At 33.7% G+C, this 72,089-nt stretch overlaps 2 protein-coding genes and 1 long non-coding RNA gene across 4 annotated transcripts; 1 reads left to right on the forward strand and 2 right to left on the reverse strand.

The window, feature by feature from the left end:
* Positions 1 to 3,725: 3,725 nt before the first annotated feature.
* LOC105319922 (uncharacterized) lies at positions 3,726 to 34,271 on the reverse strand. 2 transcript variants are annotated; one of them, XR_010713450.1, is made up of 9 exons: positions 34,152 to 34,271; positions 26,650 to 26,710; positions 25,035 to 25,125; positions 19,489 to 19,673; positions 18,652 to 19,343; positions 8,083 to 8,251; positions 6,236 to 6,530; positions 5,243 to 5,409; positions 3,726 to 5,156 (listed from the first exon to the last, which is right to left on the reverse strand). It is a non-coding gene; the product is annotated as an uncharacterized lncRNA (long non-coding RNA). The 2 variants fall into 2 exon arrangements; XR_010713447.1 differs by lacking the exon at positions 34,152 to 34,271 and having other exon boundaries at positions 3,726 to 4,254; positions 26,650 to 27,497.
* A 27,544-nt stretch (positions 34,272 to 61,815) lies between these two features.
* LOC117686917 (UDP-GlcNAc:betaGal beta-1,3-N-acetylglucosaminyltransferase 7-like) lies at positions 61,816 to 63,220 on the forward strand. The gene is made up of 2 exons (XM_034462793.2): positions 61,816 to 61,968; positions 62,258 to 63,220. Exons 1-2 carry the CDS (start codon positions 61,930 to 61,932, stop codon positions 63,218 to 63,220), a joined length of 1,002 nt encoding a protein of 333 aa, XP_034318684.2. The 5' UTR covers positions 61,816 to 61,929.
* A 905-nt stretch (positions 63,221 to 64,125) lies between these two features.
* LOC117688386 (uncharacterized) lies at positions 64,126 to 66,285 on the reverse strand. Its single transcript, XM_066083118.1, has 2 exons — positions 65,236 to 66,285; positions 64,126 to 65,140 (listed from the first exon to the last, which is right to left on the reverse strand). The coding sequence occupies exons 1-2, from the start codon at positions 66,195 to 66,197 to the stop codon at positions 64,693 to 64,695; spliced, it is 1,410 nt and encodes a 469-aa protein (XP_065939190.1). The 5' UTR covers positions 66,198 to 66,285; the 3' UTR covers positions 64,126 to 64,692.
* Between the last annotated feature and the right edge of the window lie 5,804 nt (positions 66,286 to 72,089).

A 72,089-nucleotide genomic window follows, 5' to 3' on the forward strand; every position in this document is an offset into this window, starting at 1 on the left:
ATTTTAAAAAAAATAAAACTGCCCCACCCCACATTCAAAAAAGATGCAGCAGCCCAACAGGTTAAAAGAAGTGTTTCGTAGAAGGGGTTATATTGAAAGATTGAAGACAAGTAAAAGCTGTCAATGTGACAGCAAACCGGGTTTCCTTTTATGTGAACTGTATCCATAATCCATGTCAACCCATATCCAGTGAAATGATGTACTCTATATGCAATATTTTGCCAACAAATGACTAAGTTCAAAAACTGGAATTGTTTTCATAAATTATCGGAAATCAAAATCCTAGCAATATGCACACCTCTGATATATGTACAACTGATCTGCAAAAGAACAAGTTCCTATCTTGAACACTGTATGAGGAGTTATCCGTACAAGAAGGATACCCTATATGCAATATTTTGCCCAAAAAAGTTCAAAAGCTTGTGTTTTTTTTTAATAAATTATCAGAAATCAAAATCCTAGCAATATGCACACCTCTGATATATGTACAATTGATCTGCAAAAGAATAACTTCCTATCTTGAAAACTGTAGGAGGAGTTATCCGTACAATGAGGAAACCCTATATGCAATATATTGCCGAAAAATGGCTAAGTTCAAAAGATGGTATTGTTTTTCATAGATTATTGAAAATCAAAATCCTAGCAATATGCACACCTCTGATATATGTGCAATTGATTTGCAAAAGAATAACTTCCTATCTTAAAAAATGTAGGAGGAGATATCCGTACAATGAGGGTACCCTTTTGGCATTTTCACCATTTTAATTACCGGATTTTTCCTTCGGAAAACCCGGTTAAATTTTTTTTATTTGTGCCTTTAATTTTAAAATTTACAGTGTTTTGACATACAATTGTAACATGTCAATAATTATACTACAGGAGCGTCCTATAATATGCTGTTATCTTTTAAACCTATCTTATTAATTTTCATTCATAATTGCAATGAAAAAACATTATGCATGCTTGTTAGATTCGATTCAGGAGCATTAAAATGGTGGAAAGTTGGACAGAAGCAGATTTAAAAGCATGAATGGATTTCTAAAGGAAATATAGAATGTCCCTTCAAAAAGCGTTTTCATTGAGGGTCTTTAAGAAGTCGAATTGGACCGCCAACCAGCTGACAAGGAGATGAAAAAAAGAAAACCAAGATCAAGAATGCCGACAGTTGAGGGGCCGGATGAGACAGGTGTTTCGTATGAAATAAAGTTTCTAGAGGATAAATACGTCGGTAATGATTTACATTCAATGTTACTCATTTTACTTTCGATCGTTTCCCAGAGAAATAAAAACAGATTGAATTTCACATTAAATAAGACGCAGGACATTTTTACACTGGGTAAACTATGTTTTTCCATCATTGAAAGACAATATAAAGTGGACATAGAGCAACTTCTATTGGCACTTGCTGAGTATCGGTAATTGTAAACGCAGCGTACATTAATTTTCATTATCAAAATCATATAGCATCCCACTGGGCAAAAGAGTCATTAAACACTTCTATTCGGACCAAGAGAGGTAGACCAGTCATGGATTCAGGATATTAAACACCCCATTCTTACAGCGTGTGGTGGCTTTGTTACTGTTGTTGTCCCTGTCCTTTTTGATACCTCGGTAATATTTTTACCTTCCTTAGTGTCTTTAATTAATGTTTAAATGATCACATTGACATTTAATATTTTTATTATTCTACCAAAACTTTAACATTTCAAACTAAGTATAGGTTCATCAATGCGGGGATCGAAGTCAGGGAAACTTAGTAAGAAATGTACGTTGTGTATTCATATATTGTGATTTGTGCACCTCTTACTCTAATTATACTATTACACAAAGGTTGATTGGCTAAAAGTAAAGAGGCGGAACATACATCAGAAGGAATGTTTAGATTATTGCCATTGCGCAATTATTTATGTACATGTGTATTACTCAGCGTTTGGCTGACAATAAATAGGCGGGGCCTACATAAAAAGGATTAAAGCTTCAGAACTCTCAGATAATAAGTTAATTATTTATAATTGCATTGTATCAGGAAAAGTTTTGAATGGATTAGATATATAGTAATTTGTGTATATACACATACATAATTTGTTTTATTTATAATATGTTTTAATTATCATATGCACTAATTGTACAACTGATCGGTGATTCCAGCCAATTTAAAGAAGAGGACTTAATTCATAGACCCCTCTATCTGCTAGGAGGAAACCATGTCATAGCAGCGATACGACGGGCGCAGGAAGAGGAACCAGAATACGATTGCCTCCAGAGATATAAGTGAGAGTCAGTGCAACATTAACTCAAGGATCAAGGCGCGGATTGGTGGAAAATCAATACTAAATAGAATACATTATAAAGCTTTCGAGAAAAACCCACTACTCCTTATCACAACAATGTTTTTTTTTTGCTTGTGTGTGTCTTTTACAAGATGATCAGAACTGACATGTATGTAGGCTTGTCACCTAACGAGGGACGGAACAGAAACAAAAATAGTCTTTTTTCAAGTAACACGATGTTAAAGATATTTCTTATAAGACCATTCCATAATTACATTTTTTTATTTTTAATGTTGGTGGTTGCAAATATGTAATACATTTTGTAGGATCTAGTAAGACAGAGTCGCAAAATATTTCTCAACTCAGAAGTAGACAAATGGAAGGCAGCCATTACGTCGATTGAGCAACCAGTTCAGGTGAGTTTTAAATCAGCAAAATGTAAATTGGGATTTGTTTTGTGCGTTAATTTAAATAAAAGTTAAAATTTAAAAAACAAAAACAAGTTTATGAATAAAATCAATTTATCACAGCATATATAAAATATTTTGTAGATGATTTTTTATTACAATACAGGTAACAAATGGAATCTAAAGCTCGTTATTCCAGTTGGTAGCCTATCCAGAAAATATTTTCATTGAGATTGAGAGATTTTCAAATCCACACTAACAAAAGATAACTCCACATCTGGTTATTTAAGGATATATACTTCTTAATCAAATACAAAGAATCTTACGAAGGGTCTTATCTAAAACAGTATACCCCTCGCAACTTTGTTGGGTTGGGTATACTATTTCGAAATAGTAATAAGGATATCATTGTATATTTTATCAGAATATTACATATAAAATATTAGAAGATACCGTCTATACACTTCAACTTGTTTCTCGCACCCTCATCTTATATGCTCGGAGACTATGCAGCAACATTCTCCTCCTAATAATTAAATGAGATCAAGTGAATACTAATATTCTGATGCACCGTGGTCAGTAGTAGCATTTTATTTAGATTTCTGACCCAGCGTCGACAGGCTCATCACTGGACCTAATTACACATTTCTCCAAGAACATAAATAAACCTACGTTTTCTATATAACGCATGTAAGGGCCAGCCAAATAAAAAGGTACTGCGACCATAGTACCTTTTACGGGTTTTAGATAAGATTTCTGCCGTGTAATTCATTACAAACATTATTATCAAACAAAACAACAGAACAGCGTTAAAATTCTTATCAGATAGCCCAAATATCAATAGTGACCGGTGGGCATAAAGGATAACTTAATAGTATATCTATATATCTTTCTATCTATCTATCTATCTATATTAGAAGATTATACCACTGTTGAAATATTAACAATTTAAAACAATGCAAGGCCCAATATCTTTTTAATTTAAAAATCATAAGAAAATCATATATTCCAAAAGATAAGTTTTATTCATAAACGAGTTCATGTGGATTTTATTTGGATATCAAAATCTATAATTCAAGAAGTATAAAGAACAACATTTCAAAACATGCATATTTCATGAATGATAAAATCCCCAAATTGAAAAATGAAATTATATCATAACATTTAACAATACATAACCCCATATACAGCTAAACAAGGGAAACAAAATCCAATTAAAACACCTCGTTTTGTTTTTGTAGAGCTGTTGTCTTTGTGATAACAGGGGGAAGTGTAAAAGTTGTGTGTGCAAGCGGAGACCATGCACCAATTGTAAGAACACAAACTGCCAGTACAAGTTTAACCAAACTAGGCCAGTGAGCAAAGTAAGTGCATGTTTATGTATATTCTATGAGTGTTGGCCACCAATTGCTGATGTCCACCCTCCAACAACGATGAGGTACTCCTAGATAGAGAGGGAATAATATTTTGTTGTACTTTGTAGCATCGACATTATCCATATGCCTTGACCAGCAGCCGCAATATGTCACAGAACGAAGGAGTCATTCGCAATCAACAGCTTTACTTGGCAGCTGGCCCTAAAAACAACGACCAAGAGCTTAGTGTTTCATTGATGGTAAGAAATGTAAAGATAATTCACTTTTTTTAAAAAGCGGTACACATAAAACAAGTTTTGTAATTTTTTTTTAAAATCTACATCTTTTTTTTATAGAATATTGTTGACAGTTTGTCTTTTGACAAACTACGATTACAGATGAAATGCAAGATTGCTGATGAGCCAGATTTTGTAAGACTTTTTCTATAGTGGCAGATTGAGGATAGTGGAAGGAATGAAAACTCTAATTCAAATGTGCAGTGGGGTTTATTTGGGGTATGTCAAAGTTTTGATGATCCCGTCGGTAGCCGAGTGGTCAAGGTGAAGGACTCATGACCGAAAGGTGGTGGTTCGTATCCTGGCCGCGGCAGGTCGACGTTGTGTCCTTGGGAAAGATACTTTAAATGTATTTCCTCACTCCACCCAAGTGTAAAATGGGTACCTGGCTATAGACAGTGAAAGATATTGTCAGAATGTGAGTGTCTGAGCGCCTTAACGGCTGCCGCAATGAGAAGGCTCTGGAATGCTTTAAGGTCTGCTGGGGTAATAATTGTAAAAGCGCTTTGAGATATTGCATTGCAATTTAAAAGCGCTATATAAAAACTTGCAATTATTATTATCCCCGCATGAACATCTGTTGTAGGCAATTTCCATGCATCACCTCAAAACCTAAATTTAGAAATTTATGCTTGAGGCATGATGTACTGGAGGTTGCCAACATTTTGAGTTGGAGTTTTCGGACCTACCAAGATCCTACCTTTCAACTGTCAACATTCAGAAACCAGGCCTACAGAAACTTTGTCATATGGCAACATGGGCGACTAGGAGCTGGAAGGTGAATACCAGCTCCTGCTTGTGTTTTCTTTGTCGTGAGAAGACGTTTTCCTGAGGCAAGCAGACAATAGACGGGTTATCATTTTGCTAATTCTGAAGACTCTGAATAAATACTGAATTAATTCATTAATTCTCACCTAGTTTTTTTATGCTCTGCATCTTAGCTAAAAGGATTCGTGATCCTAAATTTCTTTCCCCTGAAAGATTCTTGGCAATAGAATCTTTAATTAAAGAGGGATTGTCTGCTCTTTATGAACCTGCTTTCAAAAATGCCATGTTGCTCTCATTCAAGCAGCCATAAGTACTAAAAAATTATATCTTGTAATAATTATTTGAGAAATTGAAAGTCAATTTGTAAAATATACAGTCTACTTAGATTTTTAAAGTACATTCATATACTGTATATGACGCAGGCACGTAGCATCGTTTTTGAAAGTGGGGGGGCCAGACCCATCCAAAAAATCTTGACAAGCATAAAAGAAAAAAAAAAAAGGGAAATTTAAAGTTTCCAAAAATCTTCAAAATCCTAATCCGGGGGGGGGGGGGGGGGGGGGGGTTGACTCAACTATACTTCCAAAAAAAATTTCTTCCCTACCAAAAATTTTTTCTCTCCAAATCATGAAATTCCTAATCCGTGGGGGGGGGGGGGGATTCAATTTGACTACTCATTTCCTAATTTTCATATCAATTTTTTACTAACTTCCAAAAAAGTGGGGGGGGGGGGGGGGGGCAACTCCATTATAATTCATTTTTTTAATATGTATATTTTAAAAAAATTCGTTGCTACGAGAAAAAGTGGGGGGGGGGGCAGGCCCCCCTGGCCCCCCCTGATGCTACGTGCCTGTGACGGTGCATACATTCACCTCGAAATATGGTTTCAGTGTATATTCATATAATATTTGTAGTACATGTAGTGAAAAGCACAGGTAGAAGATTTACTATAAATGAACGATCTTATGTGACAGAATTACTAATGACATGTAATCAAAAAAGCAAAACTGATAAAACTGATTTTTGGTATTTTGATTGATAGTTCGATATAGGTATTGCTTTTTTAATTATTTAACATTTAAACAAATAAAAGTTCTTATTTAATCATTTATTCATCACAACTCTTGAATGTTTCTAACCTAATATATATTTAAAATCTTTTGGTGCTTTCTCTTCATATGCAACCCACTGTTTGGTCCTTCTAGATACCTGGCCTTAACCATACAGTTTTCCATCCTGTCCAACAAATGGCATCCTTCCAAAATGGTTGTTGTGGTCCTTGATAGCCAGCATGTTCCTAATATAATAGGCGTCATATCCATTCGATTTCTGTATTGGACAGTAATGAAGGAGTATATGGCTAAAAAAGTTTTCAACAGCCCTTTTTTGGCAACAGTTCTACTCCCACACCAATCTCTATTTCTTACTAACATCCTAGAAGAAAGATCAATAAAATGTAGCAATGACAAATATGCATAAAACTTCATAGCATGGAAAAGAAAGGAAATATATGCAGACTTACATGAAAGTGCACACTTAACACATAATTTTTTTATTAATGACTTTGAATTTTAAATGCTAAGAAAACAAATTAACCATATATTCGTGAAAGCCACCGAGTCTCTTTGGAGCAAACTGTTAAACAGCCTTATTTTCCTCAGAAAGTCGACAACTAAACTGATTTAATTGTAAAACTTAGTGCCGTTATTGTTGTCAAAGTTTTCAATCCTTTACTGAATCAAATGTTGTCAGAAAAAGATATTTAAATGTATTTTGTGTATAAAGTAAGAAACAAACACCATGATAAACAAGATATCTGTGAGACAATGCTCACTAGTGATACCCCCGCTCTGATGTGAATATGCAAAATAAGCAAAGTCGACATTTAACAGAAAGCTGGCATCCGATTGGTACAGAAATATATCCCACAATATGGCATGCCTAAACAAATAGTGTGTTAAAATTTCAAGCATCTGCGATAAATAGCTGCTGAGAAATCTTTGAGGAAAATTGCTTTGAAAATTTTGGCTAAAATAAACAAAGTACTCATTTAACAGGAAGTTGACGTCCGATTGATACCAAAATATATCCCACAATATGGCATGCCAAAACAAATAGTGTGTTAAAATTTCAAGCATCTGCGATAAATTGTTGCTGAGTAATCTTTGAGGGAAATTTGTTTGAAAATTTTGGCTAAAAATAAACAAAGTACTCATTACACAGGAAGTTGACGTCCAATTGGTACAACAATATATCATACAGTATGGCATGCCTAAACAAATAGTGTGTTAAAATTTCAAGCATCTGCGATAAATAGCTGCTGACAAATCTTTGAGGGAAATTTGTTTGAAAATTTTGGCTAAAAAAAAAAAAAGTACTCATTTAACAGGAAGTTGACGTCCAATTGGTACAAAAATACATCCCATGATATAGCATGCTTATACAAATACTGTGTATACATTTAAAGCATCTGCGATAAACAGTTGCTGAGAATTCTTTAACAAAAATTTGTTTGAAATTTTTGCTAAAAACAAAGTCGTCATTTAACAGGAAGTTGACGTCTGATTGGTACAAAAATATATCCCACGATATGGCTTGCCTATACAAATATTGTGTAAAATTTTCAAGCATCTGCGATAGATAGATGCTGAGAAATCTTTGACGAAATTTTGTTTGAAAATTTTAGTTAAAAAATAAGCAAAGTCGTCATTTAACAGGAAGTTGACGTCTGATTGGTACAAAAATATATCCCACGATATGGCATGCTTTAACAAACACTGTGTAAAAATTTCAAGCATCTGCGATAAATAGTTGCTGAGATAAATGCGACAGAAATTTTTGTTACGGATGGACATACAGACGGACAGACAGACAGACACACAAGGGTAAAACAGTATACCCCTTCTCCTTCGGAGCGGGGGTATAAAAATGCTAAAAATTATTGCTTATATGATTTATATTAATGAAAATTCTAAATCATATTTACCGTCCACTTGCCCACACATGTTTATTGTTGATATTGTGCAGGATTCCCATCCATCTTTTCAACAGATGCTCGACACTGACTTTACAAGTACTGCAGCACCACTAAAAATAATTCAAAATAGGCCGTATACATTGCAACAGTCCTCTGCATCCTGATGTCTTGGCAATATCTGAAAGAGATGTTAAGCTTTTTGACCTTATGTCAAATGACTAGGCTGTGCTGCAGGTGCTTGTATGGTTCTGATTCTACAAAAAAAAATTCATAGAAAAAAAAAAGGTTGAACTGAAAATGTTATATACTAGTACACAATTGTCAATCCACATATGATTTTAATATTAGCACTTGATGCATTACAAAGTTCAACATAACCTCAGGGCTATAATGAAAACTGTAGTGTCCTACTGTTTACCGGGGAAATATGTAATAGCTGGTAAAATTTCAAAACATTTTTGAAATATATGCAAAGACACGCGCAGGTAATCCTCTGAGGAATCTCAATGCTTAGTACAAGTCATTCATTTACTTTTATGTTTACAGGCATATGTTATTTTATGTTTAAGCATAATTTGCTGATATTCCTAATGTTTTCCTGAATACATCAAAATAATATTTAAGAATGTGATATAGAACACTTTAAAACAGCTAGGCATTATCTAGTTACTGCAGTTGCATATACATTTATAATTGAGTCATTAAGACGGAAAAAGTATGTAGAATTCTATCTATAAAATTAATCTTCTGTCACATAGATTTTTACCTACTCAGCAAAGAAATTATGTTTCTGCTAGCATCAGAAATAATTTCCCTTATAACAAGAGGAGAGGTAGTGATTAGATGTTGTAGTCCTCTGTCAAAGCACAGGCACCTGAATTTTTATCAATCAGTCGTTAAATAAGTCATATATCGAAAAATTCTACCCCTACTATATATAAATACACAAGGTGTGCAACGCCATTTTGACCCCCTCGTCGATTCAGGCTTCGATTTGCCACGTAAATCAGATATGCCTACCGGTTTGCGTGTAACATTGAGTTCAAATGGGATATTTCTCACTATACATTTCGTCCTTAAGTTTAAATCCAACGCATTGATAATGTTATCAACTAAAATTCACGCAGACTTTGAATTTCGTCCCGAGGCTCGAAAGCCATCAGCTGACGTCACGAAATTTCAACTCCGCGCTGAATGATCTAATACATAAAATATCACATTTGAACTCAATGTTGCACGCAAACCGGTAGGCATATCTGATTTATGTGGCAAATCGAAGCCTGAATCGACGAGGGGGTCAAAATGGCGTTGCACACTTTGTGTTTTTATATATAGTAGGGGTAGAATTTTTCGATATATGACTTATTAAGCGACTGATTGATAAAAATTCCGGTGCCTGTGGTCAAATAGAAGCCTTAGAACTGTGCCTGTCAACTTCCTTGGAATCGCCCACGTCCATGTGAATTATGGACTTGTTGTCAGAATCCATAAATACTGCTGTTGATCTACTTGCATAAAATCCTGAAAGCATTATAACTGAAACATTTCTTTGTCATTTTAATTTCAATCATTTATGATTTACAGGGTAGTACCTGATAAATAATATTACACACACTTTCGTAATAAAAAGTAAATAAGTATCAAAGGCCTGAAGAGCCTATGAGTCGACTTGCTCTGAACGGGTTGTCACTATTTTGATGTATTTGTTTTTATTGCATTGTTAGTAATATATTAACAAATTCTGTCTTTTGTAAATAAATTATACATAGGTGAACAAAGACTACAGGGCTCATTGTGTCAGATATCACCTTTATGAGACCAGCTTTATCATATCAAATTATATGATAATAATATTTAGATATCCTAGTTATTAAAAAAAAATATACGATTCATGATTTTTTTTGTCGTTGATATGTTGTAGCCCGCGATAATAATATACTTCCATACTTAATTCATGAATTATTTTAAATTCTGCGTGTTGAAAGCAAAGAAGGGTCAATAAATGTCTGATTCCTGAATCATCAATTCGTGTCAGTACTTTGATTCAACACATTCTGTTGACATTTCAGTGATAGAATGGCAATGCCTGCCTGACTGGCAATGCATAATATCGTAGGATAGAGAAAAAGGACCGATATATTTCAATGACGACGAAATAAGAACTATTTGCATTATATCGCATATTTTCAATTCACGTTTGTGCTCAAAATCCACACTCCAAGAGATCCGATGACAGCAAGTGTCTTCTCGCTTTGCAAGCTGGTTTTTTTTTAAAACAGATTTTACGCTCAATATGGAACAAGGTTTTCCCCTTGTAAGTTGTCGAATTCATGGGCGGCCATTGAACAAAAACTACTTTGATTTGTTTTATTCTTTAAACATCAAGAACAACTTTTACAATATATGTGTAAAAAAGATCAGATTGTTTAACCATTTCAAACTGGCAATCACGCAAACAAAAGAGGCTAATGAATGCACTCTTTTCATTAGCGCATGAATAATGTAGTGCAAAATTTTCGCAGGAACGGCTATGATAACAAGGACTCGCTCGTTTCGCGAGCCGACTCAACAAGAGAGGTACATGAGTTTTGCCTGTCATCCTTTGCTATAAAAGTTCTTTATATTTATATATTAAAATAGTGTCTGTTTAGGAGGGTAATGGTTGCAATGGACAACCCGAGAAAACCATTGTCAATCAATCGACGCAAAGCGCATGTTGACAATTGGTTTTCGGGGTGTAAATTTCAACTGTTGCCCTCCCAAAAGGGCACTTTTTATTTTATCATACTGAATGTCATAATTTTAAAGAAAACTTAAATCACTTCTTTAGAAATGCCATAAATTCTACAGCAAACCGTACGAGCATGTAACAATTCATTGCGTTACCCGTTGCCAGGTATGTTGCTAATGTTGAGGGTAAAAAAAACGGATTATATATAAACTGTGCCTTAACCAATCAGATTTCAGTATTTAACATGAAAGTATAATAATATTATATTTACCAGGTGAGTCAAATCGTACATTGACAGCCACACTGGTAAACCTCCCAACTTCTTGTACCCATCTGAAATATGCATCTGGAATTTCTCCTCTATTCAGTCTTTCTAAAGCATGTTAAAAAACGATTTCAATGTTTATCTATGTAGTTGTACAAGTATATTTAGAGTACCCTTGATGAGTATCGGAAGATGCACGAGTTCAAAGGTTACTCTAAATGTTTTGTATTATTGCGTATCCAAATTATTGCATCAGTTTTGATAATAAAACTGTAATCTAACATGAAATTGGCGCCGCTAAAATTTGACCAATCAGACCTTTTAGATTTGGGAACCACGAGTGAGTACAAATCAGTTAGCAGACAGATAATTATTGAGAACGACATTGATTTTTTGCTGTCACAATGTGCGTTATCTGTAGAAAATCAGATATTCATGGAAGCTTAGTTTTCCCAAATAAGTGAACTACCGAAAATGAAGAATGAACTCGACAGGACGTTATTTTTTATATAGGAGATGTTTACAAATAATGGAGCCTGCCGTAAACGCACAAAATTCCAACACTTCCGAATCTGCAGTTGACGATAAAATATAAAAAGAACGACTTGGTCAGGTTCAGATGATAAAATTCAACTTTTAATTGACTCGCAAACAAATTCATACACGCGCAAGAATAATGAGTGGGCGATTGAGACGTTTAACAAGTGGCGTATTTCGCGGGTCAATGTACCACTGTTGACTGAGATGACGAGTAAAACTCTTAATTGCTGGATGCAACGATTAGTTTTGGAGGTTAGAAAACAAGATGGATCGGAATATCCACCGGGTTCGATATACTACATTGTGTGTGGTTTATTACGTTACTTGAGAGATGAAATTATTCACAGTATGAAGACGAAAAGGATCACAGATTTGATGTATTTCAGCGGGTTTTAGACGCGCGAATGAAAGAACTGCTGTCAAAGGGATTAGGAACAAAAGTTCGCCAGGCGGATCCAATTTTACCAGAAGAAGAAGACAACATTGAAGCCAAAACGTGTTTGGTATACATTCTTCTAAAGCGTTACAATACCCAGTGGGTTTTTTTATAACTGTAAACTTTTTGGGCTACGTGCGTATGGTGAACACAAATCATTAGAATGCGAACACGTTCCTCGAGAATCTTTTTTGTATCTCCTCGTAATAAAGAGTTCCAATAAAAAAACATTAATTTTATAATTACTTTAAAAATGATCAAAATTTACTTGAACTTGGTTATATGTGTACATGGTCGAGTGGTTAGAACCGCGGCCACTCACTGCCAGAAGCGTATAGGTTCTAGAGGTCGTGAGTTCAAATCCCCGCCCCGACGGAGATAAACTTATAATTCAGTGAATTTTGCTGTGCTGTAGATGTATTTATTTTTAAATCAGCAGTTCAAGTGTATTTTCAAGAAGATTATATAGGACATTGCATATTCTAGTATTTTGCAGAAATGCCTGGTAAGGTACGCTAATTTTTTACAAGATAGCTTTTCAAAGTAGTAGTAAACCATAAACAAATTCCTGGAAAAAGTTATCTAAAATTGAGGAACGTGTCGTCTGACCTTAATTTGATTTAGGCTGTAATGAGAGAGGGAAATACATTCATTTTCATGGACGATCATGAAAAACTTTTAAGGCCTAAAACATATTCAGTTGCAAAACAAGGATATCAAACACTGCTGCCTCAATAGTGAGTTAAACTTTGTAAATATAAATAAAGTTTTTAAAAATGCATATCTTTATAATGTGCATTTTTCCACGAGATATTAGTTAAGGTTACGCGTTATTAGGATAATGGAAATAGAGTAGCTATATGAATTTTTTTTGCATTCGTAAATACAGTATTTAACGTCACTATTGAATTTTGTTTTTTAGCGGAGAAATATGTCTAGCTGACTTTATCGTGGCATATATCGAGGACCTCGGACACATGGGTGCATTTTACCGACGACCTTTGGCAAGTGGTATCAAGTACAGCAAGCAGGTTCTTGGAATAAACAAAATCAAGGGTCTGATAAAAGAAATAATCAAAAACGTTGAACTTGTTGGGAATTTTACAAATCATTCCGGTAAAAGGAACTGTACTACTCAGCTGTATCTAGCGGGCGTCGACGAGCAAGATATCGTGAGCAGAATCGGTCAAAGGTCCGAATCGGCTGTTAGGAAGAATAAACGTACAAATGCCGTTATTCAAGAAAGTATATCGAAGGTTTTGAATCCTCCCAAGAAGACAAAATGTGAGATCGCATTAACCTCCGAGATGGATCTAGATGTATCGTCATTATTAGCAAAACATTCCGACAACGACGAGAAAGGTGACACCTCGAAGTTGTGTTTTTAAGTTCAATATCGTGCTTTAAAAGGTTTGTGTTATTGAAATATGCAAGGAAAGAAACCATTTTTCCATATTTTTGTCAATATTTTTTTTCAGTTGTTTAACTTAATATGATTTATCTGGATACACTGCAGCTGTTATAGCACAGCTAAACCACGGTGTACCAAAAACAAAAAGCCATTTGGCCTAACGGTCACCTGAGTAGCATATAACCCATACACAATCTTTTCGAGGAGTCTCATATATGCATTTAATTAATAAGGTTTCATTCTGGAGTGGAAAATTAGAAATTTGTAATGACAAGCGCCTTCCTGTCTGAAATGTTTCAAACATAACTATGTAACCTATAATTTCTGCCAAAAAACTTAAAGATCTGGTCTACAAAGTTAAGAATTCAGTTTTCCTTTGAGATGTGTGGGAGTAAAGAAGATAATTTTTAACGTTATATGCATTAACACCTATACATCCCTTTTTGGCCCTGCCCTAGAGTCAAAACTCCTACTCCAGGGGACATGAAAATCAAAATTTCAGGAGAAGACTTCCTGGTAAATAAAATTATAAGTCAGTTTTTTATACAGATGTGTGATAATATATAAGAAAAATAGTAAACATTATATGCATTTACACCATAATGTCCCCCCCCCCCCCTTATGTCCTAAATCCCTGACCAAGGGGCCATGAATTTCACAATTTAGGTAGAGGGGTTAGTGGACATCATAACCATGTATTCAGTTTTTTGCCTACATGAAGATTTTTTAAGTACTATATGGCCATAATGGCCCCGCTCTAGAGTCTGAACCCCTAACATAGGTGACAAGAATTTCACAAAATTAGTAGAGGGTTTCATGGACATTATAACCAGGCATTTAGTTTATAACAAATATATATTGAAGTAGAGAAGAGGATTTTCTAATATTTAATGCATTTTTACTATATGACCTTATTGGCCCAACCCTAGAGCCTGACCCCCTGACCCAGGATTCATATTTCACATTTTAGTAGAGGGCTTTATGAACGTCATGTTCATGCATTTAGTTTATTACAGATATATAAGGGAGTAGAGAAGACGATTTTTTAAAGATTTTATACATTTTTACTATATGGGCATATTGGCCCCACCCTAGAACCTGAACCCCTGACCCAGTGGCCATGAATTTTACAATATTGAAAGAGGGCTTCATGGACATCATAATCATGCATATAGATTTAACAAATAATTATGGGAGTAGAGAAGAAGATTTTCTTAAATTTAATACATTTTTTACTATATGGCCCCACCCGAGAGCCTGAACCCCCAACAAAGGGTTAAAGAATTTCACAAATTTAGTAGAGGGCTTCATTGACATCATAATCATGCATTTAGTCTTTTACAAATATATATGGGAGGAGAGAAGAAGATATTCTAGGGTTTAATACATTTTTACTATATGGCCATATTGGCCCAACCCTAGAGCCTGAACCCCTGACCCAGGGGCCATGAATTTCACAATTTTAATAGAGGGCTTCATATACATCATAATCATGCATTTAGATTTAACATCTTTATATAGAAGTAGAAAAGAAGATTTCTTAAAAATTAGATTTAATACATTTTTACTATATGGCCATATTGCCCCCCACCCTAGATCCTGAACCCCTGACCCAGGGTTCATGAATTTCAGTAGATGGCTTCATGGACATCATAATCATTCATTTAGTTTTTAACAAATATATATGAGAGGAGAGAACAAAATTTTCTAAGATTTAATACGTTTTTACTATATGGCCGTATTGGCCCCACCCTAGAGCCTGAACATATGACCCAGAAGCCATAAATATCACAATTTTGGTAGAGGATTTATGGACATCATAACTATGCAACCATTTTTTCCCTAACATGTGTGGGAGTAAAGAAGATTTTTGAAAATTTGTTGGGTTTTTTTTTGGCATATTTGGCCCCACATGTGGTGCCTAGGGGATGGAAGAGCCATAAATTTCACAATTTAGATTCTTCTTGCCATAGAGATGAGATGCCTCACACCAAAAATTTTAACAATCAGCCTTGTAGTTTTTAAAAAGAAGTAAAAAATGTAAATTGTTAACGCACGACGACGGACGAAAACGGATAGCAATAGATCACTTGAGTTTACTCAGGTGACCTAAAAGAACACAAAGGCCATCAAAGCAAAACCATCATAGCAATGATACAACTTAATTTTATAAACTTCGAAATCAATACTAAAATTATTATCAGAATTAATTACCCTGTACTGAAGTTGCATTTTGTAAAATTGTCGGGAGGATCAAACAACAAGGTTTATAAATTTAATACCTAGGGAAAATTGTTCCAAAAAAGCACCTGAAAATAGCACGTAACATATATGTTGAATAATATTCACAAAGAATTCTTAAAAACACACAGATATCATCCATAGAGTGAACAAGGACACATTGACAGACAATGTGGTTTCTGTACTGTTCAAATATTTTATGAGTGGCTGTCATCAAATAATCATATTTTAATCTGTATAAATTCACATAAAAAAAGTTTAATCAACTAAAAGCTCATACAGAAAAGTAAGAAAGTAAGTGCAAGAAAAATGCATAGAGCTTTTCTTTAGAGAAAAGATAGTTATAATCTCTGTGTCATTATAAATAAAGTCCCTAACTTATTTGGTGATATGAATATGTGTAATTACACAATCTAATTGAAACAAGACGTTCTGAATCCGCTTCCGCTTCTCAAATATCCAACAACATTCCATGTATAGTCACGTCAGTGTGACCTTTCAGTTAACCAATGAAATTACTTGTTCCGACTCATTGGATGAGTTCTTGGAACTTCCCGGCTTTTTTTTATCGACATACGTAGATGACCGAGGTGTTCAAAGCGATTAAAAACATAAATGGCGCAGTCCATGACACCGACGAAAACTTGTGTTATATGCGGATTTTCGTTCGTACAGTACGAAAAGACAGCTGATGGGACTGATAACATTCACAAGTAATATCAAAATAAACCGAAACTTAATTCAGAAAGGATGGATTGTATTCGGAAAGTAACCAAAAAATCGGACCTCGATCTCAAGAGAGTAACGCTGGCGTCTGTAGAAAATGCTTATGATAAGTGGAGTCAATTATTAAAGCAGACGAGAAAAACAAAGCTGCCACACATTCATCCATGAGAAATGTGGTAGACCAAGTCTCAGAGAAACTCGGGAAATTAAAGGTAACTATTTTGGAACTATATATTCCGTTCATGATGTGCGTACCGATTTTAATATTACTGTGTTTAGCATAACTTCCGGTTTGTGATACCAAAACGTGGTAAGTTGTTTTATTTACATAGGGTTGGGGATATTCTTTCGAAGCCTTTTTCTGTCGATAAGGTTTTGATATTAAAGCATGTTCAGTGTCATTTTTTTTGTTTTTATCTTGTCTTTGCATGAACGTGAGAATAAGTGATAACAAATGTACAGAGATGAACGTAACCAATATTTGTCAGTATATATTGTTTGCCTACTCTGTCGAATATGCCTTGCTACTGTTTACTTTCTCGTATAACGCTATAATTAACCAATAACCATTTTGTTTTCTAATGAGTGTGTCAATAACATTGCATTAGATGAATACTTAGAAATGCTTAACAGAGATAGTAAAGTTGTTGCATCAGGTCATCAAACAAAAGACAGTATACTCCTGAATTCAAACAAGAGGCCCACGGGCCACATCGCTTACATGAGGAACAGAATGTATGATCAAATCAGCTTAATGGAGTCATTATACAAACTATCTGGACAATATACAATAATACATGCAGATCCTGTATAAATAAAATCTATTCTCATGTTTATAATCATTAGTCCCTTATCTAACAGGATGATTTTATAGTCATATCACATATTGAGTATTGCAGTTCTCAAAAAGATCCTTAACGATACAATTTCTTGTGAGGCTGAAGAATTGTCCGGGGGCGTAAGTCTGAACTCTTAAAAAGAATCATCTTGCTGATTAGTTTCTGAGAAGTAGATTTTTAAAGATTAACTCTATATATTCCTATGTAAAACTTTAACACCCCCCTTTCCAATGTGGCCCCACCCTACCCCCAGGGATCATGATTTCTTTCAACTTTAAATCTACACTACCTTACGATACTTCCACAAGTTTTGGCTTTCCTGACTGATTAGTTTTTTAGAAAGATTTTTAAAGAATAATCTATATAAATTAATGTAAAACTTCGACCCTCCATAGCACCCCACCCTACCCCCAAGATTTTCACAACTTTAAATCTACACTACATGAGGATGCTTCCAAACAATTTTCAGCTTTTCTGGTTTAAGTTTTTTTAAAGATCTACTCTATATATACCTATGTAAAACTTTGAAACCCCCCCTCCCAATTTTGGCTGCACCCATCCCCCCCCTTATTTTTAGGTTTGATTTTGACCTGACCTTCACCTTTGACCTGACCTTGACCTTTAAGCACTGATGTGTTACAAGTATATTTAACATATGCATATCAGATTCATTTATATACTCAATTAGCTATTTCAATCAATATCCCCCTCCCTTATTTTTGACCTTTGACCTCTAAGACCTGACGTGTTCTAAGTATATGCAACATATATATCAGATTCAGTTGTATATACAATACCCCCCCCCCCCCCCCCCTCCTTTTTCCCTTCATTTTTACAAGGATTGAATTCTTAAATGAACTTGATCCTCGATATTTGAATTTGAAATTTAATATTTCTATTTAAAAAAACAACTAACAAAGTGTTACAATCGTTTATCAGAATTTTTTTGATGATGATATATACATTAGTATATGGTCATTTAATCATCATCTTGAAAATGGCAATTTTTTAGAATTTAATATTTTGATTAGTCAATCTCATTTAAATTTCTAGTCAATTTTTAATGGTGGGTATGCTGAATGCATATGATGATATTATGATTACATATCTTTAATAGATGTAACAGGTGATATTTGTATGGAATGTTGTGGGGGCTTTTTGTGGAGGGGGGGGGGGTGTTTCATATGGAATGAATTGAGTTTTAGCCTTGGCCTATTGCTATGTTTTAATAGTTAAAGTGTTTGAACTAAATTATTATAACATGTTATTGAAATATAGGTCAAATATCGCAATAAATTTCACGTTATTACTAATACATATTACCATTATTTACTCTATTCTTGGTCTAAAAATCGTAATAAACTTGTGGGTTTTGCCATGAGTACATACCTGGCAAATTTGACCTAGACGCCGATGTGGTTTTTGGTTGTTGTACAGGATTTGATGAAGACGTCATATTGATGAATTGGTTTGCCGTCGCCGGTGTAGTGGGGCTGCCCAGCATCATCGGTGGAGGGTTGTGTATGAACAAAAGTTTAATCGAATCTGTGTGTTGCGTGTGCACACACACAAACGGGTTCAATGCTATCACAAAAGATGCACACCATGCAAAAGGGTGAACAGTCCATCGCTTTATAGAACATGACTTGTTCCACAGCGCCGTTACATACCAAAATGTATGTGTTGTACCTGGCGTTCTCCTCCTCAAACAGAAAGTACCATTGTGGTATGTCCAGAAAATAACGCAGATGATGTTGGTCCGCCATTTTGAAAACGAGAAAACGTTCAGTCTAAACGGAAAAATTCAACTGGGTAGAGATGGTCTAACGTTGATAGTTTCTAATGCCACATAAAAGGCGAGATGATGACTTAGAAAGGTCTTATTCAGTAATTTTCACTTTAAAATTGACTGTTAAATTTACAAGTATTCAAAATTGATAAAATACATTGCGTGGATCGGTCTCTTCGAAATGTTTTTCAAATTTGACGCCGAGCGGGTAAATAATCCCAAATTATGCGTTCATCTGATTGGTCAATATTTGAAAATGCTTAATAGCTTTCTTTCATTGGTTGACATCTTCCTAATTTGAATAAGTTAGTTACATATATTGTGTATGTGCATGTTACATGTATGGTGGACAACAAATATAAATAATGGATAGGACTTTCAAATTCAATAAATGTGATATTATAATCTTATCAGTATGAATTATCATGTAATCTTACACAGCAAAAGGAATTTGTACTTCACTCCTGCTGGTATCTTTTCTCCTTCGAGAACTGTTGATGGGTCGATGGGCTTCCCACACTGCTCACATGTTGTCCTTTTGATGAGACCAATGAAAGCACCCAAACCAACAACAAATCTCCTTTCTATTAGAAGAGCGAATTCATCTTCATAGTTCTTTTTTCTAAAAATATCGATACAATTTTGCATATAATTATGTTACTTATAATACTAGTAACAAAACATGCAAAACAAAATTTACTGAAAAAATTTCATTATGATTTTTTTTGTTCTTAATTCAGTGCTATGTATAATCAATTGAATATGCAAATATGTACACATTAATGCTAAGTCCAGGTGACTACATCATCTATATTGATAGATATTAGTAGTTTATACCATGTTTCATTCCACATTTCACTTCTATCTTAATCCTCCTCCTCGAGCTCCTCTTTCAATAACTCCTACACCAAACATCACTCTTGTCAAATAAATGACTTTTTCATTATTATCCTTGAGGGATTATAAATCATAGCAACATCTCAAAATAGCCGAAGAAATAGTAGCGCCTGGACTTCCAAGCGGTCAACGGTTATCTAAAGCACACGATTCGCGTCTTACATATATATGACAAGAACTGTTTTACGTATATGCTAGAAAAGTTTCTTCATCTTCAAGTGGTTAAATTTAACGATACATTGTAAATCACAGGATGAATGACAATCTTTAAGTCCTCCTTAAAGATAGCTTAAAGGTGTTTAAAGGTAGCTTAAAGACGATCTTTAAGCCACCTTTAAGCTACCTTTAAGCTATATGTATTGCTTAAAGGTGGCTTAAAGAAAGCGTAAAGATGGCTTAAAGGCAGCTTAAAGACTATCTTTAAGCCACCTTTAAGCCACCTTTAAGGACAACTTATAGGTCCTTAATGTCCAAACGTCTTTAAGCCACCTTTAAGCTACCTTTAAGCCACCTTTAAGCCATTAAAAAAAAAATTAATTCAATATTGTGCTTAATTTCCAACAAAATGTATTAACTTTATGAAAGAAAAGGTATTAAAACGGTTTTTGTTCTAGAAAGAAAAATGAAAAAAAAACACCAAAAAAAAAACCGGCCGCGGTGAGAATTGAACCCGGGACCCTTAGTTTACTAGCATCACCACACATCCTCTGCGCCACGGCAACTTAAATATTTCTAAGGGTTTTTATATTCTATATATCAGTGGATATTGAATCACTGTATTGAATGTGTTTACTTGAAAAGATTTTGACAAACCATTCAGTTTGTAACAATCAATTATATCTAATTTATAAATTACATGCATGCATGTATTTAGAATGAAATACGGAACTTGGTCTTCAGTGAACAAAAATATATTATACCTAAATGGAAACCGTTAGGTTCACTATAGTAGGCTTTCTTAGTTAATAAATTTAAACAGAGTAGATATACGTAATTCATCTAATTTATAGCTATAAAAATGTAAGAAAGAAAATGAAATCATTTCTTTTATTAAATGCATTGATACTATTAGGGTATTTGTTCAATTTCCCGCAATTTCCCGGTTTTCATGATCGCGGCGCCGTTCCAATATGTTTAAATATTTACATGTAATTGTATGTACATGATTTTTAAACTATCAATTCTATAACGAACAAAATTACCAATTACCGGTGACGTATTTACTGCATGTGGCAATTGCAAATGACTTGTACATACAATTGTATGATGTGCCAGGCCGGGTATATTTGACATATTTACCCTTATACATATATTTAAATAATCAACCCCTATTTATGATCACCGGTACATTAATTAATTAGCCTCAAGATTTTACTCTTACATACATGTATCGTTAATTTGTAGACGTAACATATTTGAAACCCAGAGCTAGGAAATAATACTTTGAAAATGAATTACAAATGTAAATTAACTTTTATTCACTAGACTTATCGTATACTCGTACATACTAAGATTCAACGCCTTTAGAAACCCTGACGTGCACCTGGGCACACGACACACCTGTTGTGTATATCTTGTATATTCTGTGTTAGTTCCAGGGGTTTTCTTAAGTTGGACAAACAATAGACTTTAATTAGATATACACAAACATGCACCTGGGCACACGACACAACTGTTGTGTATATCTTGTATATTCTGTGTTAGTTCCAGGGGTTTTCTTAAGTTGGACAAACAATAGACTCTAATTAGATATACACAAACGAACAAAACTATGTCTAGACAAACAAAGCAGTAATATCCTGCCCGATATAACATAGGCAGTTGAGAGTCTTTTCATCTTTAACATGTATCTAGCATATCTAGGGTTAGAAATAATGAAAATTGAAAAAAAAAAATACAAACCTTAAACCGATTAACAAATTAAATCATGCATTTTTGGTTCATTATCTTTATTTTGTTTAATAACCAGATGAACTGAGAGAGAGAGAGAGAGAGAGAGAGAGAGAGAGATTTTTTTCACCGATCAATTTATAATAGGAAACAAACATACTTTAATTAGTTTTATGCACATATTAAGATACAGAGACTGCGCTCATCCCTAAAATAATTTTGAAACCCCCAAAAAATTATAAAGAATTTTATAACGGCAATCTGTGTCCATCGGAGCGGTGCTGATGATAGCGATCTGTGTTTAATGGAGCGACGATTAAAACCGCCTGGAACCCCCCCCCCCTTCCTTGGAAATTATATTATCACTCGGATGACCCCCTCCCATCTCTATAAAAGAGCTTTTGCATTTAATATATGTTTTTATTGTTCAGCTTGATCAATATTGACTTAAAGGCCACTTAAAGACAGTGTAAAGGCAGTGTAAAGAGAGCGTAAATGCCACTTAAAGATGCTTAAAGGTGGCTTAAAGGTGGCTTAAAGGTAGCTTAAAGAAGTTTGGACATTAAGGACCTATAAGCACTTGCTTAAAGGTGACTTAAAGGCGGCTTAAAGGTTGTATAGCCTTTAAGCTCCTTTAAGTCACCTTTAAGCCACCTTTAAGGACTTGCTTAAAGATGGTTTTTCGCCCTGTGAATAAAAAAAAGCGTTCAAAAAATAGTAAGTGATATATTCCAAATCAGAAGCACGTCAGACATAGATCAAGGTGGATTTGTAAATCTTGAATATTATTGAATTGTACAATTATTTTTTATTGATTAAGATCAACACTAACACTTCACAAAGATTAAAGATTTAGTCATAAATGCTTTTTCGGTTTTAATGTTTAAAATACTTCAATGGGGCATTCTAATTAGGCAGCAACGTTTGAGTGCCATTTGTAGAGTTAAAAAACTTACAAATATTTGCCATGATAACAAAGCCTTTTTTTATGTAATGTTGAAGTGAACAATTCCAATTCTAGACCTAAAATGTTTATGTTAAACGTTATGAACTGTTTATCTATGATATTAGAAGATAAAGGAATCAGCTTGACAATATTGGAATATTGAACCTGAGTAAACAAAAATTGGACACGAACCTTGTTTACATGACACATACTTGTGAGCTCTGTATGTAGCTTAAAGCACCAGAAAGCATGAAGATGAACATTTACATTCATGAACTAGTTTTATTTGATAATGTTTAAATTTAAAGGCATGCATAATTGAGTAATCAATATCTGTGTCTGATTCAATCAAATGTTCAGTATCATCATAAACTTCAGTAGAATCACTGTCTGTGTCACTGTCTAAGACTGATGGTTCATCTTTTATCATTTTTTCAAGAGCAAATGTATCTTTATGACAGTCATCACATTTGCACAACAGCATACATCTGTCACAACACATGTGGTGTGGATCTGTTATTGTAAGTTCACTTTCCTTCACAAAAGGTTTCAACATTTTTCTTCTACAAGTTTGTGAATTGTAAACATCCTTTACCTCCTGCTCTACTTTTCTTAAGTGGTATGAATTGTTAACGAGTAAAGCAAGAGCACGATTTCTATCCCGACCGGCACGGCAAATATCCTGATCTACTTCCACTAGCTGTTTGGTATTTTTAAAAGCATTTCCACTTGGTCTTTCATGAGGAAAATTAATGGACAGCAAACGATGATCTTCTTTGGCTCTCTTTCCACCGTTCTCTGTTGTGGAGTCGCAACAATTTGATAAGGTAAACTCTTCGCGTAGCCTGTTGGTAACACGGCCAAACAGTCCTTGCCATCCACAATACACTATAATATCTCTTTCTGTTCTTGTTTAAGCTTTTTAACATTGAGTAACTTCTTCGGACGCTATTTTGAAACTTCAACCGATTTGATTTTAGGAAACACGAAGCTGATTGGATAATTTTGAAATGTTTATTCTTACCGTATAACAGGTATTTTCTGCGGCTTGAAATTTTTGCGGTTTAACCCCTAAAAAGTATCAAATTATATTCTGCGTTTTCAATTTCTGCGGTTACATTAGACCGCAAAAAATACATATGTTTACCGGATTTGCCTTAGGGAACGTAAACTAGAGAACCTTACAATATTGTAGCGTTTTTATTTCAATTTCAATTTTTTATTTCAAAGTCTTATTTTCTTTTTCTGTTTGTAAGGTCGCGTTTATATGAATCTCTAAAATATCTTGTTGTGGACTCTTTTAATTCTGAATTATCGGCTTTGAATTTTCTCTTAGCTGCGGCAGGTCCATGTTCAGCGGCGCAGATCCCGATTATGGCTCGGTCCCTGGGTGAATAGGTCGAATATGAACCACGTTTTTTGCTCGAATTTGGCGTTGTAAATTTATCCATTGTGTTACACTCTTGGATCGATCTAGGGGATAAACTTGCCGATAACTGTCTGTTAGGATTTGGAAGAATACTTCCGCGCTTTACATATCCTTACCGCGTTCACGGTGAATGAGAACCAACTCTCAAATGTTTTACAAGTCTACTAAATACTGCTTGTGAACTTTTCTTAGATCATTTTTATTTCATACTCGACTAAACACACAGTCCATATATCTGTTCAGTTATAATTGATATCACACAGGTAACATGAGATAATTAGGTGTGAAATACGACGCAGAGCCCCATAATAACGGACTGATCACGTTTGAAAATTATAGCTTGTATTTTAAATAGTGTCAAAATTAGTGATTTTTTTAAAGAATATTTTGCGTTTTGAATTTTTGCGGATTTTTCTTCTCCGCAAAATACCGCAGAAAATAAACAACCGCAGAAAATACCCGTTATACGGTATTTAAGAGGTCACACTGACGGGACCCTACATGGGATGTTGTTAGATGTTTGAGAAGCGGTAGCGGATTCAGAACGTCTAATTTCAATTAGATTGTGTAATTGCAGTTCATGTATTGCACTCACACAGAGAATATGTAATGCCCGGTCTATCTTAGCATCTGCGAATATTGTATGACACACAACCCTTAAGCAAACAGAAATTGTGATAGTAAATAATGGTTATAAGATCCATTCTCCCAATAAGTTTACTAAATCAAATCTAAAATAATATCAACATCAAAATATATTATCTTAATTTTAAAACACATTGAGGAAAAGATATACATATTAACATTAATAAGCTTCCTACCTGTAAGAAGCACCATGAGTTGTAGTAAAATACAAATGAAGCTACTGCCTCCATAAAATGGTGTGGAAATCCATTTTCCTGGGTAGCCATTCTAAAAATAATATACATAAGGAAATACATGTACATGTGTTGCCTGAACATGAATAAGTATACATCAACTACAGGGATGGGGTAATCATAGTCAGTAATCGTAATCAGCTGTAATCGATTACAGGTTGTGGGTAATCATGAATAATCAGCAATCATCCATTTTTCTGATTACAAGTAATCGTAATTTAATCGATTACTCTGTGAAAAAGTCCTGTAATCATGATTAATTTTTGATTACTTTTATGATTACAATGGCAAATTTCAATAGGTTGAATTCATTATTCATTGGATCTTATATTTAGTGAATAAGGTTCAGTCTTAAAGTTGGCCAGTATTCCTTTTTTGCCCTTGGGCATGTTTAAATTCATGTCCAGTCTCGATACAATGAGTTTGCTAATCAACAGTCCTTGCTTTTAGGCGCATTAGAAAAAAGTTCACATACTGTGCTTATTTAATTTCTGATCTTCAGACCAGATAGATGCAGGCTAAATGACTCTACATTTAAAATGTTAATGATGATAAAATGCAATGAAAAGGCTTGTAAATAATGCAACAATTTACAAAATACATTGATACCAGAATAAAAATTATTGTATAAATGTATAATAAATTGAATATGCAAATATGTACACATTATTGCTAAGTCCAGGTGACTACATCATCTATATTGATAGATATTAGTAGTTTATACCATGTTTCATTCCACATTTCACTTCTATCTTTATCCTCCTCCTCGAGCTCCTCTTTCAATAATTCCTAAACCAAACATCTCTCTTATCAAATCAATGACTTCTTCATTATTATGCTTGAGGGAATATATAACATATCAACATCTCAAAATAGCCTGTTGCCCAGAAATTACTTAAAAGACCTTAACTATTTTCTCAATTTTTTTGATAACTTTCATTTAGTCAACTTAAAAATCTTGATTATCAGGCATCCTGAGATTAGCAATAAGTATATATTTTGTTTGCTCGTAATAATGAGACTACTCCTCATGAAGAAGAGGAACAGGCATCCTGAGATTGGTACGAAGTTATATTTTGTTTGCGTGTAATAATGAGACTACTCCCCATGAGAAGAGGAACATGCATCCTGAGACTAGTACTAAGATATATTTTGTTTGCGTGTAATAATGAGACTACTTCTCATGAGAAGAGGAACAGGCATCCTGAGATTAGTATTAAGTTTTATTGTGTCTTCATGCATAATGAGACTACTCCTCATGAAAAAAGGAACAAAGACATTTTTATAACTGAAACATCATCAAGCACATTAAAATCTTTTTACAAGTTTCACATGTAACATTTTAATTTGTCAACTTTAAAAAGATATTTAAAAAAAGGAGTCCTGTAAGAGGATGGATGAAATATGATGACAGATGAGACCTGGAATGATGAAGGCCCCTGTGAATATCTATACTAGTGTTCTGATCTACCAATTGAATTATTTACATGTAGTTATCAATAAATTGTTAAACCAATGTTTGCACTAATAATATTTAGCTTATTTTTATGATATATACCTCTCAGCTATAACTATGTTCATCAATCTCCATATTCTCTACACGTTGATCTTCCATGTTCCTACAACAAATGACAGTATACGATGTCCAAATGAAAATCATTAGAAATATACTGGCATAGGACCCAAGGCCGTAAAAGCCATATATATTATATTACGTATACAAAAGGTCAATCAATTAGCACATCACATAAAACATCAAGCGACATAAATAACAGTTTTATTTATGTCTCTGTTTCAACTGAAATGTGAAGACGACTATGTACCGCCAATAAAACGATGTGGGCAGAATGAAAGCAAATTATTAACCGTGTGAATCGCGTAAATGAGATGAGATAACATATCCTCCATTAGTTTCAAACCAAATAAGAAAAGAGGTTAAAATTTCATTGACTATGCAATCGATTTCACACTAACAATACATAAAAAAGTTATATGTAACTTATCTTTTTGAGTTAGAGACTTCAAAGAAATACCCATGCTTATAAACTACTTTTCCCCAGATCGAACTTTCTGTTTAGGAATACCGGTATTGCGCAGCGCTCACTTTATAGTAGTTCGAGCACGGATAATGGATGCAAGACGTGGTCGTTTTTAAAATCCAATAAAAATGTGGGGATAGTATATAAGATATAAAGGAAAAGTGTCGTAAACGCTCCTTACTTTGATATTGTATTTGGATGCTGCAACTATGCTCGCTATCTTCTGTACCGCCAGGAAACCACGCAATATGTATCTTTTTCTATAACTGAGTCCACTTATGAACGAGACCGTGATCGAAAGGATGCGAAATTGCCAGTGTATATCTTTATAACACTTTGTCTGCACGAAATTTATGCTATTTTGTGGATAAGAGTGGTACTCCTTTATTATTATTTTTTTTTGGAAGGGGGGGGGTGATGTGGTGGTGTTTAATTCGGAATTTCTGTGACTCTACTTGTGACACGTACTCCCCGAGATGTTTACGTCTTAAGTCAGTCATGCATAGCTAACTTTTACAGTAACCACCGATTTTAGAACTCTAAGCGGTATTGAACCTTCTAACTGGCTATTTAAATCGCAGTGCATCAGCTTTAAATATGTGTCTTTTTAAATCCTTTTAGACGGTTCAATGGAATTTGAAGAAGTGTTTAGAAATGATCGAAAAGAATAAGTATCGAAATAGCGTGAGGTGTATTTTAACGGAAGACCTCTTGTTGCTCGCAGCGAGCGTCTAGTTATTATTATCATATACATTTCTTATTATATAAAAAACAGCCATATATAATTTATATCAAATTATTCCACAGCGCTGTACATATAAAAGTTATTGGCATAAAAGATAAGAACATAAATAATAAACCTAAATACACTTAATAAAAAACTACATAGTACATATATAAAACTAATTTTTGTTTCAATATAAAAATCAATGCTGTACTATCTCCGTACACAATTATCTCCGTACACAATTCAAAAAAGTTTAAAATGCGTAAATACTTAAGAATAGTCTGGATAAGCCTTGCTAAAAAAGATAAGTGTTCAATATTTTTTTAAAACGAATAAAATTTCCCTCTCTTCTAAGATTTTGGGGACGGCTGTTCCAAAATGTAGAACTGGCCACGTCGAACCGCCTGTCACCATACGACCTAGTCCCCGCACGCGACTGAACAAGGACATAGAGCTCTTTGTGCGCACAGACGTTTTTGGCTTGTAGACCTGGATAAGTTTTTGTATAAACAATGGCGATGCTCAGTGTAAGGCTTTTAAAAGTCTGTAGAATCAGTTTGTATTGAATTCGCTGCTCGATTGGAAGTGCGTGTAACTTGACCAACCCAGGTGATATGTGGTCATGTTTCCTAGTACGCGTTATATTCCTCGCAGCTGTGTTTGGAATCCTTTGAAATCTTGACAAGGAACTGATACATAAACCGTGTAGTAAAGCATTGCCGTAGTCTAAACGATAGGTCACAAGAAAACATATCAGGGTTTTTCTTATATTATGGATCGAAAGCGACCAATGTTTCGTAGTTGGTGGTGACATGATTTGTAGTAAAGCATTGCCGTAGTCTAAACGATAGGTCACAAGTAAACATATCAGGGTTTTTCTGATATTATGGGTCGAAAGCGACCAATGTTTCGTAGTTGGTGGTGACATGATTTTGTGATGTGTCGAACCTGGTGATCCATGTTCAGTACCGAATCAAAATTGACACCTATTTTTTTTACAATTTATGAGACGTTAATTTTGTTGCCGTCAGAATTGATGCTGAGTTCTTTGAAGTAATTAATTTTGTGTTTTGGAGCGAAAACAATTGACCAAGATAACCTCGCGCAATCTTTCAACGTTATCATCGGTGTCTTGTTGCAATGCAAAAATACTGTAAACGGATTAAAGGTTATTCAGGTCCAATCAAGGGTGTAAATAGATTTACCCTGTGTTGTATTCCCCACACCCTGAGACCGCAAAGTAAGTCTCCGTACACCCTTGATTGGGTCTGAATTACGAATTAACTTCATGTGTGATAAAAAAAAAATCAATTTTAATATTTAATACTGTTTTACCAGACTGTGTGCTTTGCAACTTGAAAATCAATTAATATTAAAGAGTTGTAATTGAAATAGTGCAAAAAGTCATTAATTCGTACCAATAGAACTAAAAATAGAGATGTTGGCATGTATTCATTGAGCGATGCATTGTTTTGTGCAAAGATTTATCGGTGCATTTGCATTGTGGGGTCACATTTTATTTACACCCGGTTCTAGCAGGTAATACGGAAATTTACAACAGGCTTGTTAACCAGTCAGATCCCGCGTTATAAGCCACTTTGGAAATAATATTTTATATCTGCTGGTGGTAATTCAATATAAGAGAACAATAGTCCAATTGCATACCACTCCTTCAACTTCATGTTAAGCTGCGAGGGGCATTTGTATATGTAGAAAACAAACCCACGCACTACGATAGTTTTGGATAACATAAGTCAATTATGAACATCACAACCGTTACTGAAAACACATTCTAAATTTTTAAAACATTAATTTAGATCTAAATTTTTAACAGGTGTGTGTCACATTTTTACACAAACTTTATGTCCCTACAAGTTAAATGTTAAATTACGAAATTGTTAATAATGTTTTATATTTAGGAATATTTAGGAATATATATATTCACTGTCTTAACGACTGGCTTAACATTTTTTCAATTTGTTTTTATTTCATTTTTGAACAAAAATATTTTATATTGTTTGGTATTCCATCATTGAACAAAGTAATTTGTATAAAAATATCATCATAGATAGTGAAAGCTTGTAACTGACTTGAGTGTTCAATGATATAGCTACAAACGTCTCCTCAATAAAACTAACACATGATTTGCGCTTTTACAGGTCGACATTGACCTTTAAAAATTAGGTCAGTGCATTGCAAGCTAAAGGAAAATGGAGTACAAAGAGGTGAGACGATTGTGAAGGGTATAATTAGACTAGGCTGGTGGAGTACAAAGAGGTGAAACGATTGTGAAGGGTATAATTAGACTAGGCTGGTGGTCCCGACGGTATAGGAACAAAGATTGTTTAAAAATGAAATTCTGATTGTAAAATAAGAATAGCGAATCCTTACACAATGTAAATTAGTTTAATAAAAATTAATTAGTTAATTGATTAATTAATTAGACAAAACTGCGTTCTCATTTCTCATACATTGATAAACAAAATGCTTGTCAATATTTTGCGTGTAATATCAATTGTTGCAAATCAACAGTGGTATTATAATATTGAAAACCCTCATTTACCCCCCCCCCCCCCCCCTTCTTTAGTTGCTAATAATTTTATGGGTGATTGTTTACAAAATAAATATAAATTCCTATGTTTAAAAAAAAAATCTTTCTCAGTCAACCTATTTTATAAAACAAGACGTTAATGTACACTAAATGTTAAAACTACCTGTGCAATAAAAAGCAATCATAAATGTTTCATAGGTTAGTTAACGGGGTGGACGTTTTGAAAGTTAAAACAACAAGGAATTCATGGGGTAGTGTTGTTAAACATGATACTTCTGTACGGTTGATTTTCTTTGTCGAAAAAGAGGTTGACGAACTCGACCAAAAAATAAAAGAAACCTTTGCCATGGAGAAAAAAAATACAAGGACATTGTTGAACTAAATATCAAGGAAAAATATAAATATCTAGTAATAAAGATAACGGCCTTGTTACAATTGGTTTTTGTCCATTGAAACAACCCCGAATATATTCTTAAAGAAGACGACGATGTATTCTTAAATTCTTATCTCTTAATAAATTATCTGAAAAAAAATTAAACCGGTGAATTCGATTATTGGATGTCAAGTCACAATCGGGACCGTGAACAGAAACAAGCTTTTAAAATATTACATCTCAAAAGAGGAATATAAATCAAATAATTTACCACATTACTTTGGCGGCCCAGCATATGTCATATCCGGAGATATTCTTGGCAAGCTTGTCCTGGCTTCGAACAAATTGCCACCTATATTTATTGAGGATGTGTACATAACTGGAATGTGTACAGAATATATAGGTGTCCTTGTAGTTAGACATCCGGGATTCAGCTGCATTGTCAGAGGTGAAGAACCGTGTAGCGGACACTTCTGGAACTTAACTACATGGCACCCTTATTCATCGAGGAAAATAAAACGCATGTGGATGCAATATAATGATAATATCACGAGTAGAAAATCCTTAAAGTAGTATAAAAGTGTCACAAACATGTGATGAAATTCAATTTTGATCTGTAAATATTTTGATTTTTTTAGTTTTAGGATAAATATCTATTGCAATTATATTATTAACATAGAGGATGTCCAATTTTTTTTTTTAATTTGATGTTTTTTTTATTAATTTTATGTATATGTTTATACATTTTTGTATGTAATGTTTGGAAATTGCATTGTTACCAAAAAAGTAACAAAAAATGTGTTATATTATGTCAAACACTTGGTGCGGGCAATACTGACTAATACCAGCATTCAGTTTTGTTTGTCTGTGTTATACATTTGTTTATTTATAGCCTGAGTACCAGTGTCAGTGAAATATCTTACTGCACATGGGTTAGGAATACATATTGAATGACTGAGGCAGCGGCATTTAATAAAGGTTTCAACAGAAATATTTCTCTAAAAAAAATAATAAACATTTATCTAATAAAAACGAAGTTATCTGAAGCGTTTCTGTGGAGGTTGCTTAAGAAAAGGGGTATCTACTGTGAATCGGGTTTTAAAAAAAAATGATAAGCATTTTAAAAGGAAAGACTTCATCTTTTCTATTCATTGTTTCATTAGAAAGGTCTGTGGTGTGCGGATATGTCGACAGGTGAAATTTAATCTTTCATAACACCTGATTCTACTCATAATTATTCCTCAGGTTTGAGTTAGCGCTGCTTACAATGTCATTTGTGTCCACATTCTTCGTTATTTGAACATGCGAGTTGACATGACAAACTTCTTATGGATATTTATCACGAACAATCTTTTTTCAATTCGAAAATTATTCGGAATACCTCGCACAATCTTTCAATGTAATTATCCGACTATTATTATGTCGCTTGCAATGCAAATACCGTATACGTAATATAAATTTATATTAGCAGGTGGTATGACAGTTTAAAGAGGCAACATTAGACCCATTGCGTACAACATCTCGCACTTATGTGAAGCTGGGAAATGAGGGGGAGTTTCATCCGTAGAAAACAACCCCACAGGCTAATTTTTGCTAACATTAATCAAATAGTAACTAGTAATCAAATTAGTAACAGTTACAATCAATATACTGAAATTACTAATAGACGGAGGCATCATTTCTGAACCAATTAAAATATAACTAAATGCATAAGGTTTTTTTTCCCTCTAAAATTGTAAGGTTAACAAATTTCGGAATTTGGAGCCTTTGAGAAACCAAATGCTTCAGTATTGAAACTAATTTGAGATCCTAACGTCTTGTTCATATATTAAATATAAACGAATAACAATTTCATCTTCGCACGTGTTGTAAAACCTCTGATGGAAGGTAATATAATACCAATCTTGCAAGACGGTCGTTCTTTTTTCTTTTGCAAAACATATGATTCGATTGTAGAGACTGACCAAATATATTTCTTAGCATTTCCAAAAATTAAGAAAATGAAATATATTGAAGAAACACTACAGCTCATTTTGCGAAAGCCATGAAATGATTTTTTTTAACTTTGCAAAAATAATGCCTTTATTTTAAATTTAAACATTCGCAATATACCGTTAAATTTATTGACTTTGACGACCAAAACAGTTAATTTTGCTAGCTCAGGTTTTGATCAACAAAAAATTTTCACCATACGGCCACATTGGCCCCAGCATGTATCCCTGACTCAGAGACCAGTAATTTCACAATTTGGGTAAAAGTTTTCATGAACATTATAACCAAACACTTAGTTTTTTGTTCAAATGTGTGGGAGAAGATAATATGTTTGAAAATTTGCCTTTTTGCATATTTGGCCCGCCAATCAGGCCCTGGTGTTGATAAATTCCTGAATTTCATAATTTAGATCTTCTTGTCATAAAGATGCTTTAACCAAAACAATTGGTCTTATAGTTTTCAAGAAGAATTTTTTATAAACGCACAACACAAAGACGCACGACGACGGACGAAGACCTATGGCAATAGGTCACCGTGAGTGACTCAGGTTACCTAAAAAGGATTGGATTGTTAATTATCTAGAGTTAAATGTACATACAAGGAGAAAAAGAATATGTGCATATTTTTTTTATCAAGCAAATTTTAATGTTATGGGACAAACTATATATATATAACATATACTATAAAAATACCGGTATACATTTACATCTACCAAACATAATTTTCTCTATTTCTTACGGAAACTTAGAGTTAATTCATAGCTCTATAAAGACAGCCAGACTGAAACCTACACGCCCTATTTATCGATTGGTTGAAATCTACAGCGGCTGAAAGTGACAGGACTGAAATTGACCCGCCCTGTTTATCGATTGGTCTGAACCTACAGCGACCTTTGTAAAATTCCCGACTGCACGAAATAATCATGACGATGCCAGACTTAAAGTCTCACAGGAGACGATTTGGCTGTTTCTTTTAGCTAACGTACTTTTGTACATTAACAGTAATTTAGTGAATTTTACTAACTTTTTATAATCAGTTTATTAATTAGTTAAACAAAGTTGTTAATATAAACAATAAAACGCTTTTTTGATGATTCATGCGGGTTATGAAGGTAGCGATCATTGCAGGAAATGTGTTAGCGGGTAATGTATTTTTCCTGCAATGTCGCTACCTTCATATCCTGAATGAAGCACCAAAGAAAGCATTTCATTGTTTAAATTAATAGATAACGAAAAAAATGTGTATGTATATATATATATATATATATATATATATATATATATATATATATATATATACATACACACATCCCACATCACCAGCTTCCTATTAAACGTACACCCTAACACGATCACCTTAGTATAAAGGAAGAACATACCTGATATCTCTCCATTTTTCTGTCTCCTTCCAGTCCCCGGGGTCATTTAAATTACCACTGACTTAACGAGCTCAAATGTCAAAGCATTCATGGGCATGATCCTCAAGTCTGATTTAAGAGCCTGCAAATTATACCGCTTTATTATGTATCACCAATCAATAGGTACGACAGCCCACTAACAGTGTCATTAAATCAACGCACGATCCTTTGGTTATCGAGCAGATTCGGGTTGGGTTTACAGTCGAAACAAGGGACGGTTTTCGTTTTAAATTCTTTAAAACAAGCTGTGAAATACATTGATTCCCCACATTAAATCAATCTCTGCACGCAACATTCTTTCTCAAAGATAATATTTGCTGCGGCGTGGAAATAAATACATAGCAAGTGTTCTGATTTACTTGTTTATAAGGGTCCAACGGAAGACCCTCTTTTTATTCTACGGTTTCTTTTTTTTTTTTTTTTTTTTACTTTTTATGTTTTGTTTTTTTTTTCTGATTTTTAGGAGCGTTATTTCTCAGAAAACTTACGACTGATTTGCACCAAATTTTCAGGACTTATAAAACTTAATAGTCGCTATAGATAATTAAACTTTCAAATGATGACGTCACTTCCGGTTGACGATTTTGTAAATTTTTAAGGGTCATATAGTCCATGCATCTCCTCCGAAACTGATTAGATCAAAGCCTGAAATTTTTAGTGATTGTAGACTAATGTTTGTAGATGTCCCTCCATGCTTCCAAAGAGAAAAATGCAAAAGGCCTCGAAACTCGTCTGAACCTGAAAATTAGCACCAAATTGTGTCACTAGATTTGTGCATATTTTCTATAACATCTTTTAAAGTTAAAACATTTTGTTTTAGACATGTAATGCAAAAGTTGTTCAAATTTATGCGGCCTATAATTTGATATCAGTCAAAAGCAGCTGGTTCCTGAAATTCGGGGCCAAGAGGTCTCTAAAATCTTACCCTTAAAAATGTCTTGGTGGCCCCAGTAAGAAGTTTAGGGGTCGGCCCCTAAAACATATGTGTTTGGATATCTTTGTTGATTAAATTGTATTTATATTTACCAGACCTTTTATTTTAAATCATGAAAAAAGGACAGGCCCTAAAATAAGGGACCAAAAGGGCTCTTAAGTCTTTTTATAATAACTTTTAAAGGGATAATTTGTCATTTATCATACAAGCAAAAATAACAGTTTATTAAGCTTCTTTTAAAACTCAGAGATATAGGGGTTTAAAAATTGATTTTTCCGGAAATTTTGATACCGCATTTGTGGTTAAGGTTGTCCACCCATAACTATTATATTTCATATCTAATAGACTGCAAGTTTATTAAGTATTTTCAGAAAATGATTTTTTTTTTAATTTTCCTAAAGGACAGACAACTCTTTTACAAAAAAGTTTTATGGCAAAAAGTTCATTTAATTGACTACATACATACACCCAAGTTTGGTTTATGTGAACTTCATCATAATAGCTTCAAAATTTGTATTTGATGTAGTATAGATCAATCAAAATTGTTAAATTCACCTTAGTTATAGATGGACTACCTTTAGAATATAATGTTATATTAACAATAAAATAAACTCTTACATAAAAAATTCGAAAATTGTTTAGTCATACTTAAACAGATTTTTTGGATTTGTTTTTGCAAAGTCGCTCTTGAAATTGATTAAGTTTTTGTTAAAGCGTTCTTAGAATTATTCTGATTTTGTTAACTCGTACCAAGAATAATTCTTTTTTTTTTAGTAACTTATGTTATTGGTATAAGAACTCTGCTTCTTAAAGGCACTTCTAGCTTTATTTTCGACATTAACGGAAGACCCTCTTGTTGTTTTACAACGGACTTTGCTCTGGTTATGAATATTTTGTGGAGTTCTGAACGTGCGAGAAAGGAATGTCCAATTAACCCCAACAAACAAATCAAATACAAGTCGTCAACTTGATCCATAGCCGTAAGCACAATGACTACTCTCAAATATCTATTTTTATACAGTACAGTACCGATCAGACCAAACCTAACACCAGAGTAAACCCCAACTGAACTCCGATTTTACTTTTTGGGTTTACTTGGGGTTTACTCTGGGTTTACTTTTTAAAAGGGGTTTACTTTGGGTATACTCGGGGTTTACTCTGGGTATTTTGAAATTGCTTTTGAGGTGTCAACTGTATGCACTGAAGTGTGAAGCAGACTAGTATTTTAATCTTACTATCCTACTGCCTGTAATTCCTACCCCTTGTATATTCCGAATACACAGCGTCTGCTTTCAGGCGTATACTTCTGGCCGGGTTTACTTTCTGTGTCCGCTCTGTGTCTACTTTGGTTTTACTCTGGGTCCACTCTAGTAAACCCAAAGTAAACCCAGGGTTTAGTTGGGTTTACTTTCTGTTAGGTTGTGTCTGATCGGTACTGTATATAGGCTTTTGGATTTATAATGATAACTTCGCACATAAAAGATCAGACAGTGTCATTCAAGGCAATAATCAGTGCTTATTGTATGCAAAAACTTGTAGGGGACGGTGGTAGCAATTAGTCAAATGTTATTTGATTTACCCGAGCATGCATAATCTTGTTTCCAGCCGTGTCGTATGTGTGGATTTAAACCAATCGGATGTCTTGTTTCTGTCATGTTCAATTAAAGGATGATGAGGAGAAACCACGCTTAATTTGATCGGTGATTTTTTTTTGTGTATGTGTGCACTTTATGGCATGCTGGTCACACTATTTCTTCCCAGAGTTTGATAAAATATTCTACTTTACCTACTGACACTTGTGACTATTGTAGTCTTATTGTATGTCAGTGCGCTAACTCGTTTTAACTGGTAACGGCTATGGATTAATTGGACGACTTGTATTTTTTCAGTGGGTTTAATTAGACATTACTTCCACGCACGTTAAGAACTCTAGTGATGAAACGTTATTGAATGTGAAAAAAAGAACAGTAAACGGTAACCGAGGTTGTTAAAAGGGTAAGTTTATTCTGATTGTGTTATGTTACATTTGAAAATAGTTGTAACATGTAATAAGTCAGTTTTCTTTTAATATTTATCGACAACGCTACACAGGTAAATCAACATTTGAACGAGTTTAATATACTCATCACCGCTTCGGAAATAGTAATTTGAATGAAACCAATTAATGAAAGCAATGGCGAAACGTACGCCAGAGTGTCGGGAAAAGTTTGTTAGAAAGTAAAACTAACTCCCACTTTTTACAATTTCCTATTCAATTTTACAACATGCAGGTTAAAAATGGAAGGTATTTTTGGGGGAGGGGTCCTTTTTTTCATTAAACAATGATGTCGAAGAGTCTAGAATATTCAACATTATGAACAAAATCGTCATGGGCAACAGTGTCGGGTTTTTTTTTTAAACTGCCGATGCGTTGCCAACCAAAGACGACGACTCATGACTATATTTAGATGTTGATCTGTCCTCACGGAGTCAAGATATAGAATTACTGCGCCTCTATGAACAATACACGAAGGTCGTTTTTTGTACTACCTGCACTACCAATTAATTCATGCAGAAACACAAAAAAAACAGGAAAAACCAATACGTTTTATTTGAAAAATCAAGTCATCGAAAAAAATAGTCACAGGCCAAAATCAATCTTTAAGCAAGTCCTTAAGGAAGGAGTCTTTTCTGGTTTTTGACTTGTCAAACGTAAATTTGATTAATTGTTTATTAAATCAAGATGAAAGGAAGCTGAAATAGTATATTTTTCTTTCTTTTGATTATCATACAAGATGGCATTGAAAAAGTAGTCAATGTTTAAAATCTAACAAGAACTATATTTTTGACGTAATATTGGCGTAGGAAAATATCGCATGTTTCGCAATTTAGAATTGCTAAAGATTAATGTGTCTGTTCTAGCATTTTAAAAACAATGACATTAATGCTGGATTTTTTTTTTAATGTGAACTAATGATATGATACTTGGATTTAAGAATATTTTTTTCAAATAGGATTTGTCTATCAAATTTCATTTTTATGAGCTTTTTAAAGCGCCAATTCTATACATTGATTTTGGTGAAAAAAACATTAAAATCAGGTTTTCTCTCGTATTAAATGGTCATTATATTAGCTTTTCTGTCAATTTATATTTTTATATAAAGTTTTCATAATACATAAAAGCAGAATTATTTTTTTATTTAAAGCATAAAAATTGATAAAAATTTCTTCAAAAATTAAATTTTTTTTTAGAGGAAATGCGGGCTAAGCAATATCGATTTTAGTATAAATCCTTTTTCTCCAGATATGCATTATTCTTGAGACTCATTTAATTTTGGCTAGATATTTTTTAGGTCGATTATGCCGAAATTGTATTCTAGTCTTTCGATACAACTTATTGTTGCTCTCAGGCACAAACTTTACTTTTTATGATCTGTCTCCTTTCTTTTGATATTTATGTACATACATGAAACTTATTTTAATTTGTACATGTTTTTTATTGTGCCTTTTGTTCGTCGTCATTTATTGCATCATTCAATAAATGACCATTTCTATTCTCTAAAGAGGAGTTATGTTTTATATCGATGGTGGTGGTAAGGCAAGCAGACATACATTTAATCCAATTAAGTATTATAAGTTGATAGACATTTTAATATTCTATCATTTCAGTGATGAATAGAATCTTCAAATTAAAACAAATGTCTACAGAACCACAAAAAGCTACACTTACTTTTAATCTTTTATCATCTTTTACGTTGAGGAAAAAGGTAGTGACCTTGACCTGACCCTTATGTAAAAACCAAAAGGTCAAATTTGATTAAACTGATAGAATCATTTGGTAATATGATCCGTTTGACATTGTCAAAATTTCATGAATTTCTGATTATAAGGAGTATGTTTTATAACGAGAAGACTCCTTTCTTAAAGGTGACTTTAAGGTGGCTTAAAGGATATACAATCTTTAAGCTACCTTTATGTCACCTTTAAGCTTAGCTTATATGCCCTTAATGTCCAAACTTCTTTATGTCACCTTAAAGTCATCTTTAAGGTCAAGATCTAGTAAATGATTCCAGACCTTCTTTTTGGTGCTAGACCATTATGACGTCATAATTGATTTCGTGAATTTTTCCCGTATTTTACGGCATTAAGGAATTCTGTAGAAAATAAAACGATATTTTGACATTCTATATTTAATCACGGGAAAGTACTCTCGGTAACTTTATTCTTTTTGACATCATTTTAAGAGATCAGGAGCTTGTTAAATGCCGTTTTTGTAAAGACAGTAGGCATTCTATTATATTTCATTAGTCAAAAATGGACAAAACTTTGATATTAGTTTTATTCTTCATATTTCCAATAAAATGATTGTTCAAAACATTATTTTTTATTGTGTTAACCACAAAATGTAGCCCCGGTACACAATATGAAATAAAGATATTGTTATGAAGCATCATTAAAAGAATTTATATATTAAATTTCAAAAACCTGTAGGCACCTTTCATTTACTAGATCTTGACCTTAAGCCAACTTTAAACATCTTTTAGTGGTATTTACGCTCCCTTTAAGTTGTCTTTACACCATATTTTATTTCCCTTTTAGTCAAGTTTGATCAGGCTGAACAAATTTAGGTTGAATGCATAAATTAAATGCAAAAGCTCTTTTATAGGGAAGGGAGGGGTGATTCGAGTGATATAATTTCCGAGGAAGAGGGGATGGTCCAGGCGGTTTTAATTGTCGCTTCATTGAACACAGATCGCTATCATCAAGACCGCTCCAATGGACACAGATTGCCGTTATAAAATTCTTAAATATTTTTTTTTTAATTTCAAAATTATTGTAGAGGGAAATCATATTAAAGTATGTTTGATTTCTATTATAAAGTACCGGATGAAAGCTAAAGCGCTCTCTCTCTCTCGTAGATCATCCGGTTATTGAACAGAATTAGAAAATGAATAATGCATGATTGAATTTAATAATCGGTTTAAGATATGTATTTTTTTTTTCAATTTTAATTATTTCAAGGTCTAATTTTAGATCTTCTAGATACATGTTAAAGATGAAATGACTCTCAACTGCCTTTGTTATATCGGGCGGGATATTACTACTTTGTTTGTCTAGATATAGTTTTGTTCGTTTGTGTATATCTAATTAGAGCCTATTGTTTGTCAAGCGTAAGAAAACCCCTGGAACTAACACAGAATATACAAGATATACACAACAGGTGTGTCATGTGTCGAGGTGCACGTCAGGGTTTCTTAAGTCGTTGAAATCTTAGTATGTACGTGTATGCGATAAGTCTAGTGAATGAAAGTTTATTAGGTCTTTTCACCTTACAGGTGAAATACCTCTTGTTTTCTTTATGTTTTTTATTCTTCTTTTTCTTCTTTTCCATTTACCACGGAGTCACTTTTTTGTTTTTAGTGTTATCCAAACAACTCAAACTTCATGTAATTGCTCATTAAAAGTTATGATACCAATTGACCTTGTGTCAAAAAACTCCCAGAACTTACAGAGTTACTGCCCTTTGAGAAGGAAATGCATGTTATGGCTACTCCTCTGAAACCATAAGAGATAGAGACTTGGAACTTTAACCAACGTCTTAAGTAAAATTAGAGGGTTCTTCAATCTATTCATACCGAAAGGATCCGAAGCCAGAACTTTTACCAATGTCTTTAGTTCAATTAGAGGGTTCTTCAATGTATTCATGCCGAAAGGATCCGAAGCCCCATTCTAGTAGTTATTGCCCCTGAAAGTATTGAAATTTCTATTAAATCACTTCCAACTTATTTTTATTACTTATCATAGAGACTTCGGATCACTTGGGATTGAAGCGTCTACCTTGGTCAAACAAAATGACATAAAGGTCAAAGTCAATTAGAAATCTCTTAATTAATGAGTTTTTAGATCTCTTTTGTTTAGGGGTGTAGAGAAAAAAATTTCATGGACGTAGTGGGACACCTTAAGACATTTAAAAATATAGCCCCTTGGCTCACACTTTTGAATTATTACAGAGTTGTTGCCCCTATTATACTAAATGCTTTTTATCGCTACTCCTCTGAAACCATAAGATATAGAGACTTGGAACTTTTACCAATGCATTCAGTACATCTAGAGGGTTCTTCACTCTATTCATATCGAATGGATCTGAGGTCCCCTTATAGCAGTTATTGCCCTGAAAGTATTGAAACTTCGATAAAATCACTTGAAACTTTTTAATTACTTATCATAGAGACTTCAGACTACTTTGTTTGGGAGCGTCTGCCTTGGCCAAACAAACTGACATATAGGTCAAAGGTCAGTGTCATTTAAAAATCTATTAATTAATGAATTTTCATCTTTTGAAATACAGAATTATAGTAAGGGTATCAATAGCTTGCTGGATTTCGCAATAAGGCATTCAACTGGGTCAGCCAGGTATCATATCAAGTCCTGTAGTTACTCAAGTGGAAGGTGTTCTTACAGTCAACCCATTCATTTTATACAAAGACAACTAGCCTCTAGAACATTCTTTTCTATTGTTAGGTTAACTGCTAATATGATTGTGTAAAGAATATTGTCTTGGCTCAGTTTTGTTCAGAGTAAATGGAAACAAATTCAGAAAAGTAATTTAATAAATGTTCTCATGGAATTCTTAAAGAAATGGCTTGAAATTAAAAAAAAAAAATCTCTTTAAAATCATTTATCATTTTATGGCTTTGTGGTTTTTCCATTTTAAAGTACAACATACATCATAAGTATAATATTTTTTTGTATATCTTGTAAAGCAATCTAGCATTTCATTAAAAATATTAAGGTGGAAAGACCTCTAATTGTTCAAGAACAATTAGCCTACCAGTTTACATTATACATGTAAATACATCACCAGTAATCGGTAATATTGTTAGTTATAGAATTGAAAGTTTAAAAATCATGTATACAATCAAATTTTGAAACATAGCCTATATCATTTTATTTGTTAATATAGATCTGTTGTAAATTTATATTAATCAATATTATTAAAATTATACATGCTGGAACGGCGCCGTGATCATGAAAACCGGGAAATTGCGTAGAACTAATACCCAATAGTTTCAATGCATTAAAAAAAATAATTTCATCTTCTTCCTTGCATTTCATTTAGCTAGGAATTAGATGAACGTTTATCTACCCATTTTAGATTTATTAACTATGAGTACTTTTAAACATACCATTTAGGTATAAATATATTTTTATTCACTGAAGACTACGTCCCGAATTGCACTCTAAATACATGCATGCATGCAATTTATAATTAGATATAACTGATTGATACCTTTTCTGTCATAAAGTTAATACATTTTGTTGGTAAATTAAGCACAATATTGAATTTAAAAAAAACAAAAACAAAACTAGTGGCTTAAAGGTGATTTAAAGGTGGCTTTAATAAGTTTGGATATTAAAGACCTATAAGTTGTCCTTAAAAGTGACTTAAAGGTGGCTAAAAGATAGTATTTAAGCTGCCTTTAAGCCATCTTTACGCCTTCTTTGTCACCTATAAGCAAAACATATAGCTTAAAGGTGGCTTAAAGATAACATATAAAATACCTTTAAGCACTTTTAAGTTATCTTTAAGGAGATCTTAAAGATGGTCATTCATCCTGTGAGTATTGCAGAAACTTAAAACGACTCTGATTTACTCAGACGTTATATTCATAGTTCGCTTTCCTTTTCTTTAAAATGACACACACACACACACTCTCTTTCTCTCTCTCTCTCTCTCTCTGCCTTAAATCACTTCAAAGTGTGGATTTCAAACAACACCGGTAGCATCTGTTTGGGGAATATAGCCGGGTAGGACAGACTGGCACAATTTTTAAAATCTTAATCCCCTGGGGGGATGGAACCACCAATTGCCAACGTTTAACAAATGTGTCCGACGGTATTGATTTTCATCTCTTGGCCTCCATATTTTTTGCAGTGGGAGTGGGATGGGCACCCAATACTATACTAACAAAAATATAACCACGCTATTAATTGATCAATTGGAGCGTAATGATGATTTTGTTATTTGTGATGGGGATATGATTAAAAATAAAGCACAAGATCATGTTTAGATGTTTTTATTGATATATGATTTGATCATTGATATGTTTATGCGAGTGTAGCACGCGGGAATCCATGTGGGTTTTTAGGTCACCTGAGTCACTCAGGTGACCTATTGCAATTGGTCTTCGTCCGTCGTCGTGCGTTAACAATTTTACATTTTAAACTTCTTCTTGAAAACTACCAGGCCAATCGTTACCATTTTTGGTGTGAGGCATCTAAATTGTGAAATTTATGGCTCTACCACCCCTGGGGGTGCCACGGGCGGGGCCAAATATGCATAAAAAGCTACATTTTCAAAAATCTTCTTCTCTACTTCCACACATGTGAGGAAAAAACTGAATGCATGGTTATGATGTGCATGAGGCCCTCTACAAAAATTGTGAAATTTATGGCCCCTTGGTCAGGGGTTCTGGCTCTAGGGTGGGGCCAATACGGCCATATAGTAAAAATGTATTAAATCTTAGAAAATCTTCTTCTCTACTACCATATATATTTGTTAAAAACTAAATGCATGATTATGATGTCCATGAAGCCCTCTTCCTAAATTGTAAAATTCATGACCCCTGGGTCATGGGTTCAGGCTCTAGGGTGGGGCCAATATGGCCAAATAGTAAAATGTATTAAATCTTAGAAAATCTGCTTCTCTACTATCATATATGTTTGTTAAAAACTAAATGCATTATAATGATGTCCATGAAGCCCTCAACCTAAATTGTGAAATTCATGACCCCTCGGTCAGGGGTTCAGGCTCTAGGGTGGGGCCAATATGGCCATATAGTAAAAATGTATTAAATCTTAGAAAATCTTCTTATCTACTCCCATATATATTTGTTAAAAACTAATTGCATGGTTATGATGTCCATGAAGCCCTCTACCTTAATTGTGAAATTCATGACCCCTGGGTCAGGGGTTCAGGCTCTAGGGTGGGGCCGATATGGCCATATAGTAAAAATGTATTAAATCTTAGAAAATCTTCTTCTCTACTCCCATAAATATTTGTTAAAAACTAAATGCATGATTATGATGTCCATGAGGGTCTCTACTAAAATTGTGAAATTCATGACCCCTTTGTTAGGTGTTCATGCTCTAGGGTGGGGCCAATATGGCCATATAGTAAAAGATGATTTAAATTTTAAGAAATCTTCTTCTCTACTCCCACACATGTGGGCAAAAAACTGAATACAAGGTTATAATATCCACAATCTCCTTTACCTAAATTGTGAAATTTATGGCCCCTGGGTGGGGGGTTCAGGACATGAGGGGGGCAATATGGCAATAAAGTGTTAATGCATATAATGTTTAAAAATCTTTTCTATTCTCACACATCTGTATAAAAAAACTGACTAATGATTATGTTTACCAGGAGGTCCTCTACTGAAATTTTAATTTTCATGTCCCCTGGGGTATGGGTTTTGACTCTAGGGCAGGGCCAAAAAGGATGTATAGATGTTAATGCATATAACGTTAAAAAATTGTCTTCTTTACTCCCACACACCTGAAAGGAAAACTAAATTCATTATTTTGTAGACCAGATCTTTTAGTTTTTCACCAAAATTATAGGTTTCACAGTTCTTTTTGAATTAAATGTGGTTGTCATTACAAATTTATAATTTTTCTACTCCAGTATGAAACCTAATTAATTAGATGCATATATGAGACTCCATGACAAGTTTGTGTATTGGATATATGCTACTCAGGTGACCGTTAAGGCCAATTGGCCTCTTGTTTTCAAATTTTAGAAAAAAATATTTTTTTTACGGGAGGGGTTTCAAAGCTTGCTTTTTCATTCGGGTTATAGTTTTTTTTTAAAAAAGAAGAACCCTCTATTATATTTGCCTTGAGGAAAAAATGCTAATATAGCGGTAGGAGTATGTCCTTTTATTGATCTAACATTTAGTAATTAAATTCTTCTAGAACTAACTAGTTATAACCAAAAAAAAAAAAGTCCGATTGGCATAACTAATCATGGAAAAAGAACTATACAGATAATGTTTAGAAACTAGTAAACTAATTGTTCTTGAACAATTATAGGTCTTTCCACTTTAATATTTTAATAAGTTGCTAGATTGCTAAACAAATATACAAACAATTTTCATACCTATAATATATATTGTACTGTAAAATTGGAAAACCACAAACCCATAAGTGATAGGGTATTTAAAGATTTTTTTTTTATTTCAGGTCATATAAGAATTTCATGTTGTATATAAAGAGTTTAGAAATGTAAATGTATTATTAACCCACAGGTGCAATAGAAACATACAATCTTGTATATCAAGAGTGTTCAATCGAATAATTAAAAACTAAAGACGAGCTCGTTGCAAGCAAGAACGCAAAAATGGCTATATTCCAAAAATTCGGATGGACGATATGGGTCCTAGGTCGTCCATTATTTCAATTGGTTTTGTCTCAAAGAATCATTTTTTTTTAATCAATAAAGTTTTGCCTTAAAAAAAGAAAGAAATCGGGCACAATTTTTAATGTTAGCATTTTACATTTTATGGTCTATTAAAAATTTTTTACATTACAAAAGGATTTTAAAAATGAACTTAGATTAACCGCTAACAATTTTTATGCAAATTACAAAGGTTCGGAACAATCGGGGACTCCATGATAATTCAATTTCTTAATGTAAATTTTAAAACATGTTGCTGCGAGAAAAAGTGGGGGGGGGGGGGGGGGCAGGGGGGGGGCAGGGGGGGGGGGGGCAGCCCCTGCCCCCTCCCACCGATTCTACGTGCCTGAATATTCCGATATGAAGTCAAGCATATTTTCCGATATGAAGTCAAGCATATTTTCCGATATGAAGTCAAGCATATCTATTCTTATTATCATAGACTTGAAGCATGTTGGGAAAAAAAAGTTTTATCAAACAGTTATTATATGCAGATCATGCATGCACTCCTCTATAGTTTTCACAATTACATGTATCAGTTACTACACGTTCTTACAAAGGAGAAATACATTTCCAAAGATATGATATCGGTAACTTATAGTTCATTTAAAAGTTAAGTTCCAGCTTGTCTTCTGTATGCAAGCACGTGTCTAATGCTGATTTAGAAATAGGTATCATGACCGGAGGGGGTGTCATCGCAAAAAGATTGTGTACTAGCATACTAGAGTGTACATTTATTGTTAATTCATAATTGATGTTGAATTATTATAAAAAAAAAAACAAAATCATTAATTTATTATAACATGCAGTTTTGAAAGTTAACTGGAAGAACTAAAATACCAGGGGTTTTGTTTTCTCTATATGCTGGACGATTTCATTTGTCTTAAATTTATAGAGTGTAGGATGCCTGCCTACTAAATACACAATCATGCTCACACGTCAACCAATTACAAATGATTGTATTATGGATTTATAAATGGTTCTTAAACATTCGATCTGACAAATCATTGTTAACAATTCAAAACTTTGGTCGACTAAATTGGTTTTTAAAGAATCAATTCTGACCAATGGAAATCTTTTTTACAAGACTCCGCGCCAGAATGTCTCATTAATTAATTTTTCGCAGTTATAGTGGAAGAGTATAAAAAAAAGAAGTTTTAAGACACATCATGCAATGTGACTATATACCGTGAATGTAGTTTACTTTGCGTCTATTTTCTTATTCTTAGAGTCCTTCTTATCATTGCTTGAAAATGAGAGAAAAACTTGAATATTGTTAATCTTTATGTCATATAACATGTGAAACTGTTTTCATGCCACCCACAAGCTTGAAATAATAAAACAATTTTAATAAAAACAATATAAATAGACGTCATAAATCCCATATCAAACGAATGAATTTATGAACAGCGGCAAATTCTAAAATGTATTTTTAAAGGTAACCAGACTTTTTACCCGTGCGTGCACGGGTTGACATTGCATATGATATCAGACATTTACAAAATAGATGTTTTAACACACCATAGTGTTGACATTTACATAACCAAGCTTTAAACCTAATATTATGCTATTAATTTTACTACACTGCTTAGTTAGAATAATCTAACTTTGTCTCGGGACAGACCTTCACCACAGTTAAAATGCCTCCCATACATCCGTAATGTAACAGGAAATTGCAGAATCGCTCCGAAGCGATTTTGGGGGGTTTTTCATAGTAAATGCAACGTGTTAGTGTTTTTTTCCGTATAAATTTTCTTTGATGAACAGAATATATAGCAAATTTCAAATGAAAGTTTACACGCATTTGTTTTATCGTTTCTGAGTTTATCCATGCAAATGTGATATTGTGGAAACATAAAATACGATCCTCTTGTGATTCAGCGTGAATGTAATGCGCATGCGCAAGATTGTGAAATCCAATAAACCCAGATTATTTCCGGAATGTTTTAAAGGATTTTTTTTAAATTATAAATTAGCAAAGCTTGATAGAGAAAAAAAAACAAATTGGTAATCTTTAAGTACCAGTGATGATTAAAATATATAAAACAAAAGACAGTATTCTTCCGATTTATCGGTATTAAAGACCAACAATTCGAATCTATTTTTTTATTATAGTAGTAGATATGTTAGCTGCAAGTTTGTAGCCCTTGTACGAAAAATTTCGGATTGAAGTCAATTGTTCCGGTATCCAGACCGAGAGCTACATATATACATATATGCAAGCTTTTAAGAAAGCAGTACTTATCTTTGTTTAAAAATTAACACCCCAATACTTCGTCTTACATTCGCTCTTTGTAGAACAAGCAGAACCTCTATCAGTCCGACCCTCACCATATACATTGTTCGAATTTAATTGTCCTAGCACTGCATTGCTTTACATGTACACAATTTCTTTTAACAATTAAACACCTAAAGTGTTTATCTATATGGCTATTAATCTATATGTACACATAGCGTACACACGTGATTCAAAATACCGGAAAACGGTAAAGAATTCAGTCATTGAGTCTACATTTTATAGAATATGTAAAGAAAAACCACATTGCTAGTCTGAATGTTTGTTAATGCGTCAATCTATCAAAATATACAGTTTGTTAATTATTTTCGATTGCTTAGGCTGCAGCGTTTTTGATGAACATTGAACAACATTTTTTCCATGCAACATTTTTCCATGGAAGATAGCGAGTACAATTATAAAGCATTTATAAAATTAATTTAATTATTTCTTTAGAATTGTGTATGTAATTAATAATTTATAAATATCAGCTGAAGGTTGTGTGGTATTTTCGTTTGTAGATGTTTGCAAATAAAAAACGCGAACCGCGGGGCAAGTCATGATTAATATCCCTAATAACTGTAACTTCAAATAAGCGGCTTTATAATCAAATATTCTCGTATACGAATATAAAGTCACTTTTTCAAATCATCTCCACGATGATAATATTATCTTCATCGTAAATCAGTATTTTGTTTTGCTTTAAAAGAAATGTTCTTTCGGAAGCAATCCCATGTTCGTTTAAATTGCCAGCGTACATTTGTCATGTCAGCAATACACATTGTGCTTTATATGACGGCCGTTTATTGTATAAAAGTTGAGTTTAATTACTATGCATTGAAACCATCTTATTAACACATCTCCCAGTACTGAAACAATTTAAAACGTCTCCGTTACAGTAAAACAGTGGGGCGTTAAACATGTGTACGTTCAGCTCTACAAGCACATGCACTGTCGTTTGGGCGATGACCTGAATACAGCTATCGACTCTACTATCGATCGGTTACCTGAGTCTCGTAATGCATCAAAATATAGAAAGGGGCAAAGTTATGAAACAAACAACAAAAATAAGGTTCATCTTTATGAAATGAAAATGTACATATGAATAAAAATATTTGGGAATTTTATGTGGAATCATCTTTACGCGCTGCATGTATCAGTTAGTACATTACAGGAAGCCCTTTCATAACCTCGTAAACGTGCACACCCCCACAAAAATGGACCGAACTGACAACAATTTCTGTATACCGATTGAAAGGTCTTGGTAAGACCAAGAACTTTAAAAATACATTTTATAACAAATTATTATCATATATATATATATATATATATATATATATATATATATATATATATTTATATATATATATATATATATATATATATATATATATATATATATATATATATATATTTATATAAAGCACAGAGAAATTCGCTTTTTGTTGGAGCTCCACCTTCCGCCCCGACCGAGGCTTGAACTCACGACATCTGGAACCTATTCTCTTAGCAGTGAGCGGCCACCGCGCTCCCCACTCGGGGATATATATATATATATATATATATATATATATATATATATATATATATATATATATATATATATATATATAAAGTTACACGATTAACCAACTTTTTTCAGATTTTCAAATAATAAAAAGGTTCAACAGAAGATTTATTATGAAATAAAACTATTCTCAAAACATGTACATGAAACCAACACATAAAGAAATGAATATAATTTACATTTTTACTTTTTTGCTAGATGCAACGCTAGATAATTGAATTTGACCAATTAAGCCATTTTCAAACACATATTTTAGATAAGAAATGTTTTACATGTTCTTGAGACAATGCGCGGCGACGATCAGGACCACAGCTGCGTTGAATAAAGGTTTTTGAACAACATTCGTCCCTGAAGAAAGAAAAATGTATATTTTGCTTGGGTAATGATAAACATCTATTGATATATGTTGCTGATGACAACTACTTTCGTCGTAATCTTTCCTTTCATTAGATAAAAAATAAACTTGTTACAAAAATCAGCTTTTTTGTTTAATATGATTTCGTCTTTATTCTAATTCTACTCGTCGTATAATTGATAGCTGGTGTTTTACTAACAAAACATAAAGAAAATAGTTATCCACAGAACGTTTTGTCAGTTATTCTCAAAAGTTTTAATATGCCTCCCAAAAAAGACTGGTGTATAATGCGAACAAGCTCAACTTTTAATCAATTAGTACAAACAAAGAAAAAGTACCCGGATATATGTCGTTGTTATGATTTCTTGGGAGGTCGTGTAGTTTCTTTTCTTTGTTATGATTTCTTTTGACGTTGTCGGGGACTGTGTTGTTGTTGTTATGATATCTTGTGACGTTGTCGGGGACTGTGTTGTTGTTGTTATGATATCTTGTGAAGTTGTTGGGGGTTGTGTTGTTGTTGTTATGATATCTTGTGACATTGTAGGGGGTTGTGTTGTTGTTGTTGTTATGATATCTTTAGATGTTGTTGAGGACTGTGTTGTTATGATATTTTGTGACGTTGACCGGAATTGTTGTTATATCTTGTGACGTCGGGGACTGTGTTGTTGTTGATTTATAGTGTGACATTGTCGGGGACTGTGTTGTTGTCCATGTGATATGTTGTGACGTTGTCGGGGGCAGTGTTGCTGTTGTGAAGATATTTTGTGACGTTGTCAGGGACTGTGTTGTTGTTGTTATATCTTGTGATGCTGTTAAGAACTACGTTGTTGTTGTTGTTATGATATCTTGTGACGTTTTCGGGGACTGTGTTTTCCATGTGATATCTTGTGACGTTGTCGGGGACGGCGTTGTTGTTATGATATTTTGCGATGTTGTCGGGGACTTTTTTGTTGTTGTTGTTAATATTTCTAGTAATGTGGTTGGGATACTTGTCGTTGTTGTTTTGCTTCCTTGGGATTTTGTCGATGAATTTGTCATTGTTGTTGTTCCATCTCTTTCAGTTGTTGAATTACTTGTTGTTTTGCATTTCTAAAAAGTTGTTGGGATATGTGTTGTTATTGATCTTTCTCGGGAAGTTGTTAAAATTCTTGTAGGTATGGTTTCGTCGGATGATGAGGGGATGATTGTACTGCTTTTTTATAAAGTTTCTTGGATGCGTTATTGTTGTCGGAATATAATTTGTTTTTAAGCTTTCTTGTGGCTTTGTTTGGGCATATGTCGTTTTTTTAATGCTTTCGTCATAGATTACAGTACTTGTTGATGCCATGCTTTCTTGACTGGTTCCTACAGACCTTGTTGTTATTGGTATGCCTTCCGTCGAGCTGCTTTGGATATTTACCGATATTGTTCTTTTTGAGGAAGTTGTTGGGATATTCGATGATTTAGATGTTTTGCTTTCTTGAGAGGCTGATATTGGGGTAGTTTTCATTGATGTTAGGCTTTCAGCGGACGTTAAAAGGGTATTTTGTGAGGTTTCTGAGCTTTCGGGGGAGGTTGTTGGTGTACTGTAAGTCGTTGTTAAGCTTTCTGTTGAATTTCTAGCGAACGTTGTTGACCTTATCGGTGGTGTGGTTTTGGTATGTTGTGTTGTTGTTAAAATTTGCAGCAGTGTTGTTTTGTTTCCAGGTGACGTCATATTTTGTACAGGGATATCATAAATTGCACCGTCTATCATGCACTGCAGTTCTTTACCAGGAGTGTACGGTATATTGCACTCAGTTCCATTTGGAACCCTGTAGCAGTCATTGTGTTATATTATTAATGATCAGTGTTGTTGTATTCGTTGTTATCAACATTTGATTGTTACAAAACTACGTATGGTTTAGCTGTAGGTTTCAACAAAACGATAAACGGGGCGTTAAGATCAGATCGTAGTCTGACTGTCTCTACAGAGCTATGAATTTACTTTAAGATTCCGTAAGAAATAAAGGGAATCATACTTGGTGGATGTAAATATAGATAAAGAAAAGTGGCATCCCGCTGTTGTAACGTTCAAAGAAATGGATAAGGGTTTAAGAGTTAGTATAAATAAGAATACCGAAAGCATAGCCACAACTTCATTATACAAGCCCGTGATGTATACACACGTTGTGTTCTGGTGTATTCTCATTACACCAATTTGGACTCGTCCAATTATCGGCAGCTCACGCATAAACTATGAATGAGACATATGGGGCGACGCCCTGCCTCACACACAACTAATGTTTTAATGCAACAAATTAATTAAAGCTATACGCGCTATAGTTTGTGTAAATTTTAAGAAACTGGGAGAACGCATGTTTGTTTTTACTTGTAGAAGCTGTAAATTCAATCTAGTTACCAAGATATGAATTTCAATTGTTTATTTCCAGCCAGGGAAGTGATTTATGTCTTCTCATGATAATTGATAAAGACAGAGCAAAACCAACCTCAATAGGCATGTCTGCAGGAAGTCACCTGTTATTGCTTGCTAAAAACATATCAATCTCGACTTTGAATATCGTTCACAGTTGTTAATTTGAAACATATTCATATTTTATGAGTGTAATACGGCTGCCATTCATGCATACCTTACTTTTGCATATTTAATAGGATATTTTAATTCATTTAAATGTATCATAAATCACAATAGGAAACATATACACTCTTGTACTTCCGCGATATGTTTCTATATTTCGTTTTTATTACAGTCATTTCATGCATATCTTTTACAATTTTATGCTTTGCTATTAAATGCGATTTTAATAATTTGTATGCTATGCCTTGAGAAATTGAAATTAACGGCTTCTTCCATGCTATGCTATGAGATTTGAACAAAAACGCCTCCGTGAACAGAAGAGTTCCACACATTCTGATGTTAAATAATAATAAACCAAAGTTTACCACAAATCTATTATATGAACATTTATTTTTTCAAATAAAAACATTTAAAACCGAGTTAAAATAATGTTGTATGCTATGCTATGGTATGCTATGGTATGATATGACGAATGCAATTCTATGAGATTGTATGCTATGGTATGAGATTTCAATGCTATGCTCTGAGATTTCAATACTATGCTATGAAATTTCAACGTTATGCTTTGCAATGGTGTATGTTGTTAAAGATATGAACAGATTGTAGTAGTAAACGTTTTAGCTAACTTAAACTGACAGTTGTATTCTGCTCACCCTGAGGCTGCAAAGTAAATCTTCGTACACCCTTAATTGGGCCTGAATAACGAATGATTTTTATGTCATATGTTATACACATTTTAATATTATATTGTTTTACCAGACTGAGTGTTTTGCAACTTAAAAATCAATTAATATTAAAGAATTTTAATAATTGATATTGGGCTGAAAATCATTAATTCGTACCAATAGAATTATATCAAAAATAAGGATTTTGACATTATTTATTCATTAAACGATGAATTATTTTGCGCGACGATTTCTAAGTACACTTGTATTGTGATGTCACATTTTTTTACACACAGTGTAACGAAGAATATTGACCCAGATTGAAAATTAACCCGGGGGTCTTTTTTCAACTTTGAATATTGACCCGAAGGTCATTTTTCAACGTTGAAAATTGAGACGAAAAGTCGTAAAATTTATACCCGGGGTCATTTTTCAACAGTTTGAAAAAGATTTTTCTAAATTCTGATGACCTCGACACGTTAAAAATTGACCCTGTTAAAAATTGACCCCGACTTCAGTCAACTTAACTGAATTTGCTCTACCCGATATAAATGTAATGTTTGTAATTGAAAGCTTCAGTTTTAAAACTTTGATTATTGTATACCGTGCGTTACATATATGGACTTGGCTGATTTTTTAAAGGTAAATTTGTCCGATTGCAGTTAGTTTTAGAACTGAAAATTTGATATCGAATCATTTTACTAGTATGTAAGTAAAACTCAGAAGATTAACTTTTTTCCTTCTGGATTGGACGGGCGAGTCGGGCTAGCATTTTTTTAAATCAATTTTTATCAATCTTAAATTGATTTCCATTCCCTCTAGAGACTGAAGTTTAAGGTCACCAAGTACAGATTTATTATTATTCTTTTCTTTCAGATTTTATTTTGTAGATTAAAGAAAATATGTTATTTGTTTTCATGTGTATTAGAACTGAATACAAATTGATGTCCCTATGTCTAAAAGTACATATATTAACATTACTTCACAAGATAGTGTATGGACACCTACAATGATTATCTCATAGATCTCTTAAAGCCTTGAATTTTCCCTGAAACTAGTTATCCCTTAATTGAAGGTGAAATAACACATAATTAACAGTAAACTATTTGATAATGAAAGATAAAATGATAAATAAACTTAACATATGTCAAAAAGCGAAAAATGGAAAATCGAATGGAATATATTATCCATTGTCAATTGGGGAATAGTGCTAGAAGTTTAAATGCTGATCTTTATTAAGATTTTTTATTAAAAACAACGTTTGCTATAGTTGTGGATTTCATATTGAAAAAGCATTTCATTTTATTAATTGCTGTCTTGAGACAATGATATTTTTATGCTGAAATCACTGCCTCAGTTTTTGTACATGAATGTCTTGCAAATACTAAACGATTAAAAATCTATATATGGTTTTGCTTATTTATTAACTCTCTTTTTACCTATTTGATCTGTTTTGTTTATTTATTTTATCTGCTACCCGTTATTCATATTTTTATCTACTTTACGATCATATTGAGCATTAGTATGTCATTTTACATCCATTAATTAGATAAGCACTAAATTAAAAGCTGCATTGAATTATATCATATGTCAGTAATTATTATTTGTACCTTGTGGTACCGTATGGCGAAGATGCACATAGGCATTGCTTGTTGTCTGATCCATTTATGTAATATCTATACTATTATATTAAACGTCAGGTGCCTATGCGTAAGTTGGAGAAGTAAGAATGTTTCTCTGACATCAATACATGAACAGCTCTCATTTAACAAGACGTTAACAGTTTTTATTTAACATGTAAATTAATCGAACATTTTTCATAACTTGCAAGATGACAATTTTTGAAGCACCAGCCAACTTTTTGCGTATGCCTGAATGTTATTGTTGTTGTTGTTTTGTTTTTTTTTATCAAAATTTCGTTATCTACGTGTAACTTTGAAACACAGGTACCCGACGTTATATTGTTCTCTTAATTTTAAATATATACCCTCTTCGTTATAATAATATAGGTGCCTGTTGTATGGAGGTCAACCACCTACTCCGACCCCGACCTTGATCCTATACTTCATTTTCATTTACGATTTTTTTTAAATTAAAAAATTGCACTTTGCCATTTCATTGGCGAAAACAATTATAGTTGACTTCTGGTAAGTGTTTGTAATCAAAGCTAATTAGAAACTATAGAAATAAAATTACATTATTGTCATTCTATAAAAAACATCAGGTTGCAAAATTGCTATACATTTTAATAACCAAAATTGTTTATGCCTAGAAAAACTAAAGATTTGTTTCAATCATGTCTATCAATTTAAATTACATCCTGATTTATCTAAATAGAAATTTGTCACAGCAAAATTAAACACTGAAAAATATCGGCTTTCAAGATACTGTATATATAGTTAATACACCGTAAACAACCCCTAACGCGGGGGAGTCGACAAAAAGAAGGGGGGAGTCGATTCCAACGCATGTGGGAGTCGATTTTCTTCGCTTCGGAGACGGAAGGAATTTAGGTCACGCCTTTTGTAGGTATTTATAAGGAGTATTTCCAAAACGTATATACCGCACGGAAGACAGCGATAATCAAACTTTGTGTCGGTCATTGGTCCGAGTGCTCTATGCGTCTAGTAGTCTCAAACACTTCGAAACTATTTGACAGATTTCAAATTCACGGTGATCGGGTGGTCAAAATATGCATGATTTGTAAAATATACGACTTACTTTGGGATACAGACAGTTAAAACTGTCTACAAATGATCAACCTTGTAAGTGCAATAATCAAATCTTAACAAACCCTAGGAAAAAATGAGTAATCAAGACATTTTCTGTTCAGATGTAATGGTAACGTAGGGGAGAGTCGATTTTCGGAAAACAGAACGCACGGGGGAGTAGAAAATATTGCTAAAAATGCAAAATATGCGTTAAAATAAAACGATATATCTTCATAACTTGACTTTTTCTCTTTTCTTATGATTTGTTTATCTCAAACCATATCAAAGACACATAAAGTTCACAACAATATTCACAAAACTCCATTTATCTTTTTTGTTTTGTCATTGTCCTGTGTGTGTGGTTGTTGGTTTGTTTGTTTGTTTTGTCTTTTGTTGCTTTTTTGTTGTGTTTCAAAACTCGTTGTTTTCATTCATATAAACACACTTAAGTAATACAGAGGATATAATTTAACATGCCGTATTTTTTTGGTCATCTGTATATCATGTGTGTATTTGCTATTGAAGGGTGGTTGGTGGGTGCTCTTGTCAATATGATTATCTAGTAAGGTCGCGGCGTCGTTGACTTGTTAAATTTGGGGGGTGGGGGTGTCTGCAAAATAGTTGTATTTCTGTGGACTGTATGTGAACAGAATGCCTGCTTTTCTTTTTGTGCTGATTGAAGCATCTGTAGTTAAATCGTAAATTCTATATTTGACTGTTGAATTATTTAATTATCCATATTTGTACTCCTATCGTACGAAAAATAATACAGTCATCAACTGTGCTTAATCTGAACAATAAAATGCTTTTTTGGTTATGTATACGGGTATGATGGTGATTAACATTCAAGAAAAGTACATAGACCGAGATATCAATTTACGTATGTATATATCATGATTTGCTTGCTACTATCATAACCCTATGAATCACTGAAGAAAGCGTTTTACTGTTTGTTTTGTGATAGTGTATATATAATAGGCTCAGTACTGCTACGAATTAAAGGGTCGCGGGTTCGAGACTAGATTTGTCATTCCTCCATTTCTATAACTATATATTTACATGCACCAAGTACACCTTCCTCTATTTCTTACGAGCATTGATTGTGTAATTCATAGATCTGTAGAAACTGACAGGATTGAAGTCTATACGCCTCGTTTATCAACAGCTCGAAATCTTCATCAAGTTAGGAAAAATCACTGCACGAAATTATCATGATGATGTCAGACTCACTTTCTAATTAAATACGATTTGGCTGCTGCTTTTCTATAGCGTATAGATGTACATCGACCGTAATTTAGCTAGTTTTACTTTTTACGATCAATTTATTAATCTGTTAAAAGAAAGATGTAAATATAAACAATGAAATGATTTATTTAATGATTCATGCAGTTAACGAAGGTAGCAATCATTGCAGAAAAAAATACGTTTAACTGTTTTTCTTTTCTGCAATGTTGCTATCTTCATATTCCGCATGAATCACTAAAGAAAGCATTTTATTTTTTATTTACTATCAAAACGTTACACATAAGTAACAGCCATATGAAGATGATTACCATAGTAATGAGAACTATAGCTACTTGGAAGTTTGAACTTAGCCCGTGTTAGTACTTATAGTCCGTGCTTTCTATGTGGCTTTACTAAAATGTAAAATCGCTCAATAAAGAAAGAAAAAACGCACGCAATTTCAACTTAAAAGTACAAAAAGACATCAATGATTGATGTAAAAAAAAAATCAATATAGATCTTCAAATATTTTTTTAAAATTTGATCAGCTAAACACTGGATTAAAAAGTAGTTCTTGGAAGTCAATTAAACGTTTACGAATACGTTCAAACACATGTGGTTCGTTTCAATGGGTCTAGTAACAACAAAGAAATAAAAAGAAAATACCTTTTAATAAATATTTTCTCTTTTAATTCATTTAAATAAAAATGAAAACAAAAAACGAAATTGAATGGAAAAAATGAGTAGTATATGTACCTGTCTTTATTGCTATTGCTTAAATATCTGCGAATAAGTAAAACCATTTTATTTATTAGATGAAGTCGACTTTTATAGACCTCGTCTGAATGCTATTCACTATGGAAAAATGAGTTGAACATTCCCGATAGAGTGAATTGGATTTCATTTTTCTACTCCCCCGTGCGGTCTGTTTTCCGAAAATCGACTCTCCCCTACGTTACCGTTACATCTGAACAGAAAATGTCTTGATTACTCATTTTTTCCTTAGGTTTGTTAAGATTTGATTATTGCACTTACAAGGTTGATCATTTGTTCGACTGTTTCAACTGTCTGTAACCCAAAGCAAGTCATATATTTTTCAAATCATGCATATTTTGACCACCCGATCACCGTGAATTTGAAATTCGTCAAATAGTTTCGAAGTGTTTGAGACTTCTAGACGCAAAGAGCACTCGGACCAATGACCGACACAAAGTTTGATTATCGCTGTCTTCCGTGCGGTGTATATTTTTTGGAAATACTTCTTATTAATACCTACAAAAGGCGTGACCTAAATTCCTTCCGTCTCCCAAGCGAAGAAAATCGACTCCCCTATGCGTTGGAATCGACTCCCCCCTACTTTTTGTCGACTCCCCGGCGTTAGGGGTTGTTTACGGTGTAATACAGCTTCTTTCAGGAAAGAGTTGGCATGAACATATCCGAAATACTAAAATTACATGTGTTAGGAAATAAATTCTTAAACAATAAGATAATTGCTGGGTTTCTTTCTCTAAACAAAATTTCTTTGAAGATAATACTGTTAATTTGTTATTTACTGGGCGAGTGTAAAAGATATTTCAATGATAAAGCTACAAATGTATCCTATATACAACTAACACATTATTTGCGCTTTCCCAGGTCAACATTGACGTTTAAAAACTAGGTCAGTGCATTGCAAGCTAAAGGGAAATGGAGTACAAAGAGGTGAAACGATTGTGAAGGGTATAATTAGACTACGCTGGTGGTCTCGACTATATAGAATCAAAGATGGGGATTGTTTACAAGAGGCCCATGGGGCCACATCGCTCATCTGAGCAACAATGGGCGTTCAAAAGATAATGTGCTATATGGCCCTCGGTAGAATAACAAAAAAAAAATATTGTAAAGTATTCGAATTTTACACTTATTTTTGCAATCACGTAATCTTTGACATTGTACCTTCATGAAATACTGTTTTTACACAGAATAAGAAAATTCTACGCAAAATATAGAACTTATAATTTGGTAGGGGTACACTGTTTTATAACTTCTAATTCCCTGTACTTTCGTTCTGCCCCCCTCCACCACTTAATAAAGCGATCAAAATAGGTACATTTTCTTCCTCAACTACTTACTAATTATTGTATTTTTTTTTTTTAATATAATAGTTATTGTATATTATCCAAAAAAATTCTACATGTATATATGTGAAGAAGAAAATTGCACCTCAATGCGCTCAATTTCTCAAATTATATAAAAATATTCAAAAATTTAATTTGTCTTCTCCATTATAATTAAATGACTGTTGTTTACCTCGCGTAAACTCGTGACTTTTATAACTTTACTCACACTTGATTGATGAATACACTGGAATGAAAAATGTTGTCACGTGACATGTTAAAGAGCTATAAAAATCAATGTCATCGCATTGACAGGCACATCACTCTAATTTACTATGGCCCACCCAATATTTTCATTTTTATTCAAAAATAAATGGCTACAAACCAGGATAATTTTCCGATGTACTATTTTCTAAGGAATAGCAATAATTCTTTTATCCCCGCAACAGAAATGTGTCAGAACTATGGAAACTGTTGTAAGGATGTCGTTTTTATTTAGTCACATTTCACATTATTCATTGTATAAAGAGGGGGCCCCAGAGAGTAGTTATATACCGCATATCATTCTTTAATTTTTGTGTACAAGTATCTAACATACTCTAATTCATATAGAATTTCTAATGATCAAGCAAAATTTCAACGTCACTCGTAGAATTATAAGCAAAATGAGCTCAAAATTTTGCTAGGTTTGAGTCATAGTTTGTTCACATGAGTTCATTACATTCAGCTTAAGATTTATAATTTGGTATTTCCTATTCGGCATTTGAAATGGAAAAAAATGAATGGCCTCAGATCTGTGTACAAACATAGAATTGTTAGCAAATCTCTGTATCTTGCTTATAATTCGAAGCTTAACACTCAAATATGGTAAGTAAAAAGAAAATATAAACAATTAAACACAAGAAACATGCACTATAACAAATAAAGAACACGATTTATTTTTCAAAATGAATCAAATACATGTATATACCTACATATTTCCGTCAGCGATATTAAACTCTATTTAAACTGAATAAACTCGAGAAAATGCCGAGCATCTTAACAAAACATATTGCATTATTCTACCATAACGCAAAAGATGATACCGAATTACCGAGAGCCTGAATGAATTGCATTTTAGTTCTTTCTTAATACATCAGATGTTGCTTAATTTGCGCAGGTAAACAGTAAACTGTTTGATTTACCGAAGTCTCTGTTTGATTTGATATGTAAAAATCAGGAAATATAAGCGACAGTTCCCAGGTTAACGCAAAGCATAAATGAAAACGAAACAAAAATCACAACAAGCTAACACCACCGTCATGTGAAAAATGTCAACGCGTTGAAATATTTAGCTTCAATTTACTTCACAAATGTATTTTGCATGTTTCAAAGATTCCCTTCGTACACAAACTGTTGTACAACACACAAATTCATCATAGTCAGATCGACCCGTTTATCAGATAGTGTCATGGCTGCTTTAAACAAAGAACCTCGTTTTATTATTATGGAATACGAGTCTTGGTAAAATGGGTAAGCAAACCCGGGCCGGGGCAAAATAAAAGCCGGGGCAGATCGGCAATCGTCAATTCCAATTACGCATTATTTTGCAGCAATATTTACAGCGAATACAAATATACTGGGTCAGTAAATATCTTGAAATTTTAATGAGATTGGCAGAATAACAACTGTCAATCTTTTGTTTTGCCCTGGCCCGGTCATGCCTACCCATTTTCCCAAGACTCATGGATGCTATAATTGCTTGAAAAACGCCTTTTCTTTCTTATTATTTTCGTTATAACTCAGATTTGAAACAGAATTAGCCCATAATTTTTGCAATTTATATTTTCCATCCCTTTAGGATTATTCATGCTAAATTTCGTTGAATTTGCCTCAGTAGTTCCTGAGAAGAAGATTTTTTAATATGCACCCCCTCTTTTTTTTCCTTTTTTTTTTTTTTTTTTTTTTTACAGTTTTGAGGTTTTCTCCACTTTCAATGAACATTTTTCTTTCATTTCTGCAATTAATATTCATCTTTCCATAAGAATGCTTTGAGCCAAATTTGGTTGAATTTGGTTAAGTGGTTTTAGAGAAGAAGTTCAAAATGTGAAAAGTTTACAGACGGACAGACGGACGGACAAACGGACGACGGACTAAATGTGATCAGAAAAGCTCACTTGAGCTTTCAGCTCAGGTGAGCTAAAACAAAAAATATTCTGTTATCTTATAAAAAGATAATACTGATTGTAAAAAAAAATAGCGAATCCTCACACAATGTCAATAGTTTAATAAAGGATGTTAATTAGACAAACCTGCACTCTCACTCCTGTCTCATACATTGATAAACGAAATGCTTGTCAATATTCTTCGTGTAATATACTATAAGTGCAAGTAAACAGTGGTAGTATTTGAAACCCTCATTTACCTCCCCCACCCCTTCCCAGTTGCTAATAATTTTAAGGGTGATTGTATACATTGTTACTGGCAAGACACAGAATCTCATTCATCTCCTGTGCACCCCAGGTAGTTAGGTTTTCTTGCACATCTTAAAAGGCAAGTTTAATTTAAACTAGGTCTAAAAAATTTAAATAAGAAAGGAAATTCCAAGGACGGAAAAGGCTCTTAAGAGTAATTTTATTATTAAAGTTAGTCGAGAAAGAAACTGTTTTCTATTAGGTTGTTTACTCAACATTAATGTACATTTGTATGCAATGCTTAGGCTATAGATAAAAAAGCACCATATGGTTTCATTATGACGCCAAATTTAACTACAATTTATCATTGCACTCGATTTCAACGTGGAAATGGCTGTATGGATTTTTTTCATTTGCAGATGACATTGTACATGGGCGTAAGCTTTCAAATATTTTGAGGAACATCTGATATAAACCTATGAGAGCATTTTTACAAATGTTTCTGAAGTTTGCATACACAATTGATGCAAGAAAAATTGACTGAATCTATTCAAGCAAATGAGGTACGAAACTAAATGATTTTACTTCGATACTACATGTCAGTGAAATTGTAATCGTTTAAAGGGTTGCAAAGAAAAAAAAAATATAAATTCAGATGTTTAAAAAAAAGAAATCGTTCTCAATCAACCTATTTTGAAAAACGAAACAAGACGTTTATGTACACTAAATGTTAACCTTACTTTACAATGAAAAGCCATCATAAATGTTTCATAAGTTGGTTAATGAGGTGGAAGTCTTGAAATTTAAAACAATCAATTTGACAATGAGACTGTTTTCTTGATTCACTTTTAGATGACCATAATGGCGTGTTTGCGATGGGGACGACCAACTTTTACATACAGCATTAAAGCGGTTTTTTTTATGCTTGGAATTCTATCAAGTGTAAACATTATGCTGTTGATCATTTCAAATACATACCTTACACCATTATCGACCTCCCGTTCGATGAACTTCTACTTGCAGTTTCATCCACCTCCTCGTCATTGCGGAGGTGAACATTCTGTATTCCTTTTAATGGCTGTACCTAGTAGAGCAGGTAATTTCAGAGAGAGGATGGCTATCAGGAATTCATGGGGTAGTGTTGTTAAACAGGATACTTCTTTACGATTGATTTTCTTTGTCGGAAAAGAAGTTGACGAACTCGACCAAAATATAAAGGAAACGTTTGCCATGGAGAAAGAAAAATACATGGACATTGTTGAACTAAATATCAAGGAAAAATATAAATATCTAGTAATAAAGATAACTGCCTTGTTACAATGGGTTTACGTCCATTGTACCAACACCGAATATATTCTTAAAGTAGACGACGATGTGTTTTTAAATTCTTATCTTCTAATAAATTATCTTAAAAAAATTAATCCAGTTAATTCGATTATTGGATGTAAAGTAACAAACGGGAGTGTGATCAGAAATAAGCTTTCAAAATATTTCATCTCAAAAGAGGAATACAAACCAGATTATTTCCCTGATTACTTTGGCGGCCCAGCATATGTCATATCCGGTGATATCTTCGGCAAGCTTTACCTGGCAACGAGCGAAGTGCCATCCATATTTATTGAGGATGTGTACATAACTGGAATGTGTAGGAAATATATAAATGCTCACGCAGTTGGACATCCGGGCTTTAGCTGCATTACCAGAATTAAAGAACCGTGTGGGGGACACTTCAGGAACTTAATAACAGGGCATCCTTATTCAGCGGGGGAAATAGAACGCATGTGGACGCAATTAAATGATAATATCACATGCTGAAGTAGAAAATCCTAAAAGTAGTAAGATAATGTTACAAGCATGTGATGACATTTAATTTTGATCTGTAAATATCGATAGATTTATTTGATTGAATATAGAATGTCAAAATATTGTATTATTTTCTACATAATTCCTTTTAAGCCATAAAATACGGGGAAAGATTCATCAAGACAATTGTGCCGTCATAATGGTTCAAGCACCAGAAAGACAGTCTGGAATCATTAACTAGATCTTGACCTTAAAGTTGTTGTTTTTTTTTAAGTCCATGAGGCATAATTCTGATGAAATACTATTAATTTACCCTAAATTGAACTAAAGATAGTGTTATGATAAATCACTATATAACAAATTCGCTTATTTTATGTGCAATATTTGGAAAAGAGATATGAACAAACTGCTGATTGACGAATCGACAGAGAGATGGAGTGAGGCATAGTAACATGTCACCCTTCTTTAGATGAGAATATATAATCGTTGGGTTGGACGTTATGGTAATCGAGATCAATATTTTTTTGAGTTTAGTTTGGTACGACAATGGAATACGACAGGAATTTTTTTTTTTTTATCTGATTTGTTTTATTTTTTCAAAACCAATATGCTTGAAGTCGAAATTTTTCTTTATTTAAAATCAGACCAACGATGAGTAGGGGTCATTTAATTAGAACGTTTTAAGTCTAGGAGAGAGATGTTGTTATTGTATTTGACATATGCTGATCAATTATAATGTTAATGAAAATGAATCATGGTTGCAATTAAAAGGAGTTTGGCAGTTTAAAGGATATGTATATTAAATTTTCCTGATGCAAAAGTATATTGTGGGAGAATTGTATATTTAATGTATAGTTAGAGTTTATATATATATATATATATATATATATATATATATATATATATATATATATATATATACTGTAAAACGAGAAAACTTGGCGCACTATAAATTTTAGCGCCATTGGCGCAAGCGCCTCTGAGCGCTAAAATTTGTAGTGCGCCAAAGGTTCTCCATACTATTCACTTTGTTCAGGCTTCAAATCATCACTACGGTCTATTTATTATATCATTGCACTGGAAGTGCGCGCTTACGTAATTTCGGCCATGCGGTGTATTACACACTCATACAGGTAAACAGAATGGATTTGCCAAATAAACATGGACTAAATAATATAATTGATTGGCTTGTTAGTACCTATCATTATCACCTTCATAGTTGGGTTTCTCCCCGTGTCAACTCTCTTTAGCGCCTCGAGGTGAAAATGTGATCAAGCGTAGCGATCATTCACGCTGACAGTACACGATTACTACCAGTTTATTCACTTAAAAAACGAACATTGCACAATCATTTATTACTGTTCTTTACATGTTTTAGAAGTTTAAAAGTCCTTTATGGATAAAAATGCACAATGATAAAACTATAAAACGTTTGTCAATAAAACGTCTTACAAAACATTCATATAAAACATGAATTAAAATGATCATATCACATTCAGAATTCCTGTGGTTTCAAACGACTTTACAAGCAATTCTTTTCTTGCAGTAATACTGTCAATAGCACGGACGAGCCACTGGGCATGCACGGGTTTTAATACGGATAACTTGAGGTTTATTGAAGATACAACGCTCTCGTCGTCACTTTTCTCAGACATTTTATCGAGAATTGAGTCGGCGTACCACTTCTGAAATTCTTTTTTCAGAGCACCTTTGAATTCTTTGTTTACTAACTGGTCAAGTGGTTGTAACTGATCTGTGCAGTTGGGGGGTATGTAGACTAATTCTATGTTGTTGCGTTTTAGGATCGCGCGAGCCTCGTCGTCCTGATGACCCCTGAACACGTCCCAGAGTAACAATGCCTTCGATGTCGCTTTGATACCAAGTCGCTTTCTAGTTGATTTAACGTAGGGAATAATGATTGAGTTCACCAGCCTGAAAAAAACCCCGTAAAAGTTAGTCATATTACTCTGGAAAGTTAACAACTTTCTGTTTTAGATTGATAATATTTTATAGTAATTTTTACTTACTCTCTCGTTGTCACTGAGTTTGCCCAATGGTTTTCTGACTGCGTAATGGCCCAACCCTCGGGAAACTTAAACTTGGGGTGACATGCAGGAGTTTTTCCTTCATAGATGACTTGCGGATCGAGAAGAACACCTGATGCGGTGGACGCCAGAGTCACAGTAATCTGACGCTTATCATCTAAACCCGTAATCTTAACTTGTTTGTTTCCCTCGAGATCCATAGTCCAGTTTCCTACAGGAACAATATTGACACCTGTTTCATCAACGTTGATAATCAAACACTCTGGGATGGAGTGCTTCTTGACAACTGTTTTAATTCGCTGTAGGAAATCTGCTTTTACGTTTTCAAAATCACTGGGAAGGACTTTAACGGACTTAATCCCTTTCCGTTTTGCGTACCCCATTCTCCTGAGAATCGATTCTGCCAGAGACTTTTCTATTGTTATGGGCCCGCCGAATTCACTTAACAGAGATTTTTGATGAAACATTAGCACTGCACGTGAGATGGACATAACTATCCAGGTATTGACGATACCCCCGTTCAATCTTAATTTTCGTATGTGGTTTTGTACTAACTCGTCGTATTTACCTAGCATCAGTGGTCGACCCCTGTCTCCTTTCGGTAATTCTAAAACTCTACGGCAAGGTGTTCTGTCTCTGCTTTTCATATACGCTTTCTTCAGATTACGGATAGTACTTTCACGCACGGGTGAACCAAGTTCCGAGGTAAAATGTCTGGAAGCATTCATGACTTCGTTCTCTACTGCATATTTTCCAATTTTGGCTCTTATTTCGGGAGAATATACATTATACGTGTCCCGTTTTTCCCGCTTTGGTGTCTTCGGCAGTTCTAAAGAATCATTAATAAATTCACATAATTCTGCTTCTTCTTTGCTGTTTTCTTTTTCTGGATCAGGTAGAAACTCGTCACGTTTCCGTTTTTTGATAAAGTTTAAGATCGACATTATGACACGTCCATGCAATGACCACACCTCGGAAAGAGTGACTATAATATATGTTTACCTATGTACGTGAGTTATAATTCAATGCGATTGTAATTGCGTGCTTGAGTGACCACAAAATATATAGCTAGTAATACGGGTGTGGATCCAACAAGAAAATTTAAACTAATATTTTTTTTTTTAAAAAGACGCGTGCGCTAAAATTTATTTGCGCTAATGTATTAGCACTTGCGTTTGCGCTAAAATACGTATGCGCCAAATTTTCTCGTTTTACAGTATATATATATATATATATATATATATATATATATATATATATATATATATATATATTGCACTGTATATAAATATGTTGACTCGGATAAACAGTGATCAGTATGTTGTATTCAAAGTTTGTCTTGAATGTTCTTGCTATTGTTTTATTCAATGTATATATTACTAATTAGAAATTTTGTATATTTTGTTGAAAACATGTTTAAATGTTTAAAAGATTTTTTTTTTTGGTGTTTGGGAAAAATATCTGCAAAGTTTGAGGTGTGAACAAGATATAGTTATTATTCTTAGTTTGTGTATGTTATAGTTTGTATTTATGTAGTACATGTAAATGAGGATACCAATTTTTATTATTTTTTTTTAATGTTTTTTAAGGGTTGGTTGGAATTGCATTGAAATATAGAAAATATTTACATGTAATACCAACTGTGATGACAAGTGTCAATAGCTACTAACAACTGAATTTGGGTTCATAAATATTAAGAATTGTTAATAAAGGAATAAGGAGTTCTAAAAGGTAAATATGTTCTTTCTTCAAGTAAAAAATGGTTTATATAAATAATTTTTTTTCTTCTGAAAATGTTATCGTGTTTATCTAGAATAGAGAATGAACAAGTATTGTATAAAGTAGAATTCAGAAATAGGAATACCAGCAGAACATGCTCTGATATTTAAAATATTGACACTTGATTGGGAAAAATGGATCTGCATAGATTTGGTAAAATATTGGTAATTTTTGGATTGGGAATGGGTCCGTTAGTCAGACCCAAAACTAAGCAAGGAAAACCCCTGGTAATATTAAAAAGTTTACAGATGGATAGAAAGATTGAAGAAAGGTCAGATGGTATTCAAAGAGCAGATTTGTATTTTTAGGTTAAGTGATTAGGAGCAGGGGCCGCGCAGGGCACTGAAAAGGTGGCTGGGCCAGTCATTTAAAGTTTATACTGGGGAATCATTAAATTTCGTGGAGGCCAATTTTCGTGGATTGCATAGATTTTACAGGTTCGTGGGGACGTAATTTCGTGTATTCTCTTAAACCTATATAGGGAATATGACTTTATTACTCTAATTTAATAATTCATGGATGAGATGTACCAACGAATTCCACGAAAATTGAGCCTCCACGAATTTTAATGATTCCACAGTATTGGATTGTGTGTCTGAATGTTTTTAATAAAGTGATCAAACAGATTGTAACCACGGCAACTAGTTTATATGGGGAATGATACTGAGTTTTCAGTATTTATCAATGAAAGACACAGATAATTAATGAAAGTCACAGATTTGAAAGACATTTTATCTGCAAATGTTACCATAAATGATCAATGTAATTGTAGAATAATGGAAACAAATAGATACTAGATACGTTCTTGTTACGAATAATGAGTAGGTCTTCCGTTCAATTTTTAAACAATACGATTAAAATATCAATGAAATTTCAGAATTTTCCCTCAACCACACTCTTTTGGATAATTTATACGATTGTCAGTATCATTTAAAATGCTTAACAAAATGTTTTGCTTTTTCATATACAGAACATCAAAGATTTAAGATTTTAGTCCCCTAAAAATCCCAATTTACGCCATCAATGGGTTTGGCAATGCGTTTTTTACACTGATATTGTTACGATCAACAACTTAGCTTCTATAATGCATTACAAAATCTTGATCGTTTTAAAGGTATGGGTAAAAGACTTTACGAGTGGCTTGGCCCCTAATTACAGGGGCCAATCCCTTTTTCTTGAGGTCATATGAAAGGTATCACGAATACAAACATTCTTTGTTCATACACCCATCTAAAAATGTTGATAATTTTTTGAGATACAAATGAATGAATATTTTAGGGGCCAGCTCTTTAGATCCTTAATGGGGACAGACATTAGTGGTTTGATTTATTGAGCTCCTTACAATCATCAATGCAAACATTTTCTCTTCTACAATGGTAGACAAAATATGTCTCCTTCTCTAGATATATTGCGTCAAAGTTTAAGTACTTTGGCCCATAAAAAGCCATACTTACGTAATAAATGTATGTGGCAATGATTTTACCCGATAGATATTGTTACGATCAACAACTTTGCTTCTATAATGCATTACAAAATCTTGATCGTTTTTAAGTTATTTGTAATAGAGTTTACGAGAGGCTTGGCCCCTATTAAAGGGGCCAACCACGTTTTCTTGATTTTTTTTGAAAAGGTCTTCAAAATACTAACATTTTTTTGAATTGTTCATGATCATCTCGCAGGGGAAGTACAGCGAGCAGGTTCTTGGAATAAACAAAATCAAGGGTCTGATAAAAGAAATAATCACAAACGTTGAACTTGTTGGGAATTTTAAAAATCATTCCGGTAAAAGGGCCTGTGCTACTCAGCTGTATCTAGCGGGCGTCGACGAGCAAGATATCGTGAGCAGAATCGGTCAAAGGTCCGAATCGGCTGTTAGGAAGAATAAACGTACAAATGCCGTTATTCAAGAAAGTATATCGAAGGTTTTGAATCCTCCCAAGAAGACGAAATGTGAGATCGCATTAACCTCCGAGATGGATCTAGATGTATCGTCATTATTAGCAAAACATTCCGACAACGACGAGAAAGGTGACACCTCGAAGTTGTGTTTTTAAGTTCAATATCGTGCTTTAAAAGGTTTGTGTTATTGAAATATGCACGGAAACAAACCATTTTTCCATATTTTTGTCAATATTTTTTTTCAGTTTAACTTTATTTATAATCTGAATATGATTTATCTGGATACACTGCAGCTGTTATAGCACAGCTAAACCACGGTGTACCATAAACAAGAGGCCATTTGGCCTAACGGTCACCTGAGTAGCATATAACCCATACACAATCTTTTCGAGGAGTCTCATTTATGCATTTAATTAATAAGGTTTCATTCTGGAGTGGAAAATTATAAATTTGTAATGACAAGCACCTCTTTGTCTGAAATGTTTCAAAAAGAACTATGTTACCTATAATTTCTGCCAAAAAACTTAAAGATCTGGTCTACAAAATTAAGAATTCAGTTTTCCTTTGAGATGTGTGGGAGTAAAGAAGATAATTTTTAACGTTATATGCATTAACACCTATACATCCCTTTTTGGCCCTAGACTCAAAACCCCTACTCCAGGGGACATGAAAATCAAAATTTCAGGAGAAGACTTCCTGGTAAATATAATTATAAGTCAGTTTTTTATACAGATGTGTGAGAATATATAAGAAAAATTGTAAACATTATATGCATTTACACCATAATGTCCCCCCCCCCCTATGTCCTAAATCCCTGACCAAGGGGCCATGAATTTCACAATTTAGGTAGAGGGGTTAGTGGACATCATAACCATGTATTCAGTTTTTTGCCTACATGAAGATTTTTTAAGTACTATATGGCCATAATGGCCCCGCCCTAGAGTCTGAACCCCTAACATAGGTGACCAGAATTTCACAAAATTAGTAGAGGGTTTCATGGACATTATAACCAGGCATTTAGTTTATAACAAATATATATTGAAGTAGAGAAAAGGATTTTCTAATATTTAATGCATTTTTACTATATGACCTCATTGGCCCAACCCTAGAGCCTGACCCCCTGACCCAGGATTCATATTTCACATTTTAGTAGAGGGCTTTATGAACGTCATGTTCATGCATTTAGTTTATTACAGATATATATGGGAGTAGAGAAGACGATTTTTTAAAGATTTTATACATTTTTACTATATGGCCATATTGGCCCCATCCTAGAACCTGAACCCCTGACCCAGGGGCCATGAATTTTACAATTTTGAAAGAGGGCTTCATGGACATCATAATCATGCATATAGATTTAACAAATAATTATGGGAGTAGAGAAGAAGATTTTCTTAAATTTAATACATTTTTTACTATATGGCCATATTGGCCCCACCTGAGAGCCTGAACCCCCAACAAAGGGGTAAAGAATTTCACAAATTTAGTAGAGGGCTTCATTGACATCATTATCATGCATTTAGTTTTTAACAAATATGTATGGGAGGAAAGTAGAAGATATTCTAAAGTTTAATACATTTTTACTATATGGCCATATTGGCCCAACCCTAGAGCCTGAACCCCTGACCCAGGGGCCATGAATTTCACAATTTTAATAGAGGGCTTCATATACATCATAACCATGCATTTAGATTTAACATCTTTATATAGAAGTAGAAAAGAAGATTTCTGAAAAAATTAGATTTAATACATTTTTACTATATGGCCATATTGCCCCCCACCCTAGATCCTGAACCCCTGACCCAGGGTTCATGAATTTTAGTAGATGGCTTCATGGACATCATAATCATTCCTTTAGTTTTTAACAAATATATATGAGAGGAGAGAACAAAATTTTCTAAGATTTAATACGTTTTTACTATAAGGCCGTATTGGCCCCACCCTAGAGCCTGAACATATGACCCAGAAGCCATCACAATTTTGGTAAAGGATTTTATGGACATCATAACTATGCAACCATTTTTTCCCTAACATGTGTGGGAGTAAAGAAGATTTTTGAAAATTGGTTGGTTTTTTTGGCATATTTGGCCCCACATGTGGTGCCTAGGGGATGGAAGAGCCATAAATTTCACAATTTAGATTCTTCTTGCCATAGAGATGCCTCACACCAAAAATGATAACAATCAGCCTTGTAGTTTTTTAAAAGAAGTCAAAAATGTAAATTGTTAACGCACGACGACGTTAGTTATAATCTCTGTTTAATTATAAATAAAGTCCCTAACTTATTTGGTGATATGAATATGTGTAATTACACAATCTAATTGAAACAAGAGTCGTTCTGAATCCGCTTCCGCTTCTCAAATATCCAACAACATTCCATGTATAGTCACGTCAGTGTGACCTTTCAGTTAACCAATGAAATTACTTGTTCCGACTCATTGGACGAGTTCTTGGAACTTCCCGGCTTTTTTTTATCGACATACGTAGATGACCGAGGTGTTCAAAGCGATTAAAAACATAAATGGCGCAGTCCATGACACCGACGACAACTTGTGTTCTAGGTGATGCCTGTACATGTATTATATGCGGATTTTCGTTCGTACAGTACGAAACGACAGCTGATGGGACTGATAACATTCACAAGTTATATCAAAATAAACCGAAACTTAATTCAGAAAGGATGGATTGTATTCGGAAAGTAACCAACAAATCGGACCTCGATCTCAAGAGAGTAACGCTGGCGTCTGTAGAAAATGCTTATGATAAGTGGAGTCAATTATTAAAGCAGACGAGAAAAACAAAGCTGCCACACAATCATCCATGAGAAATGTGGTAGACCAAGTCTCAGAGAAACTCGGGAAATTAAAGGTAACTATTTTGGAACTATATATTCCGTTCATGATGTGCGTACCGATTTTAATATTACTGTGTTTAGCATAACTTCCGGTTTGTGATACCAAAACGTGGTAAGTTGTTTTATTTACATAGGGTTGGGGATATTCTTTCGAAGCCTTTTTCTGTCGATTAGGTTTTGATATTAAAGCATGTTCAGTGTCATTTTTTTGTTTTTATCTTGTCTTTGCATGAACGTGAGAATAAGTGATAACAAATGTACAGAGATGTTCGTAACCAATATTTGTCAGTATATATTGTTTGCC

The sequence above is a fragment of the Magallana gigas genome, chromosome 1 (genome assembly GCF_963853765.1).
Source record: "Magallana gigas chromosome 1, xbMagGiga1.1, whole genome shotgun sequence".
Taxonomy (NCBI): domain Eukaryota; kingdom Metazoa; phylum Mollusca; class Bivalvia; order Ostreida; family Ostreidae; genus Magallana; species Magallana gigas.

Coding starts and splice junctions, on each gene's coding strand:
- LOC117686917 (XM_034462793.2), top strand. CDS start 61,930: ATGCAAGAAAAATTGACTGAATCTATTCAAGCAAATGAG. Junction 61,969..62,257: donor AATCTATTCAAGCAAATGAG/GTACGAAACTAA, acceptor ATTCACTTTTAG/ATGACCATAATGGCGTGTTT.
- LOC117688386 (XM_066083118.1), bottom strand. CDS start 66,197: ATGTCGATCTTAAACTTTATCAAAAAACGGAAACGTGACGAGTTTCTA. Junction 65,141..65,235: donor AACTCAGTGACAACGAGAGA/GTAAGTAAAAAT, acceptor GGTTTTTTTCAG/GCTGGTGAACTCAATCATTA.